The 60,948-nt window shown below is 36.5% G+C and overlaps 1 protein-coding gene and 4 long non-coding RNA genes across 5 annotated transcripts in view; 3 read left to right on the top strand and 2 right to left on the bottom strand.

Annotated features, from left to right (window-relative positions):
• The first annotated feature begins 966 nt into the window (after positions 1-966).
• Positions 967-7,806, top strand: LOC129269818 (uncharacterized). The gene is made up of 3 exons (XR_008585449.2): positions 967-1,146; positions 4,672-4,788; positions 5,321-7,806. It is a non-coding gene; the product is annotated as an uncharacterized LOC129269818 (long non-coding RNA).
• A 1,319-nt stretch (positions 7,807-9,125) lies between these two features.
• LOC129283156 (uncharacterized) lies at positions 9,126-16,830 on the top strand. The gene is made up of 4 exons (XR_010294365.1): positions 9,126-9,279; positions 11,649-11,824; positions 12,489-12,585; positions 13,217-16,830. It is a non-coding gene; the product is annotated as an uncharacterized LOC129283156 (long non-coding RNA).
• An 833-nt stretch (positions 16,831-17,663) lies between these two features.
• LOC135155028 (uncharacterized) lies at positions 17,664-24,239 on the top strand. Its single transcript, XR_010294364.1, has 3 exons — positions 17,664-18,851; positions 20,535-20,697; positions 22,016-24,239. It is a non-coding gene; the product is annotated as an uncharacterized LOC135155028 (long non-coding RNA).
• A 21,083-nt stretch (positions 24,240-45,322) lies between these two features.
• On the bottom strand, positions 45,323-52,611 carry LOC135155027 (uncharacterized). Its single transcript, XM_064103371.1, has 4 exons — positions 52,391-52,611; positions 48,809-49,144; positions 47,829-47,930; positions 45,323-46,881 (listed from the first exon to the last, which is right to left on the bottom strand). The coding sequence occupies exons 1-4, from the start codon at positions 52,500-52,502 to the stop codon at positions 46,643-46,645; spliced, it is 789 nt and encodes a 262-aa protein (XP_063959441.1). The 5' UTR covers positions 52,503-52,611; the 3' UTR covers positions 45,323-46,642.
• Positions 52,612-54,485: 1,874 nt separating this feature from the next.
• Positions 54,486-60,948, bottom strand: part of LOC135155026 (uncharacterized) — a 6,690-nt gene continuing 227 nt past the window's right edge. Inside the window, exons 2-3 of the long non-coding RNA XR_010294363.1 lie at positions 59,122-59,305; positions 54,486-58,045 (exon numbers count right to left, since the gene is read on the bottom strand). This is a non-coding gene — a long non-coding RNA (uncharacterized LOC135155026). The remainder of the gene's footprint in view (positions 58,046-59,121; positions 59,306-60,948) is intronic.

Raw genomic sequence — 60,948 nt, 5'->3', positions numbered from 1 at the left:
AAATCAGTTGCAAGTTTGCAATGAAAAGTAAGACTTTCAATTGATTTTGGAGTTTGAAATTGACTTGCGTTCAATTGCAAGTTTCTTGCAATGTCCCATAGGTCATTATTTTGCTTAAAATGAATTCACTGTTGGTTGTCTTCCTCCCCCAACCCCTATTGAAATTCCCATCGGCAAACCCTGATTTTGGTCTGCAACGACCAAAGCCCCCTCCCGGCCAATTTATATATCGCTACTACTGCTTTTGATCATAAACCGTTCCTCTTTTTTTTTCTTTACAAATTGTGTTTTAATTATTTTTTCTCACTCATGGATGGTGTTTATAAAGAGGAGAGCTATTCTAGGCCGATCATTACTTGCTTAATTGAAATGATTTGTCTGTTATTGTCTTGCCCCCCCCCCCAGTATATCAAAATTCCCTGCCGCCAGGCTAGTACAATATGTTACAGAAAAAAATCTAATGAACGAAATTCTCAATTGCAATCAAAACAAAAGCGAAATTAAACAAAGAGAGAAAAGGAAAAAAAGAAATAAGTAAAAAATATATATATCGAAAAACAGAAAAATAAATTTAAAAAAAGAAAAGAAAAAGACCAAGACAAAGAAAAGAAGAAAGACTGAACAGAAAAAAAGAAGGAAAAAGAAAAAAAAGACAATGGAAAGAAAAAAAAGAAAGACATGGAATTATAGAACAGAAAAAAATTGAGCAAAATTACTTTTTTCATAGATCCTTTCAAAGGATAAGCAGTGGCAAAAATTGACTGCATGGTTAATTGCCAACCCAGAACCAATCAAGAAAAAGACACCCCTGATTTGGTCTTATACATGCAATTCACTCCTCCCCCATATCGGGATGTATCTTGGCTAAGAAGCCCCCTCCCCCTGATTTGGTCTTGATTTACCCCCCCCCCAATATCGGGATGTGTTGGCTGCGCTGCTAGCTAGCTCGCTCTATGTATGTAAGTATTGTTCTCGCACGCGCGCGCGCACGTACGCATGTAACCGCCAATTGCAATATTTGAAAAAAGAACCCGATCAACCACTGTTTTGCTGTTCAGAAGTCCGTCTATAATTCATCATAAACTAAAGGAACACAGGTCAGATTCGGACAACGACTTCAAATTCATTCGCAGAATACGCTAAACAGTAAGTTAGATAACAATTTTCTTTGATATTGTTTTCGTAGTTAGTGGCTCGGCCTGATTTTCTAGAATGTTACCGTTAGTGTTACTGTTAGATGTCGTTGTACTGCCACGGGGTTTCACTGCCACCGTACCGCCACTGCCCCGTTGGCGCGGGCCGGGACACGCCTGTCTCTGGCGAAATGGATTATGGGGTGCGTTAATATGCTTTGTATAGGCTGAGGTGAGCTGAGCCGAGCATTATTGTCATTGAGTAGTAATTCGCTAGTATGGCCTGATATCTATTTTCAATGTTTTACAAAACCATCTCTGAATATCGGCGGTATGAATTTATGAATGAATGACTTGTTAAATTAATGCTGTACAGTGCAGTACTGTCATGACATTGAGTGTCAAAGTGTCAATTAGGCCATTGGTTACTGCACAACATTGACATTGTTTCACTGAAATGGAAACCTTGCCGAAAAATATTGCTCTGGAATGAGGCCTATAATTTGTTGTTGTTGGTAGATAATGTTGGTAAATTAAGATGACATGGACATGGTAGTATTAAGGTGAAACATGGTAAGGTGTCCTAAATTTTAAAACATAAAATAAAGCATTAAAGGCTACGCAGGCCCTAAAAAGCTACGCACCACTTATTGCGCATGCAATTTCAATGGTAAAATGTGCACTTTGTCTGCGGAACTGTGACTGGAGAGAGTGACAAACGATTCCTATTCAATCTTTCTAGAGAAACTGCAATTATTCAGAGAAAACCTACAACTGTTTGGAATTAACATATTTTAGCAATTGAGGCAGAGAAATATTCCATGATAAATCAAGAAGTGTTCTGAAAACATGGCGGGATTTGGTATTTGTGAGTTATGTGATATTTTCTTCTTGGTTAGGCCTAAGGTTTTTTAGAATATTTATTACATATGAATACGATATAATTTGTTCAAATATAAAAATTGGCATAGTTTTTGACGTTTGTAAACAAAATTCGTAGTTTACATAGTATATGTAAATGTATCCCCCCCAAAAAAGGGCCTATACTAATCTGAACTCAGCCATGCCAGCTGACTAAAATCACAATTTCTGAATTTTTTCCTTGGGATTTTTCCGTGGGATTGGGCGCTAATTTCGCACCGACCAACTTCGAGCAAAATTCACCACCAAATGTTGTTCTCAAATGTCATATCAAGTCTGAATTGCATTTGAATGTCCATATGCCCACCGCTTTTCCGAATATCGGGAACAGCTGTTTATCGGCTTCGATCTCTACGTCATTGTTTGAATCCTCATGCGTTGCTTTGCCGTAATTTTGATATGGACTGAAGTTCGTAACCAAATCATGCAAACTGCCGCAGGCAAATCTTTTGGTCGCTAACTTCAGTCCTTATAAATAATGGCAAAGCCAAGCAAAGTGATGTCTGACTGAGAATTTGAACGATAACGTAGTGTTTAATGTTGGGGCCCGCAAAGATAACCTGGCTTGAGCCCGGACCGGAAGGTTTAGCAAAAAAAATTCTGGGTCCTGGATCGGCCCGGAACTCGGAGCCACCGCTCAACACCGCTGCTGCAGCCCTAAGAAAAACCTGGCCCCGCTAATCCCTAATGCACTTTCGTACCCTGCGATGTTAGCGAACTAATTTAACCTAAATATTTGTCCGAATCAATTCACTGAGCATCAGGAACATCTTTATTCCGGCTTCCACCATGATTTCATCATTCGAGTTATCAGATTTAGGGTCTCACTCCACCGTATATTTATTTGGATATTTGCTGAAGTTAGCGATTACAACGCGCAAACATGAAGTCAACAGTGTTGCTGCCCTCTGCGTTCGTTTGGCAAAATCTGACTAAGAATTTTAACTAAGACGTCGAGATCAAAGCTAAAATAATGCTGTTTCCACTGCTCAAAGTGGCTGAAATTCATGTAAAGGATGAATTAAGTTAGATTATTCGAGAAAATAGATGAGCTTGGTTCATGAATAGTGGTAAATGGTCACATTATCTTGGTATTTATTTGGTATTTTTCGGAGACATAACAGCTTCTGATCTTCGCTGTTTTGGCTCTCAACCCGGACCGGCTTGGCCTGGGGAAAATCCCCCCAACTCACTGGTCTCTGAATTCCACCCCGGCATGGCTCCCACCATTACGATAATATCGGGAATGGAGCCAAAATACCGCCGTTCCCGATCGTGATGTTTGGAAAAATGGTGGGCATACTGTGTATTGACCTGTGTATTGACCAACAAAATACGCCATAATAAAGACAACGCTGGATCCGTGCGCTTACAATTATGTCACAATGGTAAAGTAAATGAAATGCGCACCAATTGCAGATGCAGAATCGGCTTTCTGTTTACACGTAGTAAAAAAGCCGATTCTGCATCGGCTCGCGGTTCTGAACCTACTACTTTGGTGGTGCAAATTGCTGATTCTGAACCGCGAGCCGATGCAAGTTAATCGTGTTTTACACGTTATGAAAAAGCCGATTAAGTGTAAACACGGTATATATTTCCGTTAGAAATATTTGCTGTAACTTTCAAAAGGAGGGACACACTTGTGTAAAGACGCCATATTTACATTAAACACATAGGCCCGAATTCACAAAGGTGGTTTTGAAAACCCACGGTTGAGTCCATGGTGTATGCAGATTTCCTGTATAAATTACGCTTAATTTAGCACGTATCTGGCGCGTGTATAAAAAATGTCCAATTCTGATGCGCGCTTTTGTCGCAGTGCGCCAAATTGACGCCTGTTACCATGGTTAGATATGCTATTTTATTCATGAGTCCACTGTTTGAAGAGTGGACTCATTAATTCAAAACAGTGGACTCGTGATTAAAATAGCGTGGATAACCACGGCAACAGGCGTCAATTTGGCGCACTGTGACAAAAGCGCGCATCAACATTGGACATATTTTGATATACGCTGTAAATAAGCTTAATTTATACAGGAAATCTCCATAAAACATAGACTCAACCGGGGTTTTCAAAACCACCTTTTTGAATTCGGGCCATTGACTATTGCTCTCAAGGGGGGGGGGGGGCACAGGTCAATTGTGCCCATCTGGATCCGTTACTGTGATTGTCAATACCAAGAAAAGAAAATCATATTGAATGTTATCAATTAATTGATTAGGCCTACCTTTTGAAAACTGCTGCTCTGGAAATATGACTTCAGATCATTCTTTTTCTATTAGATAATTTTCTCTTGCATATCTACATGATTGCTGATCAAAACACGTTACGCAGCAGAGTAACTGTGTTATATTGATCTATATATTTCCAGCATGCACACACACGTCACACAGAAAATCTTTGGTGGGGGAATTTTATTTCTGTGACATCAATTTCAAACATATTTTCAAGTGAATTTGCTGCATATGTTGAAATAAAAATTATCATGATGCTGTATATGAGTGAATCATTGCATTTTGGAGCTTAAAGAAAGTTTTACTATATTAGTATTATATTTTTGTTTTTATCTGCACATGCATATTTTCCAACACTCAAATTGATTTTATTTCATTTAAGATTGGACGACGGATACACTGGATGATAATGTAGATGGTCCAGGATTATCTGGGAAGGAAAATACAGGTGTTGAACACAGAAAACCGTTTACAAGAAAACAACTGGAGTTTGTGAAAGGTAATTGTGTAAGAATTCACTTCAGTGGAAAAAATTGCAAAGCTTCATTAAATAAAACAGATTGTACTCCTGCAGTGGCATAGCTGAAAAAACAACTTGTGAGGAATGGTAAAAATGCTGAAAAAGACCAAATGTCATCCCCATTTATAGGATTACACGTCCTTTCTAACACCCCCCCCTGGAAAAAAATCAATATGCTGGCGGGGGGGGGGTGGACACTTTGGCCCCAGGTATGCATGTGGTATGGTATTTGTCATCATTTGGGCAACCTCCCATTAATATAACGGGTTATTTTCTGCTAATCTATGGTTAAACATGAATTTCTTTATTATATTGTACAAAATGTTTTGTTGATATTTGTTAATTGGTACTATTCAATTGAAGGGTAGTGTATTATGCAAATTTCTCGATATTTTAGAAAAATATATCAATTTCTCAAGAAAGCTTGCACGCACGACAAGCATTGATGTTTTGAACCCGTAGCTGACATACTGTCCTTTGCATTGTTTTCATCCCATATTCCTTATTACAGCTGCAAGAAATTAATCTTGCCGGGTACGCAGTTTCTGAAGGAAAACACCATTGCTAGGATTCAAACCCACGACACTCTGTTGAAAGGTGAGAGTCAGAACCACTAGACCACGACGCACCCACAGTTAACAAGCTGATGTCATACTCCCACTTGTTCTTTTGTATTTTATAACAAGAAGTCATGTTTATTCACATTTTGACCTCCAAGAACTAAAAAGTGAAGTGAAGATTTATTTAATGTAAACACATGCATTGCTTGAAATCATTTTATGCTACGTGGGACATATCATACACACGTGTACGAAAATATGAAATTATTATGATTTCATTTTATAACATAAGCCTAACACATATTCCTGACGATCATGTGCACATTCCAGTAATTTTTCCCAAAATGTTGCTAAACCTTCAAATCAAAGACTTTGTTATCAGATTTTAACGAAATTGTCAACATTATGCTTTTCTGATTAATTCTCTTCCTACCTAAATCTCCCCTTTCCTCATGCTTTCTTTCTATGGACCCTTCATTCTACTATGTTATATGTAAAATGTAACCGGTCGTCCAACCCATTTGATTGAAGGGCTAGGTACTCTAGACTGAAAGTTATGTGATTTAAATTCAAAGAGTACATCAGACAAAAAAAAACACTGAAAATTTCATCAAAATTGAATGAGGATTAACGAAATTATGACGAATTAAAGTTGTTATTTTTTGGTAAAACTGTTCTCTGCAAGTCCTCATGAATATACAAGATCCCAATTTATATATTTTTTTGTATTATATGAATTCAAATTTTGTCCAAGCTAGGTTGTAAAAAATTACGATTGACTACTGATATACTGTGTAAGACAAAAATTATATTATTTCTCACACATAGTTGAGTTATTCATCTGATTCAACACAACAAAAAAATAGACAAAAAATAAATAAGTGGGAATCTTGTATATTTGAACTATGGGAAATAGTTAAAAAATAGATGTGCTACTAAGAATTATTTTCTATATGATTTGCAAAATATTAAAAAAAGATGTCGCTATTTTTCTTGTTTTTTTTCTATTTTCATGATATATTCTTTATTATTCTATATATTCTATTTTTGATATAGATATTATTTATTCCTTTATGTATCTTTAATGTATTTATGATAAACTTTTGGCATGTTTCTACAGAAAATCATTAAAAAGGATTTATCTTTTCTGGACTCGAAAAACCTTATCGCCCTTAAACCAACCTGCTTCTACAAACCGAATAATCTGATTAACTCGCTTTTCGCATTGCAAATACGGCGGAAATCGGAAAATTCAACCTATAACCTCACGTTGCATTGTACATATGTCCAAAATTGCATCTTCTTAGGAAAATTTTCATAATTTGTGGTAGATCTCACTCAATGTAGCAGGTATACGTGTTGCATGATCAGCTGGCGAGATCGAAAAGGCCAGAATGTGCAAATTTATGTACTGCGAAATTGCACTTTTGGGATTAAGCACTTCCGCCAGACACGATACGCTATTTTGCCGTGTGTTTTTACAGAAAAGTTAAACGGATTAACATGGCAATAACCACCTCTCAGAGATGGTTATGAGAAACCATATTTTGCTTGAAGCAGTTTATCAATAAACCGCATCGCGTCTGTTTCTACAAAATTCTACAGGAAAGTTTTCCGGGATTCTGGATACTTACGCGGGTAATACCTTTTAACGATTCTATGTAGAAACACGCCGTTTGATATATCTTTTAGGTGAAAAGAAAATAGAGAAATATTAGGTTATATTTTTATGGGGGTACTATTTTCCCCCCTTTTGGGGATATTTATTTCCTCTAAGTTTGGTACTCTTTACCTTTAATCATTTGGCCATGTGAAGGCTATCACACATTTTGAGTTTAATCTTCGAAATTTGGTGTTCATCAGTTTGTTGTCCAAACTCTGTCTTACATTTAGATTTGTTTATAGGAAGATTAACATAATATCTATGTGGAGTGCAATCATTGACCTCTTGTAGAGTCGTGCAGTCACATGTATTCATAATGCTGGTGCTTTTATGCCATACATGTACTTGTCAATACTGGGTTCCACTCTTTTGTACTTGAACTTATTAGTAAAAAAAATATTTTATTAATGTCATTGAAGTAGCTGTGTGAAAGCAATTACACACAACAGATTTAAAATCAAGGTTATTGTATTACAAGTATCAGGTTTGTTTGCAGAACAGTGGTTTTGCCAAGTACTCAATCCACGTAAAAAGCCATCAGAGAGAACATGTTTATTCTTGGAAATGTTATTCATTTGTTGTGTTTTTCAATTAAACTCTGTCTTGATACATGTTTATTTTAGATACCAAGATTGACAGAGTATAGATGTCAACAAGGAGCAAAGTCATATATATTCATAACTTATGTGCTTTAATTATAAAGTCTATACTTGTGAATGCTGTGTTCCATTTATGCTGTACTTAAACTTCTTATAGTAAAAACATTTGACGTTCTTGAAATAACTGTTTTCATCATTTTTTTCTTGTGCATACTTAATCCATTATCAAACCTACCATTAACCCGAGCTATATATGCTGTTCACCATTGGTCTATACCATTCACTGTACTTTATTGGCCTACTATACATTGTACACCTTTGGTCTACTGTCTATCATTCAGTGTAAACCATTGGTCTACCATTCACAGTACACTTGTGGTCTATAACGTATGGCCAATGGTGTAAATTGAATGGTTGACCAATGGTATAGAGTGTATGGTATGACAATGGTGTACAGTGAACGGTAGGCCAATGGTGTACGGTAAATGGTAGGTCAACGGTGTATGGTAAGCCAATGGTGTACGGTGATTGGTAGGTCAATGGTGTATGGTAGGCCAATGGTGAACTGTAAATGGTAGGTCAATGGTGTGCGGTGTATGGTAGGCCAATGGTGTACAATGTATGGTAGGTCAATGGTGTATGGTGAATGGTAGGGCAATGGTGAACGGTGTATGGTGAATGGTAGGTGAATGGTACGCGAATGGTGTACGGTGAATGGTAGGTGTACGGTGTATGATGAATGGTAGGCGAATGGTTTATGGTGAATGGTACGCGAATGGTGTACGGTGAATGGTAGGTGTACGGTGTATGGTGAATGGTAGGCGAATGGTGTATGGTGAATGGTACGTGAATGGTGTACGGTGAATGGTAGGTCAACGGTGTATGGTGAATGGTAGGCGAATGGTGAATGGTGTAAGGTGAATGGTAGACCAATGGTGTCCAGTGAACGGTGGCTGAATGGTAAATGGTAGGCCAGTGAATGGTGGCTGAATGGTGGTCAATGGTAAACCTGTCTATAGTGGCCATGGTAGATCAATGGTGAATGGTGTTTGATCAATGGTATATGAATGGTAAATGGTGCTCATGAATATGGTAATAGTAACGTCCCAATTATTTAAATTAGTTTGAATGGTATACCATTGGGGCTTGAATGGTATACCATTGGTGTATGATGGGTGCTGTGCGAATGGTATTCCAATGGTATATCAATGGTGTTTCAATGGTGTATGGTGTATGGTATTTCAATGGTATACCATTCAATTTTTTTTATAAGGGATAACACACAAAACGGCGAAAAAAGGGCGAAAAAACTGCAGTGGCTCACTGTGCCCTCCCTTCCAATTTTTTAAAGTTTTTTACAGGTGTAACACTGTGTAGCCTTCTTTGTTGATCTTTTTTCGATTGTCCCTTATTTCATTTTATGAAATCTGGTCACCCTGGGGGGGGGGGGCCGGGGGGGGGGGGGGCGGCGACAGGCTTGCGCATGCGCACTTACCGCCAACATTTGAAAAGAATACCGTTTGCGTTGCGTTGCAGTTTATTGAGCTCGATCGAGAAGTGGGACGAAGAAGGCCGTTAATAATTCAACTACTTAAAGAATGCGGGTTAGATGTGGACGACTTCGAAGACATTTGCAGTAGGCTAAACAGTAAGTTAGATAACCATTTTCTATGATTTTCTTTTCGTAGTTTGTTAAATGCCCCGGCTTGCAACTAGCTAAAGATTTCGTCAATGAAAATGACATGACACTGGCAATCCCATCCTGTCTAACCGGGCGCTCGGCCGGGCCCGAGCGCCTGCTCGCTGCTGTGATGTGGACCACTGGCTGGTGGTCTCAAGTCTGCACACAGTCACAGCACACCTAAACGATTTGAGTTTAGATTTAACGTGAATTTCCTGTTATTTTACAAAATCTTTCAATTGATGATGTTCCTTGTATTCTGATGAGTAAGTGTGCAAAAAGTCTCATTAAAAATTAAGAGAAATAATTGATTTTCTTGGGAAAATATCTCGGCCAGTCATGGTCATTTACTTGCATTTTGATTGAACAAAATTATTAAGTTAGTGGTATGGTCAGTTCCCCCATGTCTGCGCGGTCTCCCAAGTCTGCGCACCCGCGTATCTGCGCGATTCTAGTAAAAAAAGATACGCAACGAGCACGAACTTTACACATGCAATACATAGACAGGTATTCATAAAAAAATCCGACTCAAAATGGTGAAAAAATAATGAATTCAGGGCATTTCATGTGACGGCCTCAAAATACAGCCTTTCTCATCAAAATCTCCGAATCGTGTGCAAAGTGAATGAGTGCGCAGACATGGGGTACCATTTTTTTTTTCAATCTGAAAATGACTGCCCAAGGTTTTTTCAAGAAAATCCTATATTTTCTTTCATTTTTTAATGAGAAATTTGGTATACTTACTCTCAATAATATAAGGAACATTATTATCCAAAAGATTTTGTGAAATAAGAAGAAATTCATGTTAAATCTTAACTCAAATTGTTAGGTGCGCAGACTTAGGGCCCACCATCATACTGGTACGGTAGCCCGACAGCAGATCAGAATGACATGAGAAATTGAGAATGAACGTTAAGAATATTACTTAGAAATTAGCGGGAAAATTATGTGGAACAATTCATTTTATGATAAAAATTTCTTGATAACTATCGGGAAACGGTATCACTATCATGTAAAAATGAAAGGCTACGTCGGACCCGGGTCGCACCGCGGACAATTCAGTTTAACATGCATTGTGGCGTATAGCATGCATGTCCAGCTCAGCTAGGCGCGCTGGCAACGCGGGCTAGTGTGGCTGCTCAGCTCAGGCTTGGCTGGCTGGCTAGCCGGCTGGAAGTGGAAATGCGCCAGTTTCTATGCATGGATATTTTTCCGGTCATCAATAAGAAGATCGTAGTTTGTTTGTTGCCGAAATGATTCTGAAACATCCTTTACTTTTGAGGATTGATGATGAATGATGCAACAATTATTTCCGATGACTTTTCCCCACTTTTTATGATTTTTTTTTGCCCGTGACGCATATAGAGCTTGTGGAATTTACATGTGTCGCATGCGACGCGTGTTCTACACTGGCGAGAACGTTGCTGGTAGGATGGGGGTCGGGTGTCCGGACAGTTTTATCTTTTTGAAGCCTTCCTTTTATCTTTGGATTACACTAAAAATATGAATTCGATACTTGTTATCATCTTCTATTTTGTTCTTTATAATATTTCCTAATAATTTGTACTAAAAATTGATGGAACTTTGCTTTTTTTCCAAATGACTTTCTAAAATTGATCGTCCAGACACACAACCTGTCTGGACACACAACAACTGGGTAATACTAATAGTGGCCGATGTCTGCGCACTTATTCACATGATGCGAAGATTTCGATAAGAAAGCACAGTCACAGAGGCTGCATTTTGAGGACGTCACATGAAATGCCCTGGAAAGAATTCCATATGCAATTCCAATGTACCCCCCACCAACATGATAAAAAATAAGATTGTTGAGACTTAATTCCATTCCAGTTCGTTCACTTCAGATTTTTCTATAATTTTTTTACCCTTGTTTTGGCACCTTAGTTGGGACTTGAGATCACCTCGTTTTATTTGCAGTCAAGACCTGTTCCTGCTATGCTAGCAAGAAGTGCTGATGCCGGAAGGGGTATTTTAACGATTATCAGCCAATAGTTCGCCTAGACTTGACTCACAGACCCTTGAGTAAATAAACCGATGTCTATGGACAATTACACACACTAGATACATCCATACATGCTCGAAATTTGACGGAATAAAGCCATATTTTAGTATGTATTTCCACTCCTAGTACTATCCACTACCCCATCATATATGTTCTATATTGTGCTAGATATATTATTCTGAACCTTCTTCATGTTTTTATTTTCAATTTTAGTGGGGTTGCATATGGAACTCTTGCCAATGCCCTAAATTCATTATTTTCCAACCATTTTAAGTCAGATTTTTTATGAATAGATCTGTTTATGACATTCCAGGAGAAAGAGAGGGAGACCCAAAACTACTTGTCCTGGCATCACATTTGAGGAGGAGATGAAGTCGGTGAATATGACCTAGCCCGGGGGAGTTTCCAGAAGACGGCCCAGAACCACTGGCCGCCAGGAGTGGAGGTCCTTTGTTGTTGCTCTACATGTCAGGAGGCATCGGGCAGTAGGTAAGACTAAGTACAGTAGGCTCTTTCAGGTGTAAAGTTTATTTTTTGTTTGGAGTCGTTGCGTATCTTCCATTATCAGAATCGCGCAGATTCGGATGTGCGCAATCTTAGGGCACCTTATCTGTCAATGGTCCTAACTGTACCTAGAGGACTCTGTGATGATATTTTTATCATTTTTACATTGTACAAGGGGTATTTTCATTCACGGAGCTAGACAAGTCTCTGTTGCCTGTAGAACTTGGTACACAAAGATGGATTTCCCTTAAAAAATCCACCTTTCCCACAATAATTTTGGGCAAACATTTGATTTTTCCAATTTGTAAGCCTTTTGTTATCTAAATATACAAAATTAAGGCTTAAGAAATGTTACTTTTAAGCAGGTAAACATTTCGAAGGATCACTTGCTTGCAATTCCCAAGCTATATAACACAATGACATGACCTTTAAGTCGAGAGACGTCCATATGCAAGAAAATACAGAGGGAATTGGTGCAAATGCATAGCTGATTGTGCTAGTACTAGATTCCTGGCTGACGTGTATCGGTTTGGACGTTCTAATGACAAGTTTAGAGTGTAATTTGGCGCTAATAGAGTTTCACAACGGTTGGCATGATTTCTTGGCATGATTGAGGTTAACATTTTATTTTTTTTTCTCTCTTTTGCAGCCCTGGTAGAAGCACCATCTTGATACCATCATTCAAACTCTCATCAGCTGTATCATTATAGGTGGACTAAAATAACAATATTCATGCAGATATAATGGTGTGTACAAATTTATCCTTTGTGGAAGGTATTTTTTATAATTATTGTGTTATTTTGATTATTTACATGTGCATGAACATGAGATGCAGTAAAATAATTTTGATTTTGTAACCACTCTGATACAAAGCTTGTCTAATAATTAATGCCCTTACAAGGTTCATGCTGTTGTCAATTCAAACGTATTAGATAGGCATAAGTGAAACATCAACATCTGACATGCATTTATTATCACATCAGAATTGATCTTCGTTATGTGAAATTGGCAACTTGTAATTTCTTATTCAAACTGATGGAATTATCCCATAACCATTTAAAACACATTTTAAAAAAGCATGAATTAAAATCATGTTTAATTAAAATAAATATTTTTTTTTAAACTTTAAAATGTCCTTCCCTATACAGAGATGGTTTGGAGGTGCAGCAGATCTTGAGGGCATCAAGCCCCCCTCCCCCGACCTGACTTTACATGTTAATATTTGAAGTATAAATATGGAACAAACCCCACATTGTTTTTTAATCATTTTTTAAAAAGTTTGGAAATTGATATTGAAACCATGTAGTTTTTAATGAATATTAAATAGTTAATGCAGGAAAGGCTTTTATGTTTATCTTCTTCTGTTATTTATTGCAGATGCCTTAAGTTGAAATGGAAGGTGTCCTGAATCTGCACCCATTCATCTGGTTTCGTAACTCCTTTCATAGTGCTATTGGAACCTGCTCCCTACCAGTATAACATCAAACAGATTGGAAGAATAAAGGCCAATGGGAAGTGCCTTTTATATTTCTACTTGCCACAAAGCAGTCCATGGTTTAGCGCTATCTAAACTGGACTATTGTAATGCTCTTCGTGCTTGAATTAGGGCGATCTGGACTGACTGCATATAGTACAGAATGCTGCATCTATTGTGCCATTTGCCATACGCCAACTTCGCTGGCTGCAAGTCAAGGAAAGGATATACATGAACATCAGTGTCCGTCTCCTGATTTTCAAAGTCATTGACAGAGATCCAGATTACATGTTTTATAAGGAATCCCTTGTGCGTCATTTTCATTCTAGGCGCACTTGCCTTTTTATTTTTGTGATCATTACGCACCTACGAATTAGCTACTGGTGATGCAACTTTCTCCACTACTGCTCCAAGGCCGTGGAATTAGCTCCTTCCTCTCCTCCAGTTGTCAACAACCTTGGATCAATCCAAATACAATTTGAGAAGACCTACCATCCTGATCTTTGCTCTGTACTTACAACAATACTGTCACTGTCTGGTAATTTGAATTTTTTTAAATCTCATGCGCTTTGTATCTCGCAAAATAACGTGTTGTGTAAAAGCGAACATGCATTGAGGTCAAGTTTAAGGGTAACCATGGATATTGCCTTTTATTACTTTTTAACAAAACTGAAAAATTCATCCAAATTAGACAAGGGATAATAAAGTAATGTATGACATTCTAACCTCTGCATTATTTTGGTGAAAGAGCTCTAAGCATATATGCAAGTAGCAAGCTGATGATGTCATACTGACGTACATTGTACATGTACACGTATCCCCAACTTATTATTTTGTATATAAAATTGTGCATTTAATTTTGTTTACCAAGAATGAAACAAATCGGATTGTAAACTGTATTGATGTGACTTACCTGTATTGATTATTGCTGGAAGTTCTTTTGCTACATGGGATTGGAAGACATACTTATTACACACATGAAGTAAATTATTATTTTATCTGGTAACATGAGAACAATAAAAATGTGGGCATGATATCATATAAACTTACATGTATCTACTTGCATGTGTTGATGACCAATATTTTTGTAATTAATTTTTTAAAAATTTTATCTGATTTTGATAAAATTTTCACTATTTTGCATGGTAAAAATTACTTTATTTTAGATTATGTTGAGCCCGTATCATATACAAGTACAACTTTAAAGATAAATTACCAGTTGTAGTAACAATCTTAAAATGAGTTCGAACAGAATCCAATAGAATTACCAGCAAAATATAAAAGACATGTGCCATAATTAATTATAGCTCGGGAAGAAAATGTGTAATTGCTGAGAAATGAGCAAAATAAGCATGTAATTCTATCCAATGTCAGGTATTTTTCAAATCAATCATAATACACTGTCCTGTCCCACATGTTCTTTTCTGTGTTAGTGATCATCAAAATAATTAATTTTAAGTTCAAAATTAGTGATTTTACAAAAATACAAGCTTACATTAATGTACCAGATCTAGAGATTATGTACAATATTTTGACAATTTCTCATGAAATAATTGTTTGCTGCAACTGCTGTCTTTTTAATACGTTTAAGTGATAGTGTAATACAACCACAAACTTTTCTTAAGAATTAATGTACATGTATGATTCTTTCACCCAAATTTACATGCATTGATACTGTTGACTACTTGCCAAAAGTTCCTGCCAAAAGCCTTTTTTAACGATGTACATGCTTTTATAGACGACCTGCCAAAACATTGTATTGTATTATATTCAAGGTCCAACCAAAAAGAGATGAATAAAATGTTTGAAGGAAATTGAAATTAACTTTAAAAATGATAGAGCTCTGTCAATGCAGTTTTATTACAGGGTTCCCACAGTCATGGAAAATCCTGGAAAAAAATTGGTCATGGAAAGTCAGGGATATGTGAAAAGTCACGGAATTGCATTTACCTCTTGGCTATGACAGCTTTCTAGTTTTTTATGTCTCACAACTCTCATACTCTGTGATTGTACTCTACTATTATAATTGGTGTTCATGATCATAACATGTCTGATTTTGTAAACTGTGCCAGAAAGGAATTAAGTCATGGAAAGCAGCAATTTAGTCATGGAGAGGTCATGGAATTCTGTTTTCAAATTTTTGTGGGAACCATGAATACGTTTGTGCACTTGACACAGTGTGCACTACAGATGAACTTTGTAATGCCATGATATAAACCAGTACAATATCTTAAAGGAAAATAAAACCCAAAATATAATACCACATGATACCATTGATAAATACAGGACAATGAAAATGAATCCACTCATATACCCCCAATCCGATGTCCCAGTATGGAGTGCCACCTTTTCAAAGTTGGCATCTTCTGGTACAAAGTCTATGGATGGGGATTATTCCGTCAGCGACGAACTACATCTCTAAACGTTTGGGCATTATATATTCTATTTCATCGATAATAAATCAAATGTACAGATAAAACTCATAAAATATTAATTAAAATTTGTTTAATATTATATGATAGGTTCAAATTACGACTTGATGAGTTTTAATGATAAAAATTACACCCTAATCTACGATTTACAAATTGGCAGCGGAAATTGGGGTGTAAATCTTATCATTAAAACTCATCAAATTGTATTTTGAACCTACCATATATTAAACAAATTTTAACTAATATTTTTATGAGTTTTATCTGTACATTTGATTTGTTATTGATAAAATAGAATATATAATGCCTAAACGTTTAGAGATGTAGTTCGTTGCTGATGTAATAATTTCCTAACTAACCCCGCGAAAATGGCGACCTCCATCCAGAAACTTCGAACCATACTGTAAGAGGCCAACTTTGAAAAGGTGGTACTCCGTAATTGGATTAGGGTATGAGTGGATTCATGTTGATTGTCCTGTATTTATCAATAATATCATGTGGTATTATGTTTTGGGTGTTATTTTCCTTTAATTCAGATATTACATGCCAGGGTATTGTCCTAGTTTTCATTTTCTCCAAATACATATTATCATCTCTCGTCTATTTCTACTTGCCCTTCAGCCTTGAAGTAAACTTGGGATAATTATGCATTTTGTTATACGCAATTTTGAGTACAGTGCACTTTGCCGCAGCTACTTATATGATATTACCTATTGTAGACACATCCTTATGTTTTGTTCATTTTCTTAAAAACGATTAAGAGTTTAATCATTTTTGTCTTTAAGCATAAAACAAAGAGTAAATCAGTCCATTCTGTATGTGTGACCTGCAAAAAAACTACAATGGTCGTTAATTTGGTTTGCTGAAAAGCCAGATAACCTTTGAGGTAACTTTTTAAAGTATTTAGAAGAAATGTATCTTTTTTAAAAGTATTTATATGCACTGTAACTAATTTCTTTGATAGTTACTATTATGTTACACTGTTTGTACAGTAAAGCAGCTGTTACACAATTTTTGTCAATAGCAAATCTAAACCAGTATTGTAAATTGATGACTCTATGAGCTAAATACCAGTACTTTCTATATCACTTGTAAAATCATTTGTTGTCTGTTCATTGAAGGTGTTGTATTTTCTTAATCTTATAAAAGTACATAGGGTCATGAACACATTCTACTGCTACCAAAATCATACCCATGATCTGTGATGTATCTAACCAGTTACCACACACATTGCAACACACCAGTTGCAACATACATTATCATGCATCAGTTATCACACATCTAGTTACCACACACATTTTGGGTAATGACTCTGATGCATGGTATTATGTGTATTATGTACAATATGTGTGGTAACTGGTTAGTGTTTACCACACACCATTTACCACACGAATTACCTCATATTTTACCACACACCAGTTACCACATGCATTACCACACACCAGTTATGTAACTGGTGTGTGGTAGTGTATGTGGTAACGTGTGTGGTAAATCGTGTGTAGTAATGCATGTGGTAACCGGTGTGTGGTAAAATGTGACGTAATTTGTGTGGTAAGGCATGTGGTAAAATATGAGGTAATTTGTGTGGTAAATTATGTGTGGTAACGCGTGTGGTAACCGGTGTGTGGTAAAATGTGAGGTAATTTGTGTGGTAAGGCATGTGGTAAAATATGAGGTAATTCGTGTGGTAAATGATGTGTGGTAACGCGTGTGGTAACTGGTGTGTGGTAAAATGTGAGGTAATTTGTGTGGTAAATGGTGTGTGGTAATGCATGTCGTAACTGGTGTGTGGTAAATGGTGTGGTAAATGTCGTGTGATAATCTATGTGGTAAATGGTATGTGGTAAAAATTGTTACCATAAATTAATCCCTTGTGTGGTAAATGTTACCATATATTAATCCATTCATGTGGTATTCCTGTGGTAATGTTGTGTGGTAAATGTTCCAATTTACCACAGGACAATACCACACGACATTACCACACATTACCACACAATACCACAGGACATAAAGACATAGCATTACCACACAACAATATATGTGGTAATCGTGTGGTACAGTCCTATGGTAATTATATGGTATTACCACAGGACATTTTTGTAAGGGCAGCTTTTATGTAGGTTTGTTTCAAGATCCATTTATGATGTTTTGAACGTTTTTGATGATGTATGACTGCTCTCTGCTTTCACAAAGGCAGTAAGCCATCAAGGTTTTTTTTTGTATTTGGATCAATCAAATTGACTGGGAATCTCTCGGATTTCTCTTTTATCCAATTATGCCGTTGTGAATTTTTTTTTATGATGTAGGGTTCGTGTCTATTTTAACAAATCTGCTACACTCCCAATGTTTTTCTCATTATGGATTGGTTCGATTAGATTGTCTGACATTTTATATTGGTGACCCGAAAGACCCGAAAATATCCTATGTAAAGTGTTTAAACAGTTAAAAACACCTTAAGGTGATGATCTTGTACATTTTTTTTTTACAAAGACAAGCAGTGTACGTAAAGCCTTATGTAATTAAAGTGGCTGAATTTAGAATTTCTACTATATCCATGGCGGACTCGTCCAAGCTTTTATTTTTTTAAAAACAAGTTCACACCTCGTTACCTATAATGCACATAGCATTTCCATTTATTTGAAAGAAAGATAAAAGAGCATTGTAGATTAAATGCCTTGCTCACGGGCATAGCTGCCGCGGCCGGGGATCAAACCCCGGACTTTCTCAGGTATAGCCAGGCGCCTTAGACCACTCGGCCACGGCACCTCCACAAGCTTTTAATTGTGCATAATGATTGATAATGATAGGTTGAAATTCTTACAGCCAGTGTGATTCACTACAATTATGTTGCATCTGATTACAAAATATAAATCTTTTATTTTTTGTCTGACATTTCATACAATACAAATATATTACTGATTCAATTATGTCATCACTATAATTTTATCTTATTTATCTTATCAACAAGCAGTGCCAACAGAGTTTGCACTGAAACCTTTGAATACAACGGTATAGTGGTGGAGAAAGGAGTCCAAGTTATTTTCCCGTTGAAAGCAATCCATCACAATCCTGAGTATTGGCCTGAGCCAGAGAAGTTTGATCCTGAAAGGTTGGTTTGCTTTTGTTTTCAGTTCGCTCTATTCTTCTTTCCAGTTAATAATGATAATAATAATGATAATAATAATAATGATCGTAATACTAATACTACTACTACTACTACTACTACTACTAATAATTATAATAATGATTAATAATAATAATAATGATAATAAAAGTTACATTTATATAGCGCTTTATATTGCAATTATTATTACCCCGGTCATCGGATCTTGAAATGCCTGCATACAATGTATGCATTTTCTCCTCTCCCTGGAGAGCATTCTAACAAGAGTTCCAAGACTCAATTGCTAGGCATACTACATAAGCGTTCTCATCCTACCGGGTACCCATTTAACACCTGGGTGGAGAGTGGCAAAGTATAGATTATGGCTTGCCAAAGGACGCTAGGCCGTGGTGGGATTCGAACGGACGACCCTCTGATTGCAAGGCGAGAGTCAGAACCGTTACACCACGACGCTTCCGCAAGTCTGCATTAGTCATCTATCAGTCAAACCATCGCTCTACCTTCCTGGAAAGAAAACAGTGTCTCACAGTGTGTGCCCCAATGGGTTCTCAGTGTGGAACACTATGTGCAGTTACTCCTAATAATTTCAAGAGAGATTATGCAGTGTATTTGCTACATTATTTAGATACTTTAAGTCGAATCCCATCTAAGTCAACCAGATCGAACTACGCATCCCTTTTGTATTACATAGCATAAAAACAAATAAAAAAGGTATACAGTAAAACAATAGAAATCAAAGTAGATATCATTATTCTATTTTTGTATACAGAACTTCACGCTAAATTCTGAAATTTTATATTACAGATCCTTACATTGGCTCTCTGTAAAACAACGTATTATGTTTAAGATTTTGTTGTTAACTTTCCACTGCGTCCATGGCTCTTCTCCCTAGTACCTCATTTCACTGATCAAAGGTTATACCCCTTCACGATCCTTACGTTCCACATTTTCCAATTCGCTTGTTACCCCCAAAGTTTCCAAAACCTTGGGGGAAAGATCATTTGTTTTAATACTCATCCTCTAAGTTATGGAATAGCCTCCCAGAAAACATCAAACAGTGCTTGAACTCTGAAACTTTCAAACATTACCTTAAAACATTTCCCTTCAATTCTTCTTAATTTTTTTTTTATAATTTCATAAAAATCGCCTTGAGCACTCTTCAGAGTGGATTTGGCGCGATATAAGTCTAATTATTATTATCATTATTGTAATATTAAACATTGAAAAGTTTGAGGGGACAACCTTTTCGAGATATTGCCTACAGCACTTAATATGGTTCGAATCCACCACTTAGTTGATGGATATAGATATTATATTGGCGTAAATCTGTGACATCATACTATTCAAGTGTATGCGTGTGTGCGGGATGGCACAGAATCATTGCCCTGAAGAAAAGATTCTGCGCTCGGATTTAAGCCAGTGGTAGCTAATAAGCAAGGTTGGAATAAAATTTGGAAAAGATCGCTCCTCCAACATTCAAATTGCAAAAAAAAAATGTCAACTTTCTTCATTATTTTATTCCTGGTATGGATACGTATATATGGACATGATTCAATGATTGTTTTCTTCTTTAATATTACACCAAGTAGATTGTCCTGATGGTGAATGGTGTTGTAAAATCAATAAACTACATGTTGCCAATTTTGTTTCCATCCACCCTTAACACAGATTTAACAAGTCTGAACGAGAGAAGAGACACCCATATTCTTACCTGCCCTTTGGAAGCGGTCCTCGAAACTGCGTTGGAATGCGTTTCGCTCTCATGGAAACCAAGATGGCCGTTTGCCGTCTTCTTCAGAAGTTTAGATTCGAGACGTGTGCACAGACTGAGGTATGGTATTCTAAACTACACAAACAAATATCATTAATATATAGATGTCAATATTATGATGTTCCATTCTCAAGCCTTTTCACTAGCATCATAGTGCAATACCCCAGCCACAGAATTTCCACTTCTATGAAAAGCCTCCTGCTATTACGTGGTGGAATTCAGAAGATTGCAGAAAGCTGACAATTCCATAAAATATGTGCATCCCACCGCCAATGTGTTGCTTTTCATGGAACGATATATCTCAATATTTTAGGACACATGAAAACTTAGCTTGATCTCAAATTATCGTGGCTTTAGCTATCCATGAACAGAAGAGAGACAAAAGACAACCAGACGTAAAAAAGAAGTTATTTCATGAAATTGCCAGGTTGGTTCTGTCCCTCTTTTGCTATGTTCTTTTTTTCTTCAAAAATGCTCTGCCCTCACCTACGAACCATATCGTGTAAGATCAATAAAACAACAACAAAAAAGTTTCAATTTATGAGATGAATGACTGTAGTTGTTGTAAAAGCAATTTAAAGCATGAAGATTGCACCCTGAAAGTTCATGTCAAACCATGGACCTACTAGCTAGTAGGTCCATGGTCAAACCAACTCTTTGTGCTTTAACCAATGTAAAATGAACATAATCAACACATGGCTTTCCACTCATAGGATGTTGTGTGACAGATAGTTACTGCTCTTATTATGAAATTGAAGTCATGGATGGTTTAATACAATTATAATCATCCTAGATCATGATGATATCAATGATATCAGAGAATTTTTTCCTCCCTATTCCCCATTAACATCCAAACCTAAGCATTTTACATATTCATTGAAGCTTGCACTGAAGAAACTAAATCCCTGAATGTAATGGCGGTATCAGTAGTATTGTGTTTGGTACCAGCAGATATGATAGATATGCATATTTTTATGACGACATGTATTGTATATATCAGGAGATGTGGGGGGGGGGAGGCTCTACACTTGATGAAATGCTCCACATGACTACTCGATATGAGGAGTTGTATCCCGAGTTGTATCAAGACAAACTAGGACTTTATATTCTGTTTTGCACTGATGTTATTATAAAAGCTATTGGTACCAATGCATGCGATTGTGTCTGTAAACGATTCAGATAAAGAAACTCCATGGACCTACCGAGGAAGTAAAGGTTCTTCATAAAAACATATATAAGCCAGAGTCCGATGACCAAAGAAATAGTAATACATCTAACACTGTTGTTCAGAAGCCATAACTACTGTTAGTAGAAAAAAATAATTATCATAATCATCATTTGCCTCCCTGATAAAAGTTTCCTTTCATTTTTTTTTTAGATTCCACCAGTATTCGGGGGAGGTGGTACCCTTACTCCACCCAACGGGGTTACACTCAAAGCGATACCAAGAACAGATTCAGTTGCCTGAATGATCCCACAGTCTTTCAACACGGTTCATGAATTGGCGTAGTTGACAGGGGCCCCGGAACGGTTTTCAAAATGGGGGGGGGGGGGGGTGCTGACCATGCAAAAAATCACAATCGTATGGTCATTTTTACGGTTTTGTACATGGTTTTGGAAAAAAGTGGGGGGGGGGGGGCTGAAGCCAACCCAGCCCCCCCGCTTCCGCGGCCCCTGGTTGATAATGCAGTCAATCCAGTGGGTCGGACAAACTGATCAGTACACTGTAAAAATTGTGGTGTTAAAACTGACACCAATTGGTGTTAATAGAGGACCACACCCTGAGGTGTTAAAATAACACCATAGAGATTGAACATAACACCAAAGAGTGTAAATGTAACAACCATAGGTGTTGTAATAACACCTATAGCTGTAAAACTAACACCACCAATTTAACATCGGTGTAAAATGACTGGTGTGGTCCTCTGTGTACACCGGTTAACACCACAGTTTTTGCTGTGTAGATTGCACCGAATTCAGACTCCTGCTGCCAGGGTTATCACTAAAACACGGTCTCGAGAATCAGTTTTTCTTATGCTTTGCAACTTACATTTTTTAAAACAAGTTCACACCTAGTTACCAATAATGCATATAGCATTTCCTTTTATTTGAAAACGGGATAAAAGAAGAATGTAGATTAAATGCCTTGCTCAAGGGCATAGCGGCCGCGTCCGGGGATCGAACCCCGGACTTTTCCATGTATAGCCAGGCGCCTTAGACCACTCGGCCACGGCACCTCTATTACATTGGTTACCAGCGAAAGATTGATTTTCAATTTTTGTGTAACTGTTTTAAAATGTCAGCATAAAGTGACCCCTTCATACTTACAATAGCTTCGTCATGAGCATCACCCGGGTAGGCAACCACGTTCAAGTAACAGAAAGATGTTCATTACCCTAAATGTAAATACAATTTCATATGGACAAAGAGCATTTCAATATTCAGTTCCTCAGCCATGGAATAAACTTCCCGATAATATTAAAAGATGTTCTTGTCTTGGTTTTTTAAAGTCTATGTTAAAGTGTTACCTTTTCATAAGATAAATTTAAATTTCCAATGATGCATTATCTAATTCGAAATTGTAAAAAATCTGCCTAAAATATGTGTAATAATGTATTTAGGTTATGTTTAACCCTTTGCATGCTGATGTTTCAATTTTGCACATCCGTACAATTAAATTCAACAGTCGTAGTACATGTAATAATCAGTTTCGTCCCCTAGCTTCATATTAGAGAAGCTAATAAATGGCAAAAGTTCTTGTACATCATCTCTAATAATCATCAGTCAATGACAGTATCAATGGCTCAAAATGGAAATTTTGATTCAAAGAAAATAACATGGAAACAATTTTCATTCTTATTCCCCAAAAGTTAATTCAGCGTGCAAAGAGTTGATAAAGTATTCAGGTTCAAAATGATTGTTTTTCTTTATTTTCTGTCACTGTTTCTTTCTCATACTACATTCTAGAGCGCTAATAGACTTAACTGTAATTTGCGTTATATAAAAATTGAGCATTATTATTATTCATGCTTTTGGCAGTAGGCCTATATCAAATGTTATCAAAATTATTGTTTGCCCTGTATCAAATGCATTTCAAGTTCAAGTTCAAGTTTTATTTCATTTCTCAACTCAATACAAGATAAGGAATAATTACACAGATATAAAATGATAACCGTACAAATCAATACAAATGAATATACATTGCAAGCAATATGACTATACAAGAAAGTAAATAAATGTTTATGGTAAACACTAAATAACGTGATAATCATATTAACCAATAACAATATATACAATGGAAATAGAACAAAATGTATGCCATTCTCGGAAAAAAAAAATATTAAAAAAATGCAAGGCTACCTTTATAACTCTTTTTTGTTTCCAATAAGGTTGAGTAAATGGAGGGATCCACTAAAAAGCAGGGCTTGTTGAGTGTGGACCCCTCAGAGAATTAAAGATTTTTAAAGTACAGGTATAAAACGAAAATGAGAATGAGAGAGAGAAAAAAAAGAATAAGGTTGATGTGATGGTCGATGAAGAAATACCGAGATAATGGATGAAGAAATATATCAAAAGGATAGGGTGGTGCACATGTGTGGTTGAAAGAAGAAGAGAAGAAGGAGAGAAAAAAAGCAAAAGAGTGAAGGGCATAAGACCGATGAAGGAGAATGAGCGGAAGAGAGCGAGGTAAAGAGACGGTCAGGGAGGGGGGGGGGGGGAGAAAGAGGAGGGTAAAAGGGATTGGTTATCGACTGTTCAATTGGAATTTGCTTTATATGATTCAAGAATTTGTTTCTTCAGTTTAATCTTAAAACTGTTCAAACTGGCAGCATTTACGATGTCATTGCTGAGTGAGTTCCAGTATTTAGGGCCATAGAAGGTAATTGTTTTTTGTGCGAAGAGAGTACGTGTACGGGGAAGGTGGAAGCGACGGGATTGTCGGGTTGGATAATTGTGAATAGTGTTGTTTTTTGTAAACATGATCATCAAAATGTTTGGTAATTTATTTGTGTTCAGTTTGTACATGAATTGTCCTGTATGAAAAAGAAATAAATCCGGAAATTTGAGGAGATTCGACTTGTAGAACAAATCATCAGTATGACATCGAAAAGGAGCATTGTGTATAATCCTTATAACCTTCTTTTGTAGAATAAGCATTTTGTCGGTGAGACTCTTGTAGGCTTTACCCCAAGCCAGTATTCCATAATTAAAATACGGAAGTATAAGTGAGAAATAAAGTGTAAATAGTGTTGATTTTGGAAAGAAATGTCGAAGTTTGTTCATTATACCAACATTCCGCGATACAGTTTTGGAAATATTTTGAATATGAATGTTCCATTTTAATTTATCGTCAATTGTGAGGCCTAAGAATTTGGTTGATGTGACCCTATTGAGAGGTGTGTTGTCCAAAAGGATGTCTCCGGGTAGATTTCGCAAAGTGTTACTAAATAACATAAAATTTGTCTTAACGATGTTTAAAGATAATTTGTTGGCTTTAACCCACTGTACTACACGTTTTAGTTCAAGATTTATAGTAGAAAGAAGAGTAATTGGGTTTGCATGAGAATAAAATAAGTTGGAATCGTCTGCAAATAAAATGAAAGATAGAACGTCTGAAGATTTATAAAAGTCGTTTATGTATATGATAAATAACAAGGGGCCAAGGATGCTTCCCTGCGGGACTCCACAATTTATTGGTCGTAACGCTGAATTGTGGTTATCTATTTGTACATATTGTTTTCTATTTGATAAGTAATTCCTGAACCATTCCAAGGCTTTCCCTCTAACACGATAGTGTGACAGCTTTACTAAAAGGATATTATGATTAATTGTATCAAAAGCCTTGGAAAAGTCCAGGAATATCCCAATAGTGTGTAAATGTTGATCAATCGCATGTGATAATGTATCAATGCATTTCAATATTGCTTGAGTAGTATCACGATTAGATCGAAAACCGAACTGTGATTCGCAAAAAATATTATGTTTGTTTAAGAAGTCTGTCACTCTAATAAATACGATCCTTTCCAAAACTTTGGATAATGATGGTAATAGTGATATTGGTCTGTAATTTTTTGTTTCAGATGTGTCTCCTTTTTTAAATATTGGGATTACTTTCGCAATTTTAATGTTATTAGGTACATTGCCACTAGTTAGGGATAGGTTAAAAATGTGGGCCAGCGGAGTCGCTATTGTTAAGATTATGGATTTGAGGAGACGGTTATCTATCTCGTCGTGTCCTGAACTTTTCTTTCCTTCTAACCTATTCACTATACCGATAATTTCCTCACGGTCGGTAGGGACAAAAAACAAGGAAGATGAGTTGTTATTACCCAGATAATTATCAAATTTACTGCCAGTTGTCGGTATATTTTCTGCAAGTTTTTCTCCAATTTGAGAGAAGTACGCGTTAAAAGTATCAGCAATTGCTTGAGGTTCTTCAATAAAATCGTTAGTCTCTGATTTAATTTTTATATTTTTTTGCGTTTTACTGTTTCTGTTTAATGTTCTGTTAATTATTTTCCATGTGTTTCTCATATTATTTTTATTAAGCTCAAATTGCAAAGCATAATAATTTGTTTTCGCTTGTCGTAGTAAATTGGTCAAAATATTTTTATATCGAGTGTATTTTCCACGAGTCTTATTATTTGGATTAGTTTTGTATTTATAAAACAGATTATTTTTTCGGTTTATCGATCTTAAGATAGATTTAGTTACCCATGGAGATCTAGGGTATTTTTTATAGTTACTCACTCGTTCTCTAAGTGGTATACAAATATCAAATTTATCCTTTAAAATACCAATGAAATTATCGTAAGCCTCATTCACATCTTCAGAATTATAAATTTGTTGCCAGTCAACTGTACTTAAATTTTCATTGAGGCGTTCTAAATTTCTGGCATTTAAACTGCGAGTTTTTATTTTAGAATTACGGCTATCATCTCGTGTGTTTAAAAGAGAAGTTCTACAAAATATAGGGTAATGGTCAGATATATCAAAAATAACGATTCCTGATTCTAAAGGCATATCTTGCATATTAGTAAAAATATTATCAATTAATGTGGAAGATCGGTCTGTTACTCTCGTAGGTTTAGTTATGGTAGGTAAAAAAGAAGCCGAAAGAATGATTTCGAGAAAATCGTGAGGAAATCCTTGAACATTGGACTGCAACAGAGTTAAAATCGCCCATTAAGAAGCAGTGTTTATTTTGAATTATTGGAATTTGTAAAATGTTTTGGATATCTCTTAAGAAATCATCATGGGGACATTGTGGAGGGCGGTAAATCACCCCTATTATAACATTCCTTCTGTGTTTATTTTTAACCTCTATAAAAAGTGATTCAAGACTTTCAGTCATGTGGGTAAGATCTTTTAAACAAGAGTAATCTAGGCGGTTCGGTATATACATACCAACACCACCTCCTGGTCTATTATGTCTGTTGTTTGTGAGAAAACAATAATCATCAATATTCAAAAGAGAGTTACTAGAGTGTTGGAGCCATGTTTCAGTCAGACCAATAATAGGGCTATTATGTGAATTAAAATGTTCTAGAAGTAGATCAAGCTGATCAAAATTCTTGTTCAGGCTCCTTATATTTAAATGTAAAAGAAATGTGTTTTCATTGATATTGTTCAAACTATTGTTCAACATTTGTTGTTTTTGCTCTAGACGGTTCTGAACACACTCACTTTGTAGAAAAATTTCTACGCAGAAGAGTTTCTACACTTAATAAGTAACCTCTGTGTAAAAAATTAAATTGTTTCTCAAGTCACACGTGGGGAAGCACACTTAAAATATAGTAAATTTTCAAAGTCTAAAGGAGACATTTTTTACACTATGTGAAGGATGAATATTGGCATTTCTTTTTTTTTCACTTGATGTATGTTCAGTTAAGCTTGACATAGAGAAGTAATGTTTGCTTATTCAAAGACTTGATAATAATAATAACAATAATGATAATAATAATAATAGTAATAATATTAATAATAATAATAATAATGATAACAATGATTATAATAATGATAATAATACTACTACTAATAATAATAATGATGACAATAATACTAATAATGATACTACTACTACTACTACTACTACTACTACTAATACTACTACTACTACTACTACAACAACAACTACTACTACTACTACTACTACTAAATTACTATTACTACTACTTCTACTATTACTACTACTACTACTACTACTACTACTACTGATGATAGTAATAACAATGATGTTACTATTACTACTACTACTACTACTGATGATAATAATGATAATGAAAATAATAATAATGATAACAGTTCTAATATAGCTTATTTCACATTATGATTGTAAAGTCTCTATGCGCTTCCAAATGACTTGGATATTGCTCTCCCAGTTTTACCTCAAAGGCCTTAATTACTTACAGCGTACACGCCTTTCAAGGAATTGATCAATGCCAGGTACCCGATTTCCTCACCTGGGTGGAGTCCAGCACAATGTGAATAAATGTGGACAAAGTTGATTTACAACAATTTCGCACCTTCATTATACATTTGGAGTGAAATCTTTCATTTATTTTTTTTATTTGGAAGGGTATAGCAATTTAAAATAGTGGAGGAGTAAACATCGTAATGCTTTCACTAATCCGTGTTGGTCGCTCATGCACGACTTGCCTCATCAATTTTTTTTATACAGGAGTTCAACGTCTACTGTTCAGTAATTCACTACGTCTTTTGTTATTTAGGAGGAAATATACTTAGAAAAATATATATTTACGTATCCTGTTTTGGCTTCCATTTTGTTATGAATAACTATATGTAAGATCATATGCAATCATTCGTCATGATTGTGTTCAACACACTAAAACAGATTTAATGAACAAATATGTCTCGGCTGTGAGCCTGATTGGTCTATTTGTCCAGCAACGTACACAAGACCTTACCCTTCATGGATATCGATTCCATAACTATTTCAATTTTTTTTAAAGGATGTTTTATTGTATTCTCTCAAATCAAAATAAACATTCACATTCAATAAGCAAGTTGTACAAACTATTTGAAACATGATTATAAATTATACAAATTATACATCAAATCATTTATGGAATCGATATCCATGAAGGGTAAGTTCTTGCATGCGATTTGTCGATTTTGTTCATGTCAAAGAAATGAAATAGTTTAGAAAACCCATTAAATGCAAAAAAGAAAAAAAAGATAACACCCAAGGCGATGAGCATCAACAGTTTAAGCTCCGAACTTGGCTCCAAATATAGAAGCGACAATTATCTTGCCCTTCGTTATAGGGCCAGATCACCTGAAGAAAAGTTTGTTGTAAAAAAAGCAAAAAATGAAATATATTGGTGAATGCTTGAGGAAAATTAACCAATAATTAACAAAGTTATTGGAATTTTAAGTTTGATGTTAGTGACGTCACAAACGAGCAGCTGTCCCATTTGCTATGTAATATAAAATGCATTAATTTCATTGTTTTAATGGTTCGTGATGACTATTTTTTGTTTTCCTTTTAGGAACGGGTGTGGAATTAATGATTTGTTCATTGATACATTAAAGGTACAGTAAAAACCGTTTTCATAGAGACTTTATATTACTTTGTATTACGTTTCTGTATAAGAACTGCTTATTATGATGAGTTTGAGATAATGACACTTTGATTTTTTACCATCCGATATGTAGGAAAGCTGCTCGCATATGACATCAAAAATAAAATAATTAAAATTATTTTTTTTAATGGATTTTTATCAAACCTCCGACCGGCAATATTTTTCATTATTTGTTCTGCTATATTTTACAATAACCTTTTTTATCGGGTTGAACTTTCCCTTTAAGGATGAAAGGTCACCGACGTTCAGAAAAATGTCTCACTCTTGCGAATAGGAGACCTACATTATAAGTAAATGAAGTTCAACCTTGATTTATGAATGTTTGTCAGACGGTGGGTTCACATGGGGATATCGTGCGCCCTTTGACCCTCTGTTCAAGGTTCTTCCCTTGTTAGGATGTCTTGACTTAAACACTTTTTTATACGAATAAACCCATCGCAATACGCTTTTCAAGCTGTTTCAAATTCGTGTCTAAATTTCTTTTACACACCTTCTAGCGGTGGTCACTGCAGCATGATATAAAGTACGTCCACCAGATTCAATCAGAGGTTAGCCTATAAAATTACCTACGCACTCATGTAAAAATATTTGTAAAACTCCTATTGGTTCGGAAATTATGGATGTCTGTTTAAGGGGGACTTACTTTGTTGTTGTATATGATATATGTATATATATATATACTTATATGTGCACAGGATCGCATCAGTCCCCATCCGCTGGGGAGGAGGGGATGAGTTTTTCTTTCCCCCTAATGTATACGCTCCTGTAATAATAACAATAACAGTTGGCTACTACCGTCAATAAATGTATAGATTACCAATTATCTAAATTCATATCTATCACGAACAGTTTAATGAATTGGATAAAATATGGTCCTCCTGCATAATTCATAACTAAATATAGAAGAGTTAAGAGCCAATGATGTCCCAAACGCTCTCAGAGAGGCCAAACAAAGAGGGGTGGGAAGAGGAGGGGGGGGGGGGGTGGAGTGTATGGAAGGTATTGCATATCTGACAGGTGCAGTGTGGACGTTGTACCCCCGCATTTCTTCTCACAATAGACATTATTTAAGACCATTGGGTCTTGATTAGGTGGAGTAACCACGAATTCAAATACTTTGTCATTAATATAATTTGGAAAACATTCTATTAGATGGGCAGATAAGAGATTTATGCGTTACAGCAGTCAATGAATCATAGTAATTCGTAGTAGTAGGGAATTGTTCTTCAAGCAGCCCTTGCACATCATGATGTTATCATTAACCCTTCTCCAATTTAATACCTCAGGCGAAAAGGCAGAAAAGGTAAGATATGTATGACTCGATCATATTTTATAATGCTAATTTCCTTCATTAACCCTGGTCTGGAAAAAAAGGAAAAAATAAACTTTTTTTACATTTTTTTATGTTGCAATATTACAAATACATTAGGCAGTATTGCCGCAAAAATGGATACCTACTAGGTACTTATGCTGTTAGTTATCTGCCACACAACAATATAATACAGTTATCACAAATATCGTACAATAGCAACTTTATTTTAAACTTTCCTTTCCCGCAAAAAATCGTTACATGGGTAAATTATTAATTTAAAGATTGTCATCATTATTCTTTAGCCCATTGAAACTTACATAATCTAACCCAAATTCGTGGAGCAATTTGGCTTTGGTATGGGTATTTTTTTCCATTTACTCAAATTCCTTTTTTTCACATGAAATATGATGTGGAAAAGGGCCGTGGAACTGGGGGGAGAGGGTGTCAGAGGATGCTAAGGGTTTCCCCCATAAAAACGTGCAATTACCATCCAATTTTGATTTATGCTGTTCATCCCCCTATCACTTTACAGCCCCTGGTTCGTTAAAATCATTTAAAAAGACAATTATTCGTTTTCCTGGCGGGAAAATTGAACAAAGGAAACACAAGGCAGCTGTAGTTGTAAGGGCAGATGTTCAAACACCACCTGTCCATGGATCATAGGCGGGTCACATTCATGCATTGTTATCACGCTCGATTAGTTGATCAACATCAAGTGAAACGTGCCAAAAATACCGACTTGCTCCAGCATCTGCTAAATTTTTAATTCATAAGTATAATGTTCCAATTTAAGCGTTATTAACTCGTTTGTGTCATCAACCACGTCATGCCAAGGTTACGCACATATTAATTTAAAGTTACTCAAATTGGCTTTAATGCGTTATATAATATCTTGCATATTCATTAATGGTAGGTCTATGAAAATGATTCCCCATTTGTACTCATCCTGATTGATAGTCAAAATCTTACTACATATAAAATCTATTAAATTATACCATTTTTATGCATGTTTCAAGAACATGAGTTACATTTTATCCGAATATATACTTCCAAGAATATATTCATCTATCTATCTATCTATCTATCTATCTATCTATCTATCTATCTATCTATCTATCTTTCTATCTATGTAATGAATGATAGTATTATTTTCATTTCAAAATCTTGTATTATCAAGAAAGCAACATCAATAATACAAAGATAGTGTGGCGATATGAAAATAAATTATTTCAGACATTCCCAACATGATCCTGGATTCGGATCTTTGTTAACATGACCATCAAAGCATATATTATGTTGAATACATTGCCATTTTTCATGCTTCGTGCGATTAGGAAAATAACAATAACAGAAAACCCCATTTTTGATTCCCTTTGAAAATGGCAAAGTCAAAAAGTGAAAGTGGTATCTTATCGGAGACTAGCCAGAGGGTTGTTGCCATGGTAACAGGGTCATGGTATTTATTATCATACGTACTGAGATGTAATTAAGAGCAGGATATACATGAATGCGAACTTGGCCACGAACACTTCCCAATACATGTACATTCCCTGTAGTATGATTATGAAGCATTCTTGCTATATTGTGTAGGCCTCTATTCATCTTGTAGTTTGAAAAGGGATGGATAGTTCTCTGATAAGACCGGGTAAACATCGTTCATTAAACTTGGGATGAAATCCCCTAGTATGAATGCCAAAAATATGAATATGAAATAATAAATAATCCGTTTTCACAGATCAAGCTTCTACAAATACTGTTTGTACATTTTATGCTAAAGGCGGATCTTTTATGTACAGAATTTATGAAATATTTCATGTTTGCTACTCTCACACTTTTTTCAAGATGGTTGATGAGTAAAACTTCATCTTTTATCATGTTTATAGGGCTTAATTAGAATTAAGATGATTTCCCCTCCCCTCTCTCTCTTCTTTTGGTTCGTTAGAAACTTCCCACTGGCGTACAGACGGGGTACTTTAAGAGGGTGTGGTGTAGAATGACTAAAATGCCAAAAATCACCAAAAACAACATGAATATCAGATACAGAAGAAAAATGAATAACGGGAATGGGAGAAGAAGGGGGGGGGGCATGACGTTATTATCTAGATATCATGTTCCAATTCAGTCAAAAATTCAAATCTTAATATGAAATACGTCAATATTTGCCCTTTCTAGCTTATGTCAATCGCGACTTTTTAAAAATAGATTTCTATGACCTGCCATACCCCCATGCGTTAACTGCCCAACACCGTAAATATCATGTAATTTCATGTTTTGTCTGCATCCTTGCATAGTACGGTGGGCTGGCCTGTTGTATATATTATTATCATAATTTATGTATGCTTGGTTTCGGTTCATAAATAATGAGCCTCGTGCTACTGTATGTCTGCAGCTATTTCATGCCATATAGGCCTGTAGGGCTTACGAGGAATTCACGTTTGTCCGAAGAATTCGTAGCCTTGATTTTGTTACGATACGTACAACCAATATTTTAATAATCGAATAATTCGATATTCTTTATTACAATATTATATTCGACATTATTATTTTTAAAACCATCGGTATCATGCACTTGAATCATCATCGATATTTCTAGAAAAAACAGCCCTTTCATAGTAGAAGTGTAAGTATTTATTTATTGTCCATCTTGATTACATTCATGCCGTGCAAAACATAATAGAAAATAAAATAGAAACATGTAACAGCTAGGAACAAAACAATCTACATGTGAACAATGAGAAACATATTATTACTTACATAGACAATAATTATCATTATAGTATCATATTTTATATAAATAAGCATTATGGTTTATTTTTGCGATGATCAAATGAATCGGACTATTTAAAAAAAAGTATTGTCATCTTCTACTAACAATCCCTCATGAGATTAAAGGGTCGTCATGAAATCATTCCAACATATTCATCATCAATGCTTCATTAAAATGATTTCTGCGACTTGAAAGTAGTAATAAATATACTAGTAAAACACGTTAAAATTCATCTTCTACACATTACACATAAAGTGAAATATTCACCCTAATGTCACTACTCAGTACCATACCACAAACATTACAAAATACATTAAATTTCAAGCAACAAAATGATATGCTTTTGAAAATTATGCTTATAAAAATGAATTTGGTATAATGGAGAGGGACCGGTGATGGGAAAGAATTGCACAATGTGATGTAATATTGACCACTTTATTTTTCTTTAACTTTACAAACTTTAAGTGCACATTTGCTTCTCTACCCCGTGAAGACTAGCCAGTGGGTTATTGCAAAAGTAACAGGGTCATGGTATTAACATACGTAATGTGATGTCATTTAGCACCTGATATACATGAAGGAGAACTTGGACATGATCACGTATTGTAATATTCCAGTGTAATGTGAGACATCCATGCCCTATTGTAGGAGCGTTCTGTAAACAGGGTAAAGTGAAAGTGAATGCGTGGATATTTCCATGATCTGATATTGGGCCTGGCAGATATCACTTACTGACCTGTGTGATGCGTCCTAGTTTGAATGTCAAAAATATGAATATAGAATTAGAAATAATTTGTTTTCACGGGTCATTTCATTTCATTTCTTCTATTGGGCTCCGTTTCACAATTTGTACATAAGATCTATTAGTATAACAAAGTAAAAAGTACTACAAAGCATATCATATATAACATAGCTATATCCGACAAATCTTATCCTAGCTTAGCCTATATGCTAAATGCGGACCTTTTCTATTTAGTGTTATGAAATATTTTCTTTTTCTTATCTTACATCACTTTTTGGTGGTTGATCAGAAAAAAAATCATCCCTTGATATTGCTTAAAATCATCCCCCCTCCTCGATCTCCTTTTGGCTCGCTAGAACTCCCCACTGGCGTACAGATGGCGGACCTGGAAGAGGATGTGATGTAGAATTCCTCAATGCCCCCCACCCCCCCTCCCCCACCAAAAAAAATCACAAAACACACACATATGCACAAACAAAAGTATACGAGAAACAGGTTTAAAAAAATGAGAGAAGGCCTTGGGCCGGGGCATATGACGATATTTTCTGGCTATCAAGTTAAACTCACTGGCCCGTATTCTGATAGCGTGGTTTAAGTTAACCCTGGTCTAAGTGTGGTAATAAACTGCCATATTTCAACCTAGGTTTAAGTTTCGTATTCCGATAGCAAGGTTTAAGTTAACCCTGGTCTAAGTGTGGTAATAAATCCTCAAAAAGTTAAACTCGCGCTGGGGGTAGTTTAAGCCTGGTTTAAATCCAACAAATCATGGCCAACAATTTTTTAGAATGTATGCCTATATTGCATTACCAGCTACTTCCTCGGTTTTTAACCGATTTTCATGAAATTTGGAACAAACATTGGTCTCAAGATAAGGAGGTGTACGAAGTTTTTTTTTTCCTTTTTTGGGAAATTGTGTTGCCATGGTAACAGTATATTATGGCCAAAATTTTTCTTTTTAAAATACATCAGCAGTTTTCTACCAATTCTCATGAAAGTTGGCTCACACATTGGTTTTGAGGTAAAGATGTGCAAGACACATTTTTTCATGTGTCGGAAATTGTGTTGCCATGGTGACGGTATATTATTACAGAAATTATGTAAAAATATTTTTAATGCTGTTCCAACTACTTCCTCAGTTTTTAACCAATTCTCATGAAATGTGGCACATACATTAGTCTTATTGTGAAGATGAGCAAAACATATTCTATGCCTAAAGTATGTGATTGCGTTGCCATGGTAACAACATATCAAATATCGAAAATTAGGTGAAAAACTTGTGGTTTTAATTACTTTATAAGTTTCAAACGATTTCTCATGAAATTCGGCACAGACATAAGTCTTTAGATGAAAATTTGCAAGACACATTTTTGCATGTGTCGGAAATTGTGTTGCTATGGTAACGGTATATTATGGCAAAAATAATGTAAAAATCTTGCAATTCCAACTATTTCCACAGTTTCGACCAATTCTCATGAAATGTGGCATAAACATTAGTCTTGATGTGACGATGTGCAAACTATATTTTATGACTTTATAAAAAATCATGTTGCCATGATAACAAATCAAATATCAAAGTTAGATGAAAATCAAGTGATTTGAACTTCTTTATCAGTTTACAACTTGTAATAATGAGTTAGTTTGTCAATAAAGTATTTGTAAGCTCTATTAACATCATGCTGAACCATAATTTCATGCCATTCTTCTCTTACTAAGTCTTCAATTAAGGCCGAAATAGTATTCAAATTTTCTTTTCTATATTTTCTTTTATTCGGCTTTTTATCATCATTAAGCATCAGAAGTGGAGAAATAAAAAATATTGGTAAGTGATCCGTAATATCATAAGTAAAAACACCACTATGATTATTATCATTAGAAGAATTGGAAAATATGTTATCAATTATTGTCGCTGACATTGGAGTTATCCTAGTAGGTATATTTATACATGGATAAAAATCATATGAAAATAGTGTATTCAAAAATGTATTTATGTTATTATCACTGGCATCATGATTTCCGATTAAATGTGACGTGCTATGTACATGTATATGAAATGTGTAAACACATCTAATGGAATGAACTACTTCTTCATTTTAAGACATAGGCCTATGCCCATGAAATTTAGAACACTAGGTTTTGACTTGAGGTAAAATAATCTGCAAGGCACATTTTCTCATTCATCAAAATATGTGTTTGTATGATGGTAACTACACACACCAAAATAAGATTAAGACAATGCTAACCGTTGTTTGGCTACACAGAGAACTACAATGTAGCTGTAGGCTTAGTACTAGTTTTAAGGGAGGTGCTAGACCTCTAGATCTCGAGCTACAGTCCCTAGCTTTAGATCTAGATCCTTTAGATCTAGTAATATAAATAATCCAACGTTAGAACTCTAGCCTACTTCAAATTAAAGGACTAACGTTAGATGGGTAGATCTACTGTAGACTAGCCTACATTTATTTTTTATTTATTTAGAATCTACATTGAGCATGTTGAGAGTCTACACATTTCTGATCTAGACCTATACATACCTAGATTGATATAGATCTAGTTCTAGGTCTAGATAGGGTCTAACTTTTAGTCTAGTTATTTAGTCTAGATCTCGACCAGTGCTTCTAGATCATACAGTAGACTAGATCAGCCAATTAGGGCTACCGGCTAGGCTAGAAATAGAATCTAAAATGATTTATATATAGCACAGACTAACGTTAGGCCTAGATCTAAATTTTTACATAAATCGAGGCCAGGCCTAGTCTAGTCAAGACTGAGCTGTTGGTCTAGGTTTAGGCCTGTTTTCTATTCCTAGACCTGGAAACATAAACGAGTCCCAAAAAAAGTTTACATAAAAAACTCTTCAAAGAAACAGATATGGACCTAAATTAGGAGTAGAGAGAGGTCTAACGTTAGGACTAGGCCTAGGCCTAACTCTAAATTTAGCCAGGCCTATTTCCTTGGCAAGCAATGCAGCGATAGTCAGATTTAACACTGTAGACAGGAATAACCGTCGTTTCTGGGGATTTATTGAATTTTTTTTTGACATTTTACTGTCATATCACATTGCCTTGGTGAGAGAGGCCAACGCAGACTGTCATAATTCAGCGGAACAAACAATACAGAGACTGTTCAAAGCTTTTTGTCTAAGATAAATCAGATCTATTCCACTAGATCTAAGTAGGGTGTCTGGAGAAAAAAAATATTTTTCTTATTTCAAGAAAATATCACATTTTCTTTGTGAATTTGAAGAGAAATGACTTTCAGACTGACAGAAATGTAATGAAAATGTCTACTTAAAAAAAAAGTTTGACCTGCCACACTTTCATCTCATGCTTTAAAAAAAGTAAAATATGCATGTACATAACTACAGAAATGTATATCAGCCCAGAACAAACAGACAAAGATGATAAAACAAGACTTAAAATGTATACATAGCTTACAGCAATATGTTACAAAGTACAAAGACAAATGTGAATATCATTTAGTAACCTTAGGAAATCGAGCAAAACCAAAAAGGTGAATAAATTAAAAATGCATGACAAACAGCAATAAATACATACATGGAAATACTACCCGATTCTTTAACAGAAAGGAATATACAAAAGAATATAGAAAATGTAATATTGAATTTGGCTAAGAGAAATAAGCTAAATATGTGAACATTAGCACACAGTACTTATACATCCATATATACAAATATAAAAATATAAAAAAAACAATACATATGTGGGATATCAATATAGACAACAACATTATCTGATACAATCTACTATACCCCATCAACATCAATCAAGAAATCAAGATAAAAAGACTGAAAATTGTATTACCCATTGATAGTTAAATGTAATAAAGTGGGGATATAAGCACTAGCAGTAGTACGGAGTTGATTTGTCAATATGTTTACAGATTATTTTTGAAAGTATTGAGATTAGGAGAGTGTCGAATTTCAACTGTGAGATTATTCCACTGAACTATGCCCGTGTAAACAAATGACCGTTTGTAATATTCTGTTCTACATCTAGTAGCTTTTAATTTAAATTGAAATTCTTCACATATTGAAATTGAAGTTCTCCACATATTCCATTCAACAAACTGGAATACATGTGAATTGCAAAATTAAAAGCACAATTATACATTTCATTAATTACATTTTGGGGTAAAATGTCTTAAGGAGTAAAATAAATATCACATATAAAATATACTACAGACGTTTTGATAATAAATGAAAAAAAATATCGAAACCTCTTTCATACTACATTGCACTTTTCGAGGATCAACAGATATATTTAGAAAAGAGAAAGTAGAGAAGGAAATCAAAATGAAGAAGTCAAGATAGACAGGAGAATAACATATAGAGACGAGAAGGTTGATCCTGGCAAGAATATTGACAACTGCAGGCTCCTTATATACACTGTAAGGAATGATGTGCTAATTTGGCGCTTGATGTGCTTGTATAGTGGCTGCGCTACGGGTGCTGATTTTTTAGTTCAAATTTAGACTAAGGGATCGGCACTCGTGGTGCGGTCGCTGTGCAGGCGCTTTAGGTGCTGCATGGGTTGGCGCATCGTTTTTTTTACAGTGTAGACACTGTAGTTGATATAACACCAAATTCCATTGATTTCATGTAGGCCTGTTGTTAATCTAAGATCTTATCCACAATATTTGGTCTAACAATAGTCTTACAACTTTTTTCTTTCTTTATATACGGCTAGTTTTTTTATCAACTACATATTGATATTTTGGAGTTATATTTTTCTCCTTAATTCACTTAGGTGGTAACTGTGAGTTGTCATTTAAAACGTATGACCAATACTGTTATCTTATTTGGTATTAGTTCTATAATACATTGTAACGCATCTAAATATTCAATGTTTTACATAAAGTCATTAAGGAAAACCAGATGACATTTTCTTTCTGAATGGAATTTGTTTTTTATTTTTACTGTCAATTCCCCTTGCATTCCTTGTTGCGATCCAGCATGGTATTTACATAGTTATTTTCTTTCAGAAATTTACATATGCTCTCTTTTGTACACACATGTTCCAATGATTTGCATTAGCTCCATGGTCCAACCCGTTTCGTACAAGCTATTGATGTTGATTCCACCTATTTCAATCCCAACTCTCAACCAGTTCCTTTCATGACCAATTGCCCCATTGATACTAATGTTGCTTCTTTGGCTAACCACGATCCTGAAATTCTTTCTCCCTCATATCATAGTACAGTAAGCAGTATTAATCAACTTAACAACGAAATGCCTGAATTCCAACTTGAATCAGATGAAAATGATGTTTTTGTGAATAACTTGTCTTCTGACTATTATCTTTCAAGCCAATTATCTGAGAACACATTTGCCAGGTGCCCAAGTACACTCTCTCTCCTACACCACAATGCACGTAGCCTCAACAAAAACCTCGACCCATTCCAATTATTCATCAATAATTTAGATGTAAATCTTTCGATTATCGGACTTTGTGAAACCTGGTTTACTGACTCGCCCACATCAATACATTCAATAGAAGGGTTCAAGCTTATTTGCAACAATAGGGAAGGCAAATCAGGAGGCGGAGTCGCATTTTATTTATCTGATAAGCTAGTTTTTTATACTAGACCTGAATTAACATACATGACTCAAGATATAGAATGTCTTTTCGTTGAATTGAAATGTGATAAAAACATTATCATAGGTGAAATTTATAGACCTCCAAATGCTGATTCCTCACAGTTTATATCTATACTTCAGTCTATATTGTCCTCACCTATCATCAGTAACAAACCGTGCTTTATCATGGGAGACTTTAATATCAACTTATTTCAATATCACCAAAATTCAAATTGCAGAGACTTTGTCGAGATCTTACTCACACATTCATTCGCTCCGGCCATCACGAGGCCCACTAGAGTTACTGATAACTCGTCAACCCTAATAGACAATATCTTTACAAATATACATTCTCCTTCCCTTTCTGGAATTATTGTCTCTGATCTATCTGATCATTTCCCAATATTTTCCTTCATATCAAACATTAAAAATTCCTCTCTATCAAAAAAATATAAATACAACGAATTTAGGATTTTATCTGAGAACAATATTAATAGATTTAAAGAAAGTCTTTCAGTTATTAGCTGGCAACCGATACTTAATCTCGAAGATTCCAACCAAGCTTTTGATAAATTTATTGATATATTCTTTGAATCACTTGATACCACCATACCCCTTCAATGCTCTGCTCGTCGAAACTATAAGAAGATACCCAGATCACCCTGGATTTCCAAAGGTTTACTTAGGTCTATAAATAAGAAAAACAGATTATTCTGCAAATACAAAGCAAATCCTAGCGAAACTAACGAAATGAGATACAAACTTTACAGGAATAAGTTAACTTTTACTCTACGTATGGCAAAAGAACAATACTTTTCGAATCAATTCTCTTTATTTAGATCTAACATTGGTGGTACGTGGAAAATAATTAATAAGGTTTTAAATAAAACAAATAATGATAGTCATGAATTTAACGACATCCAGTTTGAAGGCGCATGCATTGACGATCAGACTAGCATTGCCAACGCATTCAATTCATTCTTTGTTAACATAGGACCTAATCTTGCAGAAAACATACCTGCTACCAATTCCCCCTTTCATTCTTTCCTACGTAACAAAATTGTTCATAGTTTATTTTTCCTTCCTGTTCAAGAAACTGAGGTTATTGATATTGTAAGCAACCTGAAGCTTAAGAAAAGCCCTGGATATGACGGTGTAACAAATGCCTTATTAAAAAAAGTCATTTGCCAAATAGTCTGTCCGTTAACACATATATTTAATTTATCTTTAACAACTGGCTCGGTCCCAAAGAAAATGAAGATCTCCAAGGTCATACCTATCTTTAAGAAAGGCAATAAACATGACTTAGGAAATTTTCGCCCTATATCTCTTTTAACCAGCTTTTCCAAGATACTAGAAAAAATTGTCTACTCTCGCCTCTTTGATTTTTTAAATAACAATAATGTGCTTTCTGGTTCTCAGTTTGGTTTCCGCAGACAACATTCAACAACACAGTATGCCCTCTTGTTATTCATCAATAAAATTGCCAGAGCTATTGACAGCAAGTTACATACTGCGGGTATTTTTCTGGACCTCTCCAAGGCCTTCGATACCATTAACCATGATATTTTGCTATACAAGTTGTCTCACTACGGAATTCGAGGAAAGGCCTTGGAGTGGTTCAGGGACTACCTTCATGATAGACAACAATATGTTTATATTAATGGTGTTGAATCAACCCCTCAAACCATTAGATGTGGAGTCCCACAAGGTTCATTATTAGGCCCGCTCCTCTTTATTTTATATATCAATGATTTACAGAATTCCTCTTCAGTGTTATCTTTTATTCTTTTTGCTGATGACTCCAATATTTTTTGCTCCCATCATAACCCAAATACTCTTTTAAATATCATTAATACTGAATTAACAGCTGTTTTTGATTGGATACAGGCCAATAAATTGTCCCTTAACGTTGATAAAACTAATTTTATGCTATTCAGCAACTCGGTGTCCACTTTACCCGGTCGTATACTTATAAATAATAAAAACATCTCCCAGGTTGATTCTACCAAATTTTTAGGTATATATATCGACAGTAAGCTAACATGGCGGGTACAGATTGATTCCTTATCTAAATTATTATCTCGTAACACTGGTGTGATAAACAAACTGAAACACTTTGTACCCTTTCATGTGTTGCGTATACTTTATTCTGCTCTAATCTTGCCCTACATCAATTACTGTATTCTAACATGGGGCAATAGCTCCAAAACCCTCTTGGAAAAAATTAACATTGTCCAAAAGCGTGTCATAAGAATAATCAATAACGCTGGATTTCGTGCTCAAACAAACAATCTTTTTTATAATTGCAAAATCTTGAAACTATCTGATTTATATTTGTACAATCTTGGTATATTTATGTTCGAACTTAAGAATGACAATTTACCAGATGCCTTTGCGCCATTATTTCAACGCAATTTCATTTTACATTCCCATTCAACTAGACAAGCTAATCATTACCACCTCCCACAAACCCGAACCGTTTTTGCAAATAGCACTTTTACAACAACAGGACCCAAATTCTGGAACAGCCTAGATAACGAACTGGTTGATAGCCCCTCTCTCAATTGTTTCAAACACAAGCTTAAGTTATACCTCTTAGAGAGGTACAATGCTGGATCGTACTGATGACTGCAAATAATAATAATATTAATAATAATTATTATAATTATAATTATGTTTTTCTATTCTTTCTTTATTATACTCTATTATTTATCCCTTGACTCCCCCCTCCATCTTTTGGTCGTTTTCCAATTTCATTTTATCTTACTATTGTTATTCTTTTTCTACTTCATCATTTTCTGGTTACTTGATGCCTTTCGATATATTTTGTGTAAAACATTCAATGTAATAAATATGTATTCCTTTTTCACATTTGTTCGCCCAAAGTAACAACTTATATTTTCTCCCAATGGGAGCCTAATTTTCGACAAGCTCTGCTTTTTATTTAGGCTCCTCACTTTTTTTACATTTTGTAGTGTACCTTATGTTTAAGTACTTATGTTAGATATTTAATTTGATCTTTGATACACTATGTTTACGAATACATTTGTTATGTATATTATGTTATTTGTTTTAAAAGTGGAATCAATAAATGAATGAAAAAAAATGAATGAACTTACATTGATAAACCCTAAATGACAATTCCTCCTCAATATAAAGTTGAATTGAATAAAATGAGAAAAATCCAACAAGCATAACACTGAAAGTTTCATCAAATCGGATGGAGAATTAGAATGTAATATTTTAAAGTCTCGCTTACTTTCACCAAAAAAAATTATATGCACATCCTGTTCGGTATGCAAATGAGCAGACTGATGACGTCACCCATTCACCATCAAGGGTGTACACTTGCACCAAATACGGTGCATATATGAACCTTTTAGGGAGCAAACACATTTTGCTTTAGGGTAAAACGTTCGATATAGGGGGCGCCGAATTTATGTTCGACGGGGGGGGGGGGGGAGGGGGGGGCGCCCAGTTGATAATTAAAGTTCGACATATCGGAGCGGAATTGGTGTTCTAACTAGGGGCGCATAATTGATGTTCGACATAGGGGCGCCAATTTGATGTTTGTCCTTGGGCGCCAATTCATGTTCAACCTTGGGGCGCTAATTTGATGTTTGTTCTGGGTTCCAAAAATAAATGTTAGACCGGGGGTGCTACATTATCCTGAAACAAGGGCGCAAAATTAATGCCCTACGGGGGGAGGGGGGGGGGGCGAAATTAATCTGAAATGAAGGGGCCCCAAACTGACCTTAATTTTGTTTGTGCAAAATCGATGTTTGACCGGGGCAACAGATTAATATTTCACATGAGTTTAGCTCTCCAATCAAATGCATAGTTAGATGGCCATTCTGGCGCCCGTTGCAGAAAGAGTTGCAATCAAACGCAACTCTAAAAATCATGCGCAACTTGATTTTTAACCAATCAACAACGCGCAATTTAGACTTGCGATTGATTGTTTGACTTGTGTTTAAACGCAACTCTTTCTGCAACGGACCCCTGGTCATGATTACCACATTTCTTAAGGCCACCGCACACCTTACGACCCGACCAGTCGCCGACTGGCTTGCGACTGAGTGAGGGGAGATGTGACGTCACAGCGCATGTCAGCTTCAGAGTCGCAGACCGGTCAGAGACAAGTCGCAAGGAAAATCGGAAGGATTTGACATGTCGAATCCTTATGACTGGATCGCAAGCTCAATCCAAATTCCAGCCAATCAGACAGCAGAGTTGCACGACGCGTATGTGATAAACAACGCGCATACGCAGTAGTAAACGCATTCTCTTTGTTGTTATGCCAAAAAGCAAAAAGCGCATGCGTGAGTCGCAAATCGGATCGCAAGGTGTGCGGTGTCGTGGCTTATGACTGCCTTGCGATTCATCTCCCCTCTCTCAGTCGCAAGCCAGTCGCCGACCAGTCGGGTCGTAAAGCCCCTTTCACAATTGACGTACGACCACTTGCGACCTTTTGGTCGTGCGACAGGCTGCAACAGGCATCAATCGCCAGTCATCTCATAATATCGCAAAGAGGCTTTCACAGTTGCAACAGCTGTCGTACAACAAAAACAACCAGTAAAACCCGTTGCACGAGTAAGTCGCTTATGATCCTATTGTGCTCGTGCGATCACATGCGAGTGTTGCACGAGGGATTGCGAGGAGAACGGTCGCACACAACGGTAGTGCAATGTTGTAAGCCGTTGCGATCGGTCTTGCAACAGTCTTATGGCCCATCATATTATCGCACCCAGTCGCAAGACAGGTCTCTGTACATGTAGGTCGCTAGCACATGTGCAAGTGTTTTACGACCTCCAGTCGAGTAAATGCGACTACTTAGTTGTGCCACCTCTCGCACCAAGTCGTGCAACGTTGAACAACACTCCCACGATGATCGCCCGACCGATGGTACGACCCCGGATACGAGCTGATGCGAGTGAATCGGTCGTATTTGATCGCGTTCGGATTTTGAACATGTTCAAAGTTCAGATGTGACCAGTCACGACCACCTCGAGTTCGTGCGACCGTCTACAACGACTGCGAGTGCTCGCAAGTCACCAAGAGATCGATCGTGCAACAGCAGGAAAAAACTGTTGCAGGCGGTCGTAAACTGGTCGGATGTCAATTGTGAAAGGGGCTGTACGGTCGCATACATGCGAATGCAACGGTAGTGGAACGTTGTAAGCCGTAATTTCGATCGGTCTTGCAACAGTCTTATATTATCGCAACCAGTCGCAAGACTGGTCTCTGTAGGTATCTAGCGCATGTGCAAGTGTTGTACGACCTCCAGTCGCATAAATGCGACTATACGTAGTTGTGTCACCTCTCGCACCAAGTCGTACAACGTTGAACAACACTCACACGATGATCGCCCGACCGATGGTACGACCTGATGCGAGTAAATCAATCGTATTTGATCGCGTTTGGATTTTGAACATGTTCAAATTCAGATGCCACCAGTCACGACCACCTCCGACCACCTCAAATTCGTGCGTTCGTCTACAACCACTGCGAGTGCTCGCAAGACACCAAGAGATCGATCGTGCAACAACAAGAAAAAACTGTTGCAGGCGGTCGTAAACAGGTCGTACGTCAATTGTGAAAGGGGCTTAAGGTGTGCGGTGGCCTTTAGAAAGTCTAAATCTTAGGTCAATTTTTTTTTCATCTAGTTCTACTCGCATCAATTGGTCCTATTCGGTCCTATTCATGGTTAGATAACTGCTTAGAATGTCCAACTGTGGGTCGCCTATCAATTGCTTGAATAGATACTCATACTGTTCATATTTACAAAAGTGCTTAGAACGTCCATTTTTGGGTCGAAAAATGAAAAACTTTTATTTAAAGCTTCGAGCTCGCATCAATTAGTTCGATGCTATCCTGTTCATGATTACATAAAGTGTTCATGGTGTCCAATGGTTAAGGCTCAAATATCAACAATTTTCAGCTCGTGCCTCGCGCTTGCATCAATTGCTTTACAGTTCGATGACCAATCTTGTTCATGACTACAAAATGTGCTTAGAATGGCCAGTTTTGTGTCGGAATATAAAAAATTTAGCTTACGCTTCGCGCTAGCATAAGATCATGATCACCAAAAGTGCTTAGCGTGTCCAAATTTGAGATCAGATTATTTTTTTTTCAGCACGCGCTTTGCCCTTGCGTCAATTGTTACCTAAATTGATACCTATCATATGCATGGATAAAAATATGTTTAGAATGTCCAACTTTAGGTTGGAATATCAAAAATGTTAAGCTTAAGGTCGGAATATAAACATTTTTAAGCTCACGCTTTGCAGTCGCATACAATTATTTGTTAGACACTCATCCTATTCATGATTAACAAGAGTTCGTGGAATGTACAAATTTGAGATCAGAATATATATATATTTTTTTCAGCTTTGCGCTCGCTTCAATTGTTTAGATTGATACCTAGCATATTCATGGATACAAGATAGGCTTAGAATGTCCAACTTTAGGTCGGAATATCAAAAATGGTAAGCTTTTATGGGCAAAATATCAAAAACTTTCTGCTCACCCTTCGCGCTCGCCTAAATTTATAGTGAGATGACCATCTTGTTGACGATTACAGAAGATGCTTGGAATATACAAAATGTATGTAAGAATATCACGCCTTTTTCAGCTCGCCATTCGCGCTCGCACTATTGTTCATATACCCATCCTATTCATGGTTAAAAAATGTGCTTAGAATGTCCAGCTTTTGGTCGGAATATCAAAATTAAAAATTATTTATAGATACCAATTTTTTCATATTCGCCAAGAGTGCTTAGAATGTCCAAATTTTAGGTCAGAATATCAAAATTTTTCATCTCGCGTTTCGCGCTCGCATTAATTGTTTAGATAGCTACTCATACTGCATTTAAGGTACTTATGTTTACTTGGCTGGGGGTGCCGTTTTTCGGAAAGTTCACAGGGGCGCCAAAACTGCAAAATCCTGCATACGCGCTAGTATACGCTAGATATCCAACTATAAGAGTATTATTACCATGATTAGGATAGACATGTGGATAACCAAAGAAATAATGGCTGCAAAGAAATAATGGAACAGCTTTCTAGAAATTAACGTATTCTCTCTATTTTCTGAACTATTGCTATTCAAATTTGCCACAGTGGTATCGTCATATTCAAGATTGGCTGCTCCACCATGCCCAAGCCTGTCATCCGCATGATTTGAGTCGCGATTAGCAATTCTCAAGAGGAGACGACCTGTGAAATGGGTAGTATAAAAACAAAAATAAACAATTATGTTATCATCTGTCATCGGAAAACGTGAAATATGTTATTGCTTTATTCTCTATTATATTTTGGATCAAAAATTTATCCTCCGGTCATTGGCTAAAAGAGCTTCACGTGATTATGTGTATTTTCAACTATTTTGGAATGTTGGCAGCTAGGGATACTATTTGAGAAAATTATGTCATTTTTGTGACGTCATTTCCCCAAATAGTAAAACTATTTGGGGAAATGACGTCACGGCGCCATACGCCTGATGCGCGTGATATCAAAATCACCAACATTCAGCGGGGTATACGAGAGCTCGAGTGCTTACCATGGGCGATACTCGCGACGTCGCGGCTACGTTTTTAGACTACAGTTTCTGCTTTGACCTTTTTCAGACATTTTCATTGACTATTAAAACTTGGATTTCATTAAAATTGGATATGATTTTTAAAAAGACCATAAGACCATGAGAGTGACAAGAGGGTATAAAAGGTAAGCCATTATTCTGTTTTTTCCTTTTGTTAAAATTTTTGATCCAAAATATAAAACAAATATACTCTGCCATAATTTCGAGTTTCTGGTTAAAACTATGGGCCTCGGTGCCTCCAATAGTACCATTCACTTCGGGGCTGCGCCCCTCAGTGAATAGTTCTATTCTGGAGTCACCTCTTGCCCATAGTTTTAACCAGAAACTCTCAAGGCAAAGTATATTTGTATACTATGGTTACATAACGGCCAGTCGTAAACAGCCGTTCTAACATTTTATGTACCAGCTATATATAGGTGGTTTGAATAAAAATGCATAAAACGGCTGTTTTCGACTCGGCGTACGGCGGCCGTAGAGCAAATGTGACCAAGGTATAAGAAAACGTTGTTTGCATTAACGGCAAATACTAAGTTTTAGGGCATATTATAATTTGAAAAGTACCTACCAATCATTATCGTGTAGGAGATAAGGACCACTAATAGGACTTCCATTATCAGTATTGTCCATAGCAACCACAATCCTGGACTTCTGCATCTGAAGTTGGAATCTGTACAGCAAAAGTAGACGTAATAGCTTAAAACATGTTTGGATTGTCATTATATATGTATTTCTATTGCGATTTTTACTCTACTTCGCAAGAGCATGAAGAAGCATAGGCGGCGGAAACGGGGGGGGGGGGGGGGGCGGGGGGGGGACGTGTCCCCCCTTAATTTGAGGTGAGGGGGACGGTCCCCCTATATTTTTTATTGATAACGTTTTTTTTTTGCTTGTCAATTTTGTTTCCTGCGCCCCTCCTAAATTAACGTGCACCCCGCTTGAAATGTTTGTGGTCCCCCTCAAAATTTAGGTTGATGACCTTTTTTTTATTTTGGGGGGGGGGGGGGTGCTTGTCAAATTTTTTACCTGTGTCCATCCCACACTTTCAGGTGGACCCCCTTATTTTTTTGGTTTCCGCCGCCAATGTGAAAAAGTAAAATTAAAAACTACAAAAAAGGTACATTTCCACTCTGCAATGTATTTCACTTTACGGAAAATAGGACTGGTATTTTGTCTACTAAAACAGCCATAAGCAACTCTTACTGACACACCTAAAACTGGATTTCAAATTCAGGCAGAGATCAAATATTCCGCATTATATGTGCCGAAAGTTACTTTAAATTACAGACCTAAGGTATAATTAACATACACGAACAATTTTTTCGGAAATGAAATTTCAGTTTTACTTGTTTTGTTATACTTATTAGTGTTTTGCAAAACAGCTAATTTATTTTTTTATTATGTTTCTTTTTTAAATGATGCATTTAATGATTTAAATCGAATCTACTTATCACATGTTAAACGTGGATAAATGCACATTAATTTGATCATTTTTTTCTAAGGGCATCTTAGACTCTGTTTTATCGAATAATAGTAGGCTATAATTACCAGTATTATTCTTATCCACGCAATCTTCTTCCCCATCTCGCTCACTGATGTCACCATAATCAACGATTCGTAAAGAAGACTTGCTCTTAAAATTCCTTAATGAGTACAGACATTCTATGGTGGTATCACCATCTACCCTTGAAAAGTATGTCGTCACATTTGTGTTGAACGTGCCGTCATTATTCAGTAGGATTCCTTTACTTCCATTTTCTTCTTTGGATCCAAATACTGGGAAGGTCAGAGGGAAAACGTGTGATATGGAACAAGTCACATTGCAGCCACCAGTTTGGTCAGAATGTCGAGTGTATTCAATGGCAGGTGGTTCTTCGGGTTTAGCTACCAATGATGAAGTGAAATGAAATGAAATGAGCGAACGAATGAATGAATTGTATGTACATTCCCATAGTGCCAAATTAACACGATTTCATGAAGTAAAGTTGAAAATAATTATGTACATCTAATAGGTTGTGGTTATACAGGGACCAATCCAAAATTGGGTTGCAAGTCTCAATCGAAAATTATTGAATTCTAAATCTATTAGATTGAAAATTTCAATCCAACTTTGGATTGGTGCTTGACCCCAATATAGCTCGATATCGGAATTGCTTAAGTATCCATGCACCCTGTCTAAACTTCCACATTAATCGTCATACAAATATCCAGTAATTCCAAATTGGTTGTAATACATTACAAAAACTTTACACGCATCGGCGGACAAACGGTTAGTGAGGTGTGATGTCATATTTTCATTAACATACAGCCGATAAAAAAAAAACCATTACCTGATTACTGACCGTGGATGAAAAAAAATTTGACCGCATTTCCTAACAAGCACACGTCAAAATATTAGCCAATCAGAGAGTATAGAACCGGGGGTCCGTTCATGATCATGCATATGCATTAATAGCTAGCCGCGGTTCTCGGAGCCGGAGCAAAGTTAGCCTCTTGTCGAGGCCCTGGCGATTGCTTCCCGAGCGAAGCGAGGGATTTCCTATTGCGCGAAGCGAATTAGGCCTGGCGCGAGCCAGGGCCTCTTGACATCTGAGCTGAATTATATATTCATGAGGAACGTCTTCCTAATGAATATACATGAGTTGTAATATCACCGGTCACCTAGTAAACCAATGAAATGTCTCGTCCGGGGTTCGGAATACTATAGTAGTCCACTATTCTGCAGGGGATTCAATTAATTGCGGGACACTAAATGGGATATAACCAGCAAAATGCTACAAGCAGTGGTACTACTAAAATTACTACTAGTACTGTCCGTAAAGACCCATCACCGCCCCGAAACTTCCCGGGAGATACTGATCAGCCGCTGGTCTGACTCGAGTCAAGGGGAAACAACTCTACTCCAGCATTCCCTCATTGCACCGCGGAGAACGATAATCGACACATAGTGGAATCGCATGAAAGATAACATTTTTTCCATATCCTGTGGGTAGATTTACAAAAACATTTCGTCCTTTCAGTACAGATTTAATTTTATCGACTTGCAAATCCTTAAATCGGTCAATATTCGGCATTTTAGAGGCATATTCAATGCTCTTTGATATTTCGTCGTCACTTTTCGCCAAGAATCCACGGGTCGCTATAAAGATGAGCTCATGAATATTCAACATGACGTCATAGCAGCACGCGCTCTCATTGGATGATTTTCACCGACCAGTTTTTGGTCGGTATATTGGTAAAAACAATAAATAACAAAAGAAAGTTCGTTCAATTCGGCCCAGATGTCAAGAGGCCCTGTCTCGCGGCGCTCTGCTTCGCTCTCGCCCTTGCTTCGCCATGTTCGCTCGGAAAGCAGCCGACAGGGCCTCGACAAGACTGAGGCTAGAGCAAAGTTTGGTGAGTTTCGGACGAATAAGCCTATTGCATAATGCTGTGTACATATCAGCGCATGCGAAATGGTTCAGCTGGAGAGATGATCTGACCCATGGAATCAATTGCTAGTGATCCACCAATAATCCACATTAGATGCAACATAGATTCGATGGACAATAATGATTTATATCTAAGTCTGAATTCAGTAAGTTTTCCTCACTCAATATGTACTCGATTTGTTTGAAAAACCACTTTCTTATCCATGTCACAATCTACACTTCGCATGTCTCCAGCCAGCTGGAGCCATGATAGTCATGATAGTACAGTCCCTCCGCGAGCTCAGGCAGGCAGGCAGATGGCATGGCATGCTGGTAGCGTATGAAAAAATTTGCACACGAAAAGCAAGATCTATAGGTCCTGTAACACAAAGCTTAGCAATGATTGTAGAACAGTTTTCTACGTTCGATTGTATTGAGTATAATGTACAATCAATCTAGAAAATCGAGTCTATATGATTAATCGTTAACTTTTGTGTTACCGGGCTCTAATGTCGCGTTGTAGAGGTTTGCGAAAGGTGGTTATTACAGAATCAAAGACTACTCTTAGATGATGTTCTAAAATCAATTTTAAATGATGCAATTTGATATCTCTTGGTATTTTATCAAATCATTCTCTCAGAAAGTTAGAGCGGTCCCCAAGTTGGGAAAATGTACTCATTGAACTTCTTCTATGTTACAAAGCATTAATGCTTTTACATCGTATTACCCGAAATTGTAAAAAAAAAGTGAAGAATGGGGAAAAACACGAAATGCACACGAATTAAACGTATTCAAATGAAATTTCCGTCAAATCATGCGATCAGTATCTATTGCAAAATTTAATCAACGAACGGTAAGTGAAGGATAAATATGACTTCCAAAGGATATCAATTTTCGGTTCACCTCTTTGAGTAAATTGCAGCTGAAGGCGAGCGAAGGGTTAATATAACCCACTAAGACGAACTTTGGCAAAAGCGCGATGAGGGACTATGCGCGACAATAAAACACGAACGATAAGCATGATAAACGATTACCGCAGACTAAATAAGAGATGCGAATTCAAACAGGTCGCTAACGATTTTTCAATTCGTCGGGAAATTTCAAACATGTTCAAAATTTCCGCCCGAATTTGAATAATCGCAGCTGTTAGTTCAGAAGGTGTGCGAACCCAAACACGAAGGGTAAATATGATTCACTATCAGTTACCATTGAAAACGATTAATAAAAAATGCCTTTCGCCAGCCATCGCAAGGCATATTTCAGGCAATTCGGTTAGGTGTGAGGGGGCCTTAAAACGGTTGATGTGATGTGAAGCATATGACATAAAATACATGTGTAATTTTGCTTGTTTATATTAAACTATTTTTCAAGAATGGAATGGGATGAAAGTTTGTGGATATAATATTTGTCTTTAGCTTTCTAGTCCCTCCCAAACTAATTTGTAAATCAAGTGCTCAAAGGGCTGTTCTTAAGTGAATTTAATAAAAGCCTCACCGATAAAGCGCACAAGACGCCAAATTTGAATTCTAATGGCTGCGAAACGGCGGGGTTGTCGAGGGATCTAAAGAATCTTACTACACACATGAAATTCCAGGGTTCGATTCCCTGGACGGCACTTAATGTCACAGCTAGAGCTATGACATAAACATATAAATTTATATTACTTCTTTTAGATCATTGAAATTGCTGGATGATTCAGGAAAAAGTGTTAAGTATTTACCATAGATGTGTAATGTAGCGTCATGGGTACAATCTTCAGAACCATCAGCTGGGACAACCAAACACCTGAATAGCTGTTTGTTGTGTTGGGGTGTAAGGTAGTATATCTTCATTGAGAAGTCAGCATTGATATCAAACCCCTTGGTGCTGCCATTCCGTCCAACAGACCACCACGCTACAGCATGTCCATCCTTTTGGAAAACATGTTGGTTACTGCTTAAGTACCACTGAACTCGAAAGGTTAACTCCGGGCAAATAGTACAACCACATGGTATATCTACGCTTCTGTTTAGCTCTGCCGGAAAAGATCTTATTTGAGCATTCGTTCCTGAAAAAAAAAATTATGAATGGAAAAACTTAAGGACTATTGTATACTACTTTTGCCAATTTTAATAAGAAATGCAATGGGAATGCTTGATACTGCCGTTTCCTCTTTTTTTATGTCTCTGTTTGAGTTGGCATATTCAAGTTCAATATAACAATATAATTAATATGCAATCATGTAAAACATTTTCAATAATCCGTATCTTCAATTTGACAAATCACCATGGAAGATATATATGAAATCATATAAAGTAATTTCCCTAATTATTTATTGCAATGACGGACGGGAAACAAGCTGCGATACCATGGTAATAAAAAGAAAAACATATGGTAACCGAAGGGTCACAAGTGACGTGACCATCAGGGAGACTATGGTCATCCCAGAGGCCCGGGAAACAGATACCTAGGTCATTGGTTCCCTACGCAAGATCTGGTAATCGCAGGCTGACCCCGCCGTCGATTCATGGCGTCTGGGCCATCTGAAGGAATAGTGGAACAAGTGGAATGCCTCTGGCGGTCTCACCTGCATCACGCGATTCAATATAGCAGCAGTGCTGACTTTGAAAACTACTATAACTCGCACAAGATGTTCAGTGATACTTGGTTACTCTTATTTCCACGTTTTATGAAATAGACCAATACACTTTACAGAGATATGATGGTAATTCAAACAAATACCCCCAACGTGGCCAAAGTTCATTGACCTTACATGACCTTTGACCTTGATTATGTGACCTGAAACTCGCACAGGATGTTCAGTGATACTTGATTACTCGTATGTCCAAGTTTCACGAGTCAGATCCATAAACTTTCAAAGTTATGATAGTAATTCAACATATACCCCCATTATGGCCAAAGTTCATTGACCTTTGACCTTGGTCATGTGACCTAAAATGCGCACAGGATGTTCAGTGATACTTGATTACTCTTATGTCCAAGTTTTATGAACTAGACCAACATACTTTCAAAGTTATGATGGTAATTCAACAAATATCCCCAATTTGGCCAAAGTTCATTGACCCTAAATGACCTTTGACCTTTATCATGTGACCTGAAACTTACACAGGATGTTTAGTGATACTAGATTACTATCATGTCCAAGCTTCATGAACTAGGTCCATATTTTTTTTTAAGTCATGATGACATTTCAAAAACTTAACCTTAGGTTAAGATTTTGATGTCGATTCCCCCAACATGGTCTAAGTTCATTAACCCTAAATGACCTTTGACCTTAGTCATGTGACATGAAACTCAAGCAGGATGTTCAGTAATACTTGATTAACCTTATGGCCAAGTTTCATGAACTAGATCCATATACTTTCTAAGTTATGCTGTCATTTCAAAAACTTAATCTTCGGTTAAGATTTGGTGTTGACGACGCCGCCGTCGGGAAAGCGGCGCCTATAGTCTCACTCTGCTATGCAGGTGGGACAAAAATGGTTCTATTTAGTTCAGAAATAGAACAGAAGAACGCCTCCCGCAATTGCAACTTTAAACTGGTGGAACCAACGGCTCTTATAAACAGCCTAACAATACATCCATCTTTGCCATCAAGTAATCCCAGCAACCAGTGGCGTAGCTGGGATTTTTTTCCGGGGGGGGGGGGGGGGGGGTCCTTGATTTTTCAAGGGGGGGGGGGCAACATTTTTTTTCTGTGTGTGTGTATAGACTATGTCACAAGGGCAGATCCGACTGGGGGTGGAGCCCGAAATTATCTTCACCTATATTTTCCCCGATCAGTCACTTCTTAACTTTATTCTTATACAGTGCCGGCCGCAGGAAACGTCACGCCCGAGCACGCAAACACCCTAGGGGGCTTTCGCGTCTAACCGAGGGTATTCAAGGGGAGCAGACTAGGGTGTTTAGACGCGCCCGCAGTTTCCTGCGTGCTATATACCCTGATAGCAGAAACTGGTAAAAATGACGTCATAATTACGTCAGTTTAACGACGAGTGTCACGTCATTTTGACGTCGTAACATGACGTCTTATTGACGGGATCTTGCACCCGCGAATAACGTCATTATGACGTCGTATATTGACGTCATTATGACGTCTCCAAGAGTGACTACGACGTCTTAATGACGTCTTTACAACGTTTTCCTGACCAGTATCAAGGGTCAGATTGACGTCGTGTATTGACGTGATTATGACGTCTTCGAGAGTCAACAACGACGTCTTAATGACATCCGTGCAACGTGTTCCTGACCGGTTTTAGACGTCATATTGATGTAATTATGACGTCTTTAAAAGTCATCTACGACGTCTTAATGACAACTTTGCGACGTATTCCTGACGTCTTTATAAGTCAACTACGACGTCTGAATGACGACTTTGCAACATATTGCTGACTAGTAATAGACGTCATATTGACGTCGCATATTGAAATGAATATGACGTCTTTTGGAGTCAACTATGATATCTTAACGTATTCTGACGTGATAATGACCTAAACATTAAATTCTACATGCAATGTACATACACACATCACTTCAAAGACCTTGTCATTGAGGATTATCTATATTTGGTGAATACTGAGGTGGTCTGACAATGTCCAGCATTCCCAGTAACAATATAATGATCCTCCATGCCAGGGCCTTACATAACTTGTCTCGGTCTCAAGAACATGACCCCCCCCCCCGAAAAAGAATATATACAAAAATGGAAAACGAAATCAAATACATGTACACATTTCAATTACGAAATCGTGGCAAATATTCTATTAATAAATAAAAGTTGCATAACATATTACCAGCAAAAAAAAAAAGGAATACAAAATGTTGAAAACTCTAAATAGATTGAAAAAAAAAACACTTTTCTATGAAAATGCAGTTTTAGGGTCAAAGGAATGAAATTACAATGTTTGTTATACCAATACATACAATTGTACATGTATAAATACACATTAATACATAACAGAGGCATAATGATCTCCAAGAATAAAGCTTTTTCGTTGAAATTGTAATTAAATATACCTTCAACTTTAGACAACTATGTAATGTAGGTAAAAATATACTGTATGTAAAAAAAAATACCCGAGTTGGAATAGTTTCAGGATTTATGGAAGCTCGCATTTGGGTGAAAGAATCATACATGTACATTAATTCTTATGAAATGTTTGGGTTGTATTACACTATCACTTAGGGCCAGGGGTAAAAGACAGTAGTTGCAGCAAACAATTATTTCTTCGGAAAGTCTTTAAAATTAAGGTTAATTGTCAAAATATTGTACATAATCTAGATCTGGGCCCTGTCTTACAAAGAGTTACGATTGATCCGATCAATCATAACTCTATGGAAATCCATTAGTGTCATAATTTTTTTCTACGAAAAATTTGCACAATGTCCTTTGTATGCAAAGAGAAGCGCAGCGAATTTTTGAGAAAACAATGAATGCATGAACATACATCATAGCTAGAAAATATTTTGAACAAACATGCTTAATAGATGTTAACGTTGCTGACCGTCCATAGTTGCGATTGATCGGATCAATCATAACTCTTTGTAAGACGGGGCCCTGGTAAATTAATGTAAACTTGTATCTTTGTAAAATCATGAATTTTGATCTTAAAATCAATAATTCTGATGATCACTAACACAGAAAAGCATATGTGGGACAGGACAGTGTATTATGATTGATTTGAAAAATACCTGACATTTGATAGAATTACATGCTTATTTTGTATATTTCTCAGCAATTACACATTTTCTTCCCGAGCTTTTTGGCACACATCTTTTATATATACATACACTTTGCTGGTAATTCTGTTGGATTCTGTTCGAACTCATTTTAAGATAGTTACTACTAGAGGTGCGCTATTAACTTAAGGCAACTATGTAATGTAGGAAAAAATATACTGTATGTAAAAAAAAAAATACCTGAGTTGCAAAGTTTTCAGGATTTATGGAAGCTTGCATTTGGGTGAAAGAATCATGCATCAATAAGTCTGATGAAAATAGTTTGTGGAACTGTTGTATTACACTATCACTTAGAAGGAAAAGACAGTAGTTGCAGCAAACAATTATTTCTTGAGAAAATCTATAAAATCAAAGTTAATTGTCAATATATTGTACATAATCTACATCTGGTACATTAATGTAAACTTGTATCTTTGTAAAATCATGAATTTTTTAACTTAATCGATAATTCTGATGATCGCTGTAAACACAGAAAAGCATATGTGGGACAGTGTATTATAATCGATTCGAAAAATACCTGACATTTGATAGAATTACATGCTTATTTTGCTCATTTCTCAGCAATTACGCATTTTCTTCCCTACATGTAGCTACGTAGGCTTTTTATGTGAGCTGAGAGATTTCATACCAGATTTCCTTTGCTTGATAAAGTTCTTATAATAGTCTGTGTATCAGCATAGCATGTGTTCAGTGTTTTGAACCCACTGGAAATTGTGCATCATATCTTTATGTATGGAAGTCATTTTGCGTCTGCGGTCTCCATGGTTTTTTCAGGATCTATGTGTTGACTAGACCAGTCCCATATTGATATTTTCGTGCTGTGTCACTTTGGAAGGCCGTCTCTAATTGGTTGACTGGTGAGTTGGCAGATGCACAGCCCATCCCACTTTTCAATTATATCATTACGTAATCTCTAACATGTCTAAGATATCCACCAGATCAAGAGGCCCCTTGCACTCGGCTAACGCATGTACACAATCCTCTGCTTCATCATTAACTGGATCTAAACAAAGCCCAGCATACCTAGATTATATTGATATCTAAGTCGTTCAAAGAGCGGTGGCCGTGGCAATGGAACGCGAGAGACAAAAACTCAATGATGACATGGATAAGCGCGAAAATAAATTGCGTGAAATTCTTGATGAAAAGATCACTAGTCTACACGTTCTTGAAATATCTATCGATACTAAATTGAAGCAACTCCGTGATTTTGAAAAATCGGTTTCTGATAACATGACTAACACCATAATGCTTTGTCAAATAGGCTTGACCACATCGAGCAGTACTCCTGTCGCAATAATATCTGTATCCGTATGAGATTGTTCGAAATGTAGCAAAGCAGATTGGTATCGATCTTACTCCATGTGACATTGATCGATCCCATCACCTTTGCAGACCAACTAGCAGTCATGATGTTCAACCCAAAGGATCATACCCCGGCGTGGCCCTGTAATGCCAACTTAGCAGCTCCACCAATCAATGTGAAATTCACTTCATACAGGCCGAAACAAACGATGATGAAAAATAGAGGAAAATGAAAATGCTCAGGAACAGATGACTGGGTGCAGGCAGGCAAGGCAGTTCAGGTGGGATGAAAATTTATTGGCAGGACACCTTCCGTTTCAAATTACAGCATCTGCAAAAATAACAGAAGAGGAGAAACATAAAAACTTTTTCTACATAAACTATTTATTAATCTTCATTAAAAACTAGATGGTTTCAATATTAATTTCCAATTTATTTTAAATGATTAAAAAACGATGTGGAGTTTGTTACATATTTTATACTTCAAATATTAACATGTTAAGTCAAGTCGAGGGGGGGGGGCATGATGCCCTCAAGACCTTTAACCATCTCTGTATAAGGAAGGAAATTTTAGAATCAATTTATTTGACACATAAAAATATTATTTTTTATAATTACAATTTTAATTCATGCCTTTTTTATGTGTTTTAAATGGTTATGGGGTAACCAGGACTGTCAGGACCGAGAATTCGAACTTTGAGGCTGAAATACAGCCATTCCCTATGCCTGATTTGGCTTAAATTCAGGTCAAGGATCAATTAAATATATATTTTGCAAAAAAAATCTGACAAATTTTGAGGTGGAATTAGTTTTCTGGCATCGCGACATCGACCAATGCAAAATTTTATTAGCGCCAATTTACCATCTAAACTTGTCATTGAAATAAGAACGTCCAAACCGATCTAGTACCAGTACTAGCACAATGAATCAATCAGCTATGCATGTGCACCAATTCTGTATTTCTTGCATACGTACGTCACTCGAGTTAAAGTTCATGTCATTGCGTTATATAGCGTGAGAATTGTAAGAAAGTGATCCTTCAAAATTTTTACCTTCCAACAATTAACATTTTTTAAGCCTTTGTATGCGTTTAGAGTACAAAAGCTTACAAATTGGACAAATTAAATGTTTGCCCCAAAATTATTGTGGGAAGGGTGGATTTTCTAGGGAAATCCATCTTAGTGTACAAAGTTCTACAGGCAACAGAGACTTGTCTAGGCTCCGTGAATGAAAATACAATGAAAAAATATCACAGAGTCCTCGAAGTACAGTCAGGACCATTAACAGATTATAAGGTGCCCCGAGTTTGTGCACACCCAAATCTGCGTGATTCTGATAATAGAGATTCCCAATGATCCCCCCCCCCCAAAAAAAAGGCTTTAAATCTGAAATAGCCTTCTAACTTACCTACTGCCCGATGCCTCCTATCATGTAGGGCAGCAACGAAGGATCTCCACTCCTGGCATCCAGCGATTCTGGGCCTTCTTCTGGAAACTCCCCCAGGCCAGGTCATATTCACTGACTTCATCTCCTCCTCAACTCCTCATGTGTGACACCGAGACAGGTGGTTTTGTGTCTCCCTCTCTTTCTCCTGAAATGTCAAACAGAATACAGATCTATTCATTAAAAATCTTACTCAAAATGGTGCTTTTGGTAGAAAAATAATGAATATAGGGCATTTCATGTGACGGCCTTAACCCTTATTAAACTGGGGGGGGGGGGGGGGGGGTCAATTTGACCCCCCCCTCAACAAATTTCATCACTACGCTGTCGCGCAAAAAATTTTGATCGCGCCGCTCACTGACTTTTTACTTTCAAGTCTCGCGCAAATTTTGAGACCAAATTTGTGACGCCCGGGTACGCGGTTACGACATTACGCAACATTATGTAAGTGCATGTCGGACCCAAAATTGCTCATAAACATGATTTCATGTACAAATCCAATGCAAATTGTGTATTTAGCCAAAATTCATAAATTTATCATTATTTTTACTTTTACTGATTAAACTTAATTAATTTTGCCTTGTTTATGATAAGAATTAAGTCTAGAACGATTTCCATCGAAAATACAATAAAAAACAAAATGTAAAAAAACAAAGAAATACATGATTTAAAAAAAAAAAAATACATAAGAAATCGGTCTTGGTATATACCCAGTTGTTGTGTGTCCAGACAGGTTGTGTGTCCGGACGATCAATTTTAGAAAGTCATTTGGAAAAAATTACAATCGAAGTTTCATCAAATTTTAGTACAAAATTTTAGAAAATATTATAGAGAACAAAATAGAAGATGATTACTAAGATTAATGATTACAACTATTGAATTCATATTTTTAGTGTAATCTTAAGACAAAAAAGAAGGCTTCAAAAATATAAAGTGTCCGGACACCCGATCCTACCAGATTTTTTTTCATTCACAATTGTTAGGAATGCTATAAAGAATATTTTCACCCAAAAAATAGCATTCTAGGAGCTTTATTTAGTGAATCAGAGCAAAAAGTATGATTTCATGAATAAATTAGCATAATTAATTCATATAAAATAAAAAAATATGAATTCAGTGAAATTTACCAATGCAACTACGGTACGTAGATTACGTCATTCTCTACCATCATGCAAATTTTCGTTGTGATCGTGCAATCCACGGCCGAGATCTTATAAGGGGGGGGGGGGCAATAATACCCCCCCCCCGGGAATGACAAGAATCAAAATACCCCGGTAGATTTAGGATTTAAAAAATTGTCAGTACGGTATATCATCGAAGATCTACATAGTACATGTACAAAGATGTAGGCCTAGATCTGGTACAGTTACATAAACTGAACTTTGTGAAATCTTGAAATCTACGCTGAAAAATGTTCAAACTGAAGATCACCAACACAGATAAGAGCACATGGGACAGTTATTATTGCTCTGATTAATGTCGGCCCGACGCTTGCCTTGGCTCGAGTTGATCCGAATCCTGTGCTTTTTTGCTTATTTCGCAGCAATTACACAATTTCTTCCAGAATCCTTTGGCACATACCGTATATTATTTATAAATATAGACAGACACTTTGGTGGTCATTTCATTGGATTCTGTACGAACTCATTTTGATATCGTTACCACAACACTGTGTCTGTGCAGACTTGGGCCCTGAGCCCACCAGCGCAGCCTGTCCTATTCAGCATGCCGGCGCTCGGGGCAGCCACCCCGGGCCGGCCGAGCAGTGTCAGTGCACGAAATCTAACGCCA

This window comes from Lytechinus pictus, chromosome 8, assembly GCF_037042905.1.
Source record: "Lytechinus pictus isolate F3 Inbred chromosome 8, Lp3.0, whole genome shotgun sequence".
NCBI lineage: Eukaryota > Metazoa > Echinodermata > Echinoidea > Temnopleuroida > Toxopneustidae > Lytechinus > Lytechinus pictus.
Note: the sequence above shows the minus strand (reverse complement) of the source record. Positions and strands in the feature narration are given on the sequence as shown.

Excerpts from the sequence above, each read along its gene's own strand:
- LOC135155027 (XM_064103371.1), bottom strand. The coding sequence starts at position 52,502 with ATGAAGATATACTACCTTACACCCCAACACAACAAACAGCTATTCAGG. Across the intron at positions 47,931-48,808 it reads CGTGGATAAGAATAATACTG|ATTCCAACTTCAGATGCAGA; the intron begins GTAATTATAGCC and ends TTTGCTGTACAG. Across the intron at positions 46,882-47,828 it reads CTCCTACACGATAATGATTG|GTCGTCTCCTCTTGAGAATT; the intron begins GTAGGTACTTTT and ends CCCATTTCACAG.